Below are 72089 nucleotides of genomic sequence, written 5' to 3'. Positions count from 1 at the left end.
GCAGTTTTTTATTTCCAACGTTCAAGCACATTATCCATTATTAGGGATCTCTTCCAGCAACACAACAGGCTAAGGTGATGCAGACAGGCCTTCCTTCTTTCAACTGCAAACACATAGAAGCGTTGGATGTAAAGCAGTTTTTCTAATTGCAATATTTTATAATCCAGATGGAAAAATAAAGAATGGGAGGTGACCAGGGGCCAAGAAGAAAGAGAGAAATCAAAACTAGAGCAGAAAGAAGGGTGCAATGCTGAGGTTGGGCTATTGCAAATGCGCTGGGACCTGAGAATGAAGGCCCCTCGTGGGAGGAGACATGGCCTCCACACCGCAGGGAGCAGAGAAACTGGGGCCAAGCCCAGGCGTGAATCAATGAGCCATGTTTAAAAAGTCCTATGCACTGGCCCAAGAAAGAGACAAGAGATTTGGTTATCTATGAGTCTTAGGTAGGGGGAAAAAATTACCCTTGTGAAATCAAAACTTTAGGCATCTACCATATGGAGAATGAAAGAATATCACATAAAAAATAAAGTCAGCCGAAACTGGTTTGGCTCAGTGGATAGAGCATCGGCCTGCGGACTAAAAGGTCCCAGGTTCGATTCCAGTCAAGGGCATGTACCTTGGTTGCAGGCACATCCCCAGTAAGGGGTGTGCAAGAGGCAGCTGATCGATGTTTCTCTCTCATCAATGTTTCTAGCTTTCTATCCCTCTCTCTTCCTCTCTGCAAAAACTCAATAAAATATATTTTTAAAAAATAAAATAAAGTCAAATGGATTAAAGAATTAAATATTAAAATAACATCAAAATTCTGCAAGAAAATCTAGGAGATGATGCATTTAGAGTAAGGAGGGAGGGGAAACCTTCTTAATCAAGACTGAAAACCTAGAAGCTATATAAGAAAGATTGATATATTTGCTTCTATAAAGAGTCTTTTTTAAAGCTTTATGTCAAAAGATACCATAAACAAAAATTACTCGAAAAAATAGTGTCAATGCAGAGAATAGAGCAAATGTTTGTATCTGTAGTGTATAAATACTAGTGCCCAGTGCACGAATTCATGCACCAGTGGGGTCCCTCAGCCTGGCCTGCAGGACTTGCTATGAGGGGTTCCAGATTGTGAGAGAATGCAGGCCAGGCTGAGGGACCCCACTGTGTATGACTAGGGCCAGTCTCGCTCAGACTTAATCAGCCAGACCCAGCAGCAAGCTAACCTATCGGTTGGAGCATCTGCTCCATGGTGATCAGTACACATCATAGCGACTGGTGGACCAGTCAACTGTCTGCCCCCTGGTGGTCAGTACACATCATAGCAAGTGGTTGAGCAACCTTAGCATATAATTAGCATATTATGCTTTGATTGGTTGAACGGATGACCAGATGACCTGACACTTCGCTCATTAGGCTTTTATTATATAGGATTCCTTTCATTGACAAGAAGAGAACATAAAATAGGAAATGGACAAATGACATGGAGATAACTCACAGAGATATAAAATTCAAGTGGCTGACACAAGTCATTATGCTCAATTAATATTTGACAAAGGAGGCAAGAACATAGAATAGAATCAAGATAGTCTCTTCAATAAATGGTGTTGGGAAAAATTGGACAAATACATGCAAAATAATGAAACTAGACCACAAACTTACACCATAAATAAGAACAAACTCAAAATGGATAAAAGACTTAAATGTAAGCTGTGAAACCATGAAATTCTAGGAGAAACAAATAGGCAGCAAAATCTCAGACATCTCAAGTAGCAATATGTTTGTGGATACATCTCCTAGAGCAAAGGAAACTAAGGAGAAAATAAATAAATGGGACTACATCAAAATAAAGAGCTTTTGCACAGCAAAAGAAACCATCAACAAAATAAAAAGGGAGCCCACTGTATAGGAGAATATATTTGGCAGTGATACATCTGATAAAGGGTTAATATCTAAACTATATAAGGAACTTATACAACTTAACAAAAGGAAGACAAACAACCCAATTAAAAAAATGGGCAAAGGACCTAAATAGACACTTCTCCAAAGTGGACATACAGATGGCCAAAAGAAATATGAAAAAATGCTCAAAGTCACTGATAATCAGAGAGATGCAAATTAAAAAGACAATGAGATATCACCTCACACATGTCAGAATGGCTATCATCAACAAATCAACAAATGACAAATGCTGGTGAGAATGTGGAGAAAAGGGAATCTAGTATACTTGGTGTGAATGCAGACTGGTGTGGCCATTATGAAAAACAGTATGGAGTTTCCTCAAAAATTAAATATGAAACTGCCATTTGACCCAGTAATATCACTTCTAGGAATATATCCTAAGAAACTCAAAACATCAATCAGAAAAAAATGTATGCATCCCTATGTTCATAGCAGCACAATTTACAGTAGCTAAAATCCGGAAACAGTCCATGTACCCATCAATAGATGAGTGGATAAAAAAAGCTGTGGTACATTTACAACATGGAAAACTAAGCAGCAATAAAAAAAAAAAGAAGGATCTCTTACTCTTTGAGACAGATGGAGGGACCTGGAGAGTATCATGCTAAGTGAAATAAGCCAGTCATAGACAAGTATCACATGATCGCACTCATATGTGGAATCTAATGGACACAATAAACTGATGAACAAAATAGATCCAGAGACATAGAAGCATGGAACAGACTGTGGAATCTCAGAGGGAAGATGGAGGTGGATGGGTAGGTAGGACGAGATCAACCAAAGAACATGTATCACAGACAACAGGGTGGTGAAGGCCTGGGGTGGGGGAGGAGGGGGGATAAAGGCAGGCTATATGGGTCAATGGGAGAAAAAAGGGGATATATGTAATACTTGCAACAATTACAATTTAATTTTTTTAAATGCTAAGGAAAAATTCTAAACATTCTAAAACATTCTAAAATTCTATAACCAGCTCGTCCCAAGAGAGCAGAGCAGGCAAGGAAAAGATATGTTCAGACCAAGGATGAAAGTACACCCAGTGAAAATCTACACCAAGAGAACTACTAGCCTTTCGTCAGCCTGCACAATGAAGGGTTTTGGGTTTGATTCCTGGTCAAGAGCACATACCTGGGTTGTAGGTTTAATCCTACAACTGGCATGTGTGGATCTCTCTCTCTCTCTCTCCCTCACCCTCCCTCCCTTCCACTCTCTGTAAAAAAAAAAAAAAAAAAAAAAAAAAAAAAAAAAAAAAAAAATCAATAAAAAATACCCTCAGGTTAAAAAAAACAACAAAAAAAAAACTACTATCTTGGTGAAAAAGAAATTGAAGCCAGAAGGAAGAACTGAATCTCAATAAACAAAGAGAGCAAAAAAAGTCAGTAAATATGTTGGTATAACTAAAGAAGCATAAATTTCAAATACTATCATCATGATAATGCAGAATAATTAATGACTTCATTAAAATTAAGGTGTGTGGAGTGGAATCCTCAACTGTAATAAAATAAAAGATGGACAGCATGGAATACTTACTATCTCATGAGGTCCTGGCTTTGAGGATGGAACATTAGATTTTGTTTTACAACCATCTTTGCTTTAAAAAGAAAAAAAAAGCAGCCCACCCATGACAAGGCAGCTTTTTAGTAGCTGGCGACAGAAACTAACATGCTGGTTTAAGCAGGAAAGGGCTGGCTTGGTGAGGGCACCGCTGCCTGCGCAGTTTGCACCAGCCTCAGGAGCCATGGCATCAGACGGGCCACCCAGAACCCTTGCCAGAGCTGCCCCGGAATCAGACCCTGCAGCTAGCGCTGCGGAGCTGGAGCGGGGCTCACTGGCATCCTCCGAAAGCCTCTGAAAGTCACAGGAAGCAGTGAGTTTTTTCACTTTTACAGAGAAGCAGGCTCAGCTTCCCAAACATGCAAGAGGTAGTTGGTAACACCCCAATGAGATCATCCACTGGACCACTACAAAAGTCACATATGTGCACGAGAACTCTAAAAGAATTCGAATAGGAAGTTATACTTCCTTTAGAAGGGAGGGGGAAATAAAGATAACCTAAGACAATAGACGCAGGAAAGGGGTGGGGGGTCACTAGCTTCCTAGGGCTGCAGTATAAAGTATCACAAACTGAATGGCTTCAAACAACAGAAGTGCATTCTCACAGCTCTGGGGGCTACAAGTATGAGATCAAGATGTCGGCAGCTCGATTGCTTTTTGGAGGCTCTGAGGGAGAATTTGTCTCAGGCCCTTCTCCCAGCGACTGCTGGCTGCCGGCAATCCTTGGCATCCTCCATCTGGTAGATGCATCGCTCCAGATTCTGCCTCCACCTTCACATGGTGCTGCCTCTGTGTCTCTGTGTGTCTTCTTATCGATACAAGGGCAGCAATTACTGACTTAGGGCCCAACTTCATCTAGTCACTCTGTGGGACCTCATTCTAATATGATTACATCTGCAATGACTCTCTTTCCAAATAAGGTCTCATTTGCAGGTTCCAGGTGAACATGAATTTTGAATTTTGGAGGGATACTATGCAACCCAGTACAAGAGGCAAAAAAGGATAGTAATCACATGGGAGAAAACATTAAAAAATGCAGAGAGACTGTCTTCACTCCATTGTATGTTCTTGCCTCCTCTGTCAAATATTACTTGAACATAATGGCTTCTCTGTTCTGTACCATTGGTCTATATGCCTGTTCTTGTGCCAATACCAGGCTGTTTTGAGAACAGTGGCTTTGTAGTATAGCTTGATACCTGGTATTGTGATCCCTCCAACTTTGTTCTTCTTTTTCAAGTTTGCTGTGGCTATCCAGTGTATTTTTTTGTGAGCACACCTTATTCTGACTTTAAATCCACATCAACAGGAATTAGAAGGACTACAAATAGTATCATCTGGCTCACCGCGGCTTCAGATGAAGGGGAACAACTTTCCCGTGTGGCAAGAACAGCCCTGCTGTGCTGGCCCAATGATGAATAATCTACCCTACCCTTCACTCTCAAAATAGTCCAGTTTGATCCATGATTGATATGCTGACCCTAGCTGCTCACCTGCTAACTCTTGAAATCTGTCGCCATCTAGTGGTTACACGCTGCTATTCTGACAGGATCTTTTCATCTTTTCAGACAGAATGGAGTAAGGTACACAGAATACACAGAAAGACTGAGGGGCTTGCAAAATTAAGTATCTCATTAACATACACCTTTGTGTTCATTGATCAAATAAAATGATAACCATTTTCTGGAGATGCTGATAAGGACTCTGATTTGAGACTCAGATTCTGACTAAAAGGTCAAAGATATGTACTACTAGTTTGTGGATTAGAATGTTATTTGACATAAATTTTATCTTACATTGAAATATTAATTCAATGTAGTGGGGATGATGGTGCTTGATAAAATAAACCCACCAACAAATGTTTGATTCTTGTCTGGGGATCACACCACTGAAGGAAAGAGGCTGTGAGCAATGTAACAAAGGAACTGCTGGGGGGGGGGGGGGGGGGGAAGGGGCGGGGTGGGTTCAGAAAAGCTCCCCTGACTTGTGACTCTGTGAGCTGAAATCTGATAAGGGGAGGAGGATGGCAAGTGTTCAAGTCAGGGGGAAGAACCAGTGATGAGGAGTGCAGGGTGAGCACCACAGGTCTGGGTAACTGGGGGTACTCTAGTTGCTGGTGTGTGTGTGGGGGGGGGGGGGGGGTGTGAATGAGCTGGAGAGACTGGGAAACAAAATCCTGTGGCACGTCACTGGGCCTGTTAAGGATTTGTTACCTTTGTGTAGTAGCCATGGGAGCCCATTCATATGTTATAAGTAAAGAGATGACAGGGTCATATTTGAGTTTCAAAAAGATCATTCTGCAACAATGAGGAGAAAAGACTGGAAGGGGCTCTGGCAGACCTGAGATAGTCCATGCTGTAGTCATCCAGGTGAATGGAAGAGTGGAATGCTCAACATGCTGGGCACTATTTAAGTGCTGTGCGTGTGTGTCCCTCCTCTTAATCCTTACACAAACCCTACGAAAGAGGTACTACTTTACACTATTTTACAGATAGAAATCGAAGCACCCAGAAGTCTAATTCCAGAGGCCACCCTTATGACCACTATACCACATTGCCTGCAGGTGGTAATTCAAAAATGGAGAAAGTGGATTCAAAAGCTTTTTGGAAGTAAAATTGGCAAGATGATGTGTTGAATATGGGACTTTAGCAACCATACTGGGACACTGGAAGAAAATCAGGTTCAGAATGAATTACAAATTTGTCTTTGCAGATGTTTGAGTTCAACCAAAAGGAGAAACTGAGGAGACTATTGTCTTAAGAGATAGGAATGAGGCCCCACTGGTGAAGAGAGAGGGTGGTTAAATCACAAATAGGATTGCCTCCCTGGAAATTCTGGCATTTAATTGCAGGATAAGCCTGCACATGAGGTGTAGCCAGACAGACAGGATTAAAACCAGTAAAGCCAGAAGTTAGTATCATTAAATCCAAAGGAAAATAATGTTTCAAGGAAGGGTTGAGCAACCATGACAAATGCTGTCAGGGGAGAGGCAGAGGTGAGGACAGGAAAATGTCCTTCAAGGTTTGTGTCAGGGGTCACAGAAATAATTACTTTGAGGAGTCTGCTGTGAAGAGTTGAGGGCAGCTGAGGTGGCAGAATAGAAGCAAGTCTTTCTTTCCAGATAGAGTACATTTAATGAGATTTTTTTTTAATATTGAAGAGAATTATCCAATTGACAGAGTGATTGGATATATGGAAGGAATAAATGACTATTAATTTGCTAAAAAGGTAGGAAAATGGGATGCAAAGCAGGGGAAGGGGGATTCATCTCAGACAGGCAGATGGGCCTGCCTCTAACGCATCAGCAGGGCAAGTTGTGCAGAAGGGGGAGGGACTCTGGGCTGGGGCTTCCATTTGCTCAGTACCTGCCTGGGTGGGAGCATAACCAAGAGCAGAGATTGCTCCCTCCTATGCTCACACATTTCTGTCCTCACCAAATCACTTGTTTGATTGAAATGGTTCCCAGAATTGCTTATTTTAGTGGTCCCTGATATTATAAATACAAAATTAAACATTGCAATGAAATATGAGTATTAAAGAAGGACTGATGTTTCTATGAAAATATAGGTTGAAGGGTTTGGGAAAATTTTATAAAAGGCAAGAAGCTAAAAATTCCTTGCATCTAGGGATGAATGAGGAACTGTAAAAGATGGAAAAATACAGTAAAAATCTTTGCTCTGCAGGGTTCTATTCTTGACCCAATTTTAAGAGAACAAAACAGGAAATCACAGAAATATAAGTCTGACTCTTACCAAAAAAAAAAAAGTAAGATTGAACTCTAATGGATCTACATTCAGTGAATGAATGAATGAATGAATGAAAATAAATAAAAGCCTTCCTTACCTCAGTTCAGGATGAATATGAAGCTGAGCAACTCTAGAGTAAGTGGTCACTAAGAAGGCTTCTATGGTTACAAAGGTGAGTAAGAAGTAAGGAAAGGCCCTGCGCATAGCTCAGTGGTTGAGCATCAACCCATGAACCATGAGGTCACGGTTCGATTCCTGGTCCAGGCACATTCCCGGGTTGGGGGCTCAGTTCCCAATAGGGAGCGAATAGGAGGCAGCTGGTCATTGATTCTCATCATTGATGTTTCTCTCTCTCTCTCCCTCTCCCTTCCTCTTGAAATCAATAAAAAACATTTTTAAAAAGAAGGGAAGAAGAGAGGGAGATTAAATTATGGGTTGCCTACTTATAGTAAGAAATTTGCTATTTGACAGGTATTTTTAAAATTTTACTCCTTATAACAGCCCTAGGCATTATCATTCTCCTTTACCAGACCAAGAAACAGAGAGGTTAAATGATTTCCAACTACCAAGTTCTAGAACTTGGGTAGAAATTCAGTTTTCCTGACATTATCCTATCTAAATTGGCCAATTCCAATAGTCTTACGTACACTTGGACTTATTCTCAAATATGTTTCACCTCCATGTCCTCTGGCAGCCACCCATCCATGATTCATCCTTGTCCTTCACCTCCCATATCTAATCAATCACCAAATCTGTCAAACTGACTTTCACCAATATCTATTCAGTTTGCCCTCACTGCCAGCCTTGCACAGATTCACATCATCTTTTGCATGGACTACAGCAAATTTCCTGTTGCCACATTTCTTAAACAGTCAGATCGGAGCAGCAGCATTCTTCACTGTGTATCAGTTGGACACTTGGCTCCTCCTTCACGTTCTTTTTTCATTTTGCTTCCACGAAAGCCCCTGGTTCTCTTTCTAGTCCTTCTCAGTGTCCTTACTAGCCTGTTTTTCTTTTACCGGCCCCTTAATTTCCATCCTCCTTAGGAGCCACTCCCTAGGTCTCTTATTCTAGCCTCTCTCAGCAGATCCTATTTTTTGCCAACAGCTTCAACTACATTCACATACTGATGCTCACCAAATCTGCTTTCAACCATGCCCCTCATTAACATTGCAAATGCTTAATATTTCTACCTAGTGGCCTATAAGCACCTCAAATTCAGGTAGATATGCCCCAAACTGAACTCTCCACCTTCAATCCCCAAGACCAACCTCAAACGTACTTCTTGTCTATGCATTCCTCAATGTCATCAATCTCAAAGTGATGTTAAAATCATCCTTCACCTATCCTTCTCCTTCACAATCCAATCTCAAGTCTTACTGATTCTTCATGTCTCCAAATTTCCCATGGTTGTCACTCATTTCCAGTCTGCCACTACCCTTGTTTTCCCGAAAATAAGACATCCTCCGAAAATAAGACCTAGTGCATGGAAAGATAAGACATCCCTTGAAAATAAGACCTAGCACAACTTTGGGAGAAAAAAATTAATATAAGACACTGTCTTATTTTCAGGGAACCAGGGTAGCTATTTTCTTGCTTGGACTACAGTGGGTGCCTACAAATCAATCCTCTTTGCTGCGGTTATTGTGAGCTTTCTAAGCCATCTGCTCCTAGTCCAGATGCCCGCATGAGTAGCCACTCAATACATGTTAAACAAATGGTTTGCTGCTCTCCCTCAATTGAAAATATTGCAATGCTCTACATCCCACATGGCAAGCACTTCACAGCTTTTGCCATTGCACTTTAGATCTTTCCAGCCTCAAACCATTATCTCCCATAACATCACTATTCCAGGAATAATCAACTATCTACAGTTCTCCAGACAAGTCACCTTCCTATGACACTGACTTTGCACATGCTCTTTCTTTCCTCTGGAATCCTCATCTCTACCAGAAAAACTCCTGCTTCTCCCTTTTAAGATTTTTAGAGCAACTTTTGCTGTTCATCCCTCTTTTTCTTCTCCCCCCAACAAAATTCTCCATAAATAGCATAATTTTTATTATTGAAGTACTTATTTGTACCTAACAATCATACACTGGCCTATAGAGTTGGGGTTGGAGAGCAAGCTGAAAATATTCTCACAGCTCCCCAACATTCCTCTTCCATTTTCAGAAAACTATTTTTTCCCCCTTTAATCCTTACCTGATGATATTTTCCCATTGATTTTTAGAGAGGGGAAGACAGAAACATTGATGTGAGAAAAACACATCAATTAGTTGCCTCCTGTACACACCCTGACCAGGGCCTGGGCCAGAGAGAAGCCTGCAACTGAGGTACGTGCCCTTGACCACAATCAAACACAGGACCCTTCAGTCCACAGGCCAACGTTCTATCCACTGAGCCAAAATGACTGTGGCTCTTTCCTCCTTGTCATCCCAAGACCTTGAGATAAGTCTCCAAGTCCCTGACATGGTTTCCAGGTCATGGTCATCTTCTCCATACTAACTTCAGCTATCATGTGTTAGTGGCCATGCTCACAGTCCACACCATGGCTGTTGAGTGGTTCTGAGATTCCCCTTTTCTCTGACTGTAGTGTCAACTATTCAGAACTGCTTCACCAATAAAATCCTAGTCTGTGCCTCAAACTTCCTTCTATCCATTATATACAAATGTTACACTCATTTTTTCCTTAATCTCTACCCCTTCCCATTCATCCAATATATCCGTGCCTTAATGATCTGACTTCTCTTACATACAACCCAGCCCAAATCCCAAAGCCACTCTCCAGCAGTCTCAAATGACCTGCCCTTTAGACACTCCTACCTTACAAAGACGGATCCTGGCACAATCTGTTTTTTTCCCATCCTTCATTCTTGGCAGCTCAGCACTGCTGGAGAAAAAGCAAAAGTTGGCCTCCAGCCACTGCAACTAATGGTTTCTTATCACAAACTAGTTTTCAAAGGTATTCCTCAATCTTTTTTCTTGGTTTTGGTCAGTTTTCTCACTCAGTCTTCCTGGTGGTTAATACTAATAAAAATATAAGGCATGATCTATGATATTATGAGAAGAAATAAAAAGGCTAACATGGGAAATGTAATCTAGCTCTAATGTTATATGTCCTTCAGGTTCTAAGTCAACTACTTTCATGACACTCAGAATACTACTCCTGTCTTAATTCCTAGAGCTTTTTAGAGTTTGAAAAATGGACCACTGGGCATAATGCCTGCTTTCAAATCTCTTTATGTCCAAGGCACCCTTCATACTTATACTTTGTCAATGAAACATACACATCTTTTGTTTGTGTTCATTTTAATTTATTCTGTGAGGTTTAAAGTAACAGTTAAAACATCATACAAACAAACCACAGAGGCTTTAGGTATAGTATTGACCAGTTTTAAAACAAAAACAGTGAATGATCACTCATCTTTAATTTTACATATTATTATACAAAGAACTATTAACACACAATTTTAATTCCTTATAAGCCTATTTGTCAAGCAACGAGATGACAATGCGTCATAGCACAGCACAGAATGTCTCCTTTAAGAAACCACAGGAGCAGTATTTGGTGAGTGGTTATGCATACAACTAACTTGGAGAGTAATATTCAACATTGGCCATAAAACAGGAAGCAGATGTACATTAACACATGGAAAATGTAACTTTTATTAAGATAAAATTTTACTCTTTATGCTGTAAAAGCTGTAAGATACTTTAGAAGCAGACAATACAAGGTGCTTTCATTCTAGACTCCATAACAATATACTATTCCATTAGCTGTTTGAGTCTATATTAGTATTGTTCATTGGCTTTTAAAAAATAAGTTTTACTGATTTCAGAAAGAAAGGAAGAGGGAGAGATAGAAACATCAATGATGAGGATCATTGATCGGCTGTATTCTGCACTCCCCACACTGAGGATCGAGCCCATAACCCAGGCATGTGCCCTGAACAGGAATGGAACCATGGCCTTCTGGGTATATAGGTCAATGCTCAACCACTGAGCCTTACCAACTGGGCTTCATTGGCTTTTTAAGTGAACTTCAAATATAAAAGTTTACAGTGAAAATCTAAAGTTACATTGGTTACATGTTACATTAAAACATAACTTCAGAAAAACTGACTTCAAAAAATACTGCATCACTGACAAAATAATTTTTTAAATGTTGCTTTTAAAAGTAAAAATGTACTACTTTCAAATCATTTAACATGTTTTGGTTTAAAATGCCATATTTGTGAAACCATTATGTAATATATTCTCAACTTTCAACAAAGTAACAATTTGAAGCTGTTTTAAAACCTAATAATATCTAAAGAAATGGGTCGGCACACCTGTGAATTGGCTATCCTCCAAATAACATATTTATGTTTCCACCAGGAAAAGACTAAAAAATCCACTGAATGCATTCTATTTTTGACTGGACATAAATATTAAAAACCTCGCTCAACAGTGCTACACAAATATTTAGTGTTTTTTGGCATTTAAGTCAGAGTAATGCTACCAATATATTTGATACCTGAAATTTTCACAAGAGTTTCAGAGGCAAAGAGAAAGACTTGAGAATGGTTAGTTGGGAAGGTAATGAAAACAACTGGCCAGTCCTCAATTTTAAAATTACTCTTTAAAAGATGGTGTACCTGATCACCATCATTGTTAATGAGTATTTAGACATAAATGATACTGACCGCATTTTTAATGCTCAGAACTTCTGAACTTTAAAATTAACCACAGGCTAGTCCATCTCCTACTGAGAAACTGAAAATGCCCTTATGAAGTTCCACTAAGTTCAACTACAAAAGCTCTAAAATGGGTAAAAAACATAAACATTATACCACACAAATAATTCTGCCAACAGGTATTTCTCTTGTCTCTTTCAGTGGCCTTAGAAATATGTGCTATCGTGAGAATATTGGGGGCAGAGGAGAAAAAAGGTTTTAAACAAAGGAATTAGTTTGGAGGATTTTCATATTGGCATCAGGGATTTAACTCTCTTGAGAGTTAAAACATGGTGGGGTGTGAGCTGTTAAAATGCTTTTAACTGTATTTTCCCCAAAAATAAAGCAGAACATTTCTTATAATTATTTTAAAAAAGATATTTTTGAAGTATAAATATTAATAAATACTACCAACATATATACCTTTACATGGATTAAATTGTTTACTTTGTGGATGACAATTGTAGGTTTTAGGGGATTACATCGGCCATCAGTTTTTAATACTGATGACAATATGGAAGCTCAGCCAGATACTTAAAAGCTGTCAGCAATTATTCTCTAAACCTAAGATATTTATATATATAAAAGCTTAAGCGACTAGACAACCAGACAACCAGATGACCGGCTGGTAGCTATGATGTGCACTGACTACCAGGGGGAAGACACTCAATGCAGGAGCTGCCCCCTGGTGGTCAGTGCACTCTCACAGCGGGAGCACCGCTCAGCTGACAAACGGGCGCCAGACGCTGGGCTCACAGCTGGCGAGCACAGCTGTGGCGGCGTGAGCCTCTCCTGTGGACACTCCCCTCTGCATGCCTGAGTGTGGCCACGGTGGTGGGCACAGCAAGGCCAGGATGAGCTGGAGCGATGCAGCGCCCAGCCTGGGCTCAGGCTCCTCCCCTGCTGCCTGCCGCTTCTCGCACTACTTCATGCTGCGTGGGATTGATGCAGACAGCGGGCTGGAGTCTGACAAACTGGCAGGTAAGGTCAGGCTATGGTGGTGTGGAGGTCCACTGATCCCCGCAGGCCAGGCCAAGGGACCCACAAGTGCACGAATCCATGCACCAGGCCTCTAGTCTATTATAAAGCATATCCACAGTTCAAAATACTAGACTATGAAAGATCTAATTGAATCCTCCCAGTACCAAGATTTTTAGGCTTTTTTTTCCTAACTGATGATCATTTTGATGCAATACTTAGCTAGTAGGAAGCACTAAAATTAATGCATGAAATTTGTGTCATTGTTTTTAATTCCTACAGTCACATAAAAATAGAAAACGGCATCCAATAAGGAAACGAAAATAGAAAGATTATGCCCCACTCTCAGCTGCTGGGGATCTGCCTGTAGCACATACTTAAAATTGAAGTTATGCTCTGTGAATTCCCTTTCTGTATATACAAAGGGCTACAATGACAACAGAAGTGTGCACCAGGAATACCACTTGGGTCAGAGCAAGTGAACTATTAACAAAACTGTCAGCATGAAGTATGAGGTACCAAACATAAATTACACACCATCATAAAATAGTGGTGACCAGTTCTTTAGAAACCAAGATTAAACATACAAAAAGAACTTGAATTAGTAAAATAAGTTGGCTTTACAATTCACTCTTGTACAAAGCAGGTAACAGTAAACAGAAAGGTTCTTTAACCCATATCTCTTCCCCAGTAAACAGTCCAAAGTTCAATGAGGACAAATATGCAGACCTGGCAAGTCAGTGTACAGTGAAGCAGGCATTTTCACCCACTCTCCAATCCCCCCAGTCCTGTCTCTGGGATCTTGCCATTAAACTGCTATTTGTGAAGAAGTGTTTTCTCCACGAAACATGCCTTGAGCATGAAGTCCTTCCATACAAAGGGAGTGACTAATCCTACCTCCCTAAAGTAGAAGACAGTTCTCAGATTCCAAAGCTACTAAAGTCTTGAATAGGTTGCCAAAAAAATGTCTCATAGAGTATAACTATTTTAATTATAAGAGTTAGAATTAAGTAATAATTGTTATCCTAGAAAAAATAAATGTACAAGCTATTTCTTACTTGTCAGATGCACCATATGCATTATAAGGAAAAAGACACAGGCCATCAAATTATGACACAATGCTTTCCTATCACGTAGAATGTTTATTTTATATTTACTAAAACAGAACTTTCTGAATTAAACAGACTTTTATCACAGTCTTGTGCATATGTAAGTGTTAAGAAATAAACTGGTTAAGTTATACTATAACTTCATACTCTGAGTGCAACTTTTATGAATCACTTCTTACATCAGTCACCGATGCCTGCCTTCTCACAATGGCCCCCTGGGCGGCATCAAAAGCATTTCTGGAAAGGGTGCTCTACCACTGTCTCTGCTTAATGACAGCAGGAAGCTTTGGACAAACATGTTTGACACCTTAACGACGACGGTCCTGCCTGACAGGAATCGATCAAACCAGCCTCTTGCTGCTTTTGAGTGTGTTTCATCTATTCCAAGGTTTTGGCAATTTCTCTCACCTTCACTGCATCACTTAGCATGTGACAGGCAATCCTACTGCATGTGTCTCAGTGACAAAATGTAGTACAACTTTACTTGTGGTTATCTTCCCTTCTTAGGACTGTAAAGCATTTTGTTGCTTTATAAGATAATATGGAATTGCAGTCATTTCTCCAGCGACGGATATTTGCTTCTCTACGATCAAATGTATGCCCCGCTGCTCTGCTTCCATGCTTGTCTGCATACACGACTTCATTTCAGTGCTGAATCATAGTGAAATCTTTTAGGAGACATTTTTAAACGCCAATTAAATCTTACACATTTGATAGCAATGACACAGTGATGACATTATGACAAGCTGTGAACTCACACACACACAGGCTATTTATTAGCTATTGCCTGGTTGACAGGAATAGTGAATGAAAAGTTCAAAAAAGTTAAAATGTGTGTGTGGGGGGAGAGGAAAGAGTACATTATAGAACTAATAAAATACAGTGTTCAAGCCTGTAATGTTTAACAAATTCACATAAGTGCAAAAACAATAAGCCCAAGAGCCAAGGAATAAGTATATAAGTAAAAGCTAGTAAAGCAAAAGACTATCTTTAACATAAAATTTGTAATGGTCCAATTTGGTTTAAATTCCCTTTATGTTCATATGGCTTACATGTAAATCTTTTTTTGAATGGGACTTGAAGTCCAAGTACAAATGCTCTTCAATATTTTAGCAACTGCAAAGACCAAGGATCACTGCCTTCCATCAGCCACTCCCACAGGGTGACGGTGGGGTCAGTGACCCTCCTCAGCGGGCACCCTCCTGTGGCGAGCAGCTCTGATCCTGTGTGGAGATGAGGAAGTGTCCTCTTCAGTTTCAGACCCTGAAGGTTCATGATCTCCCTCCTGGGATCCTGTGTCTCCCACCAGTTCCCGCAGAAACTTGAATTTTGATAGAAAAAGATGCCACACAAAATACCAACCTAAAGAGAGACAAAAACATTAAGAATAATTATTATACGTTATTAATCAACAACATTCCAGTTAATTGTGGGGCATATATGATAAAACATTATTATCCACAAGTGATTACAAGAATACATTTATAAAACAAGTATTTTCTAAGCATTTACTATGGACAAGGTATACAGATAAACTCTGAATTTATAAAGGGATGGCAGAAACAGTTTATACCTTAATAGAATTTAGAATCCAAGCTTAGTCCATCTATATTAAAATTATAATGAGCTTTGATACCTAAGTAAAAGTGTTTATTATATTAAAATAAAATATTTGAGAGCATTTTTCTTGCTATCCACTTGGAAATTCATATCTCAATGCTAATATTGACTAAAAGTAAGTTTTCTTCGATGAGAATACAAAAGAAACAGCCCTGGCCAGTGTGGCTCAAACACCAAAACACCAAACACCAAACACCAAAAGATTATCGTCCCAAACACCAAAAGATTCAGGTTCCATTCCCAGGCAGGGCACATACGGAGGAAACCGATCGGCGTTTCTTTCTCATGACAACAAAAGACTTAGAACATCACAGGAACTTAAAAGACAAAGCAGCAGCATGTTTGAGCACTGACTCCAATTTTGAAGTAAATTCTATTGTGGGTAAAATGCTATCAAACAGCATCACAGAGAAACTGCACATGAGAGGAAGAGTTAATTGATGTGGCCAACTCCATTGTTATCTCAGGAAACTGCCATAGCCACCCAACCTTCAGCAACCTCTGCAGTGATCAGTTAGCAGCTATCAACATAAGACTCCCAGCAGTAAAAGATTATGCCTTGCTGAAGGCTCAAATGATGATTAGCATTTCTTAGCAATAAAGTATTTTAAAATTAAGGTATGTGCATTGTTTTATTAGATATAATGCTATTGTGCCCATAAGAGACTACAGTATACTGTAAACTAACTTTCATATGCACTGGAAAACCAAAAATGTGTGTCACTCGCTTTAATACAATATTCACTTTATTGCGGTGGTCTGCAACCAAACCCGCAATATCTCTGATGTATGCCTGTACATGGAACTACAGTGTTTTCTTTTGTGTCTGGTTTCTTTCACTCAGAATAAACTGTCAAGGTTCTTCAATCTTATTATTGCTTGCATTACTTTATTTTTATCGTTGAATATTATTCTGTTGCATGGATAAATCACTTTTTTTATTTTTTATCCATTCACCAATTAATGAACATAAGGCTAGTTTCTAGTTTGGGCTATTATAAAAAAACAAAGTTTCCACCTTTTGGCTGCAATGACAATTTGTGTACAAGTTTTCACAGGGACATGTTTTCATTTCTTTTAGGTACAATATATATCTATGAGAACCGCTGGGTCATATGGTAACTTTAAGCTTAACCATTTGTGAAACTGTTTTTCAAAACAGCTGCATCATTTCACATTCCCACCAGCAAAATGTGAAGTTCCAATTTCTCTACATCCTCACCAAGACTTTTATTGTCCACCATTTTTTATCATAGCCATCCTGCTGGATGTGAATTGTTTATCCTGTGGCTTTTATTTGCATTTCCTTAATGACTAGGGATTTGAACATTTTTCATGTGTTTATTGATTATTTTCTTAGAGAAATGTCTATTTAATTCCTTTGCCCATTTTTTTAAAAAGTGGGTTGTTTTTCTTTTATAATTAAGTTGTAAGTGTTCTTTATATATTCTTGACACTAGACCCTTAACAAATTTATGATTTTGCAAATATTTTCTGTCATTCTGTGGGCTGTTTTTTCATTGTCTTGATAATGCCCTTAGAACTACAAAAGATTTTAATTATAATAAAGCATAATTTATCATTTCTTTTTTTATGAAATCCAATTTATCTATTTTTTCTTTGGTTGCTTATGCCATATGTAGGGAACCATTGACTAAACCTAGGTCATGAATACCTATGTATTCTAAGAGTTTCAGCTCTTACATTTAGGTCTCTGATCTATTTTAGTTAACATTGTGTGAGAGAGAGTTCCAAATTCATTATTTTGCATGTGGATATTGCCAGAGCTGAGCAGCAGACCCTGAACAACGGATGAATGATTATTCTAATATACGTTTCTGTGAAAGAGAAGGCTAAGGCACTACTTGCTCTCGCTTCCAAATAGCCCTGTTCGCCTGTCTTCTTTGGCTTTTATTGTCATAACAGCTTGAACTAAAATTAATCTTTAGATATAATTAGCAGGATAAACATCCTTGAGAAAGTATATGCTTTTACAATGTCAGGTCTTTAAAGACTAAACATTGAAATTCTAGAGAAACAGCCCGGGGGATCAGACTTGTTTGGAAAAGTCAAGGTAGGGGCTGCTGCCTTCGGCAAGGTCTCCTCAGACACCCCCAACCTTTCAGAGAATCCTCCCCACAGACATTCCAACCAAGTCCCCAAGATATCAAGTCCTTCCCAAATGATTTGCTGAAAACACTGTTCTTCCTCCCAACCCCATTAAATTCTCTTAGAAACTTTGTCAGAAATCAAATTACATAAATGTTATAGTTTATTTCTGGACTCTCAATTCTACTCCATTGATCTGAATGTCTATCCTTATTAACTACCACACCATCTTGATTACAGTAGCTTTGTGTTAAGTTTTGAAATCTAGTATAAGCCCACCAATTTTGTTATTTTCTACACTATTTTTGACTTATCTGAGTCCTTTGCATTTCTTTGTGAATTTTAGACTTATGTTGTCAACTTCTACAAAAAAAAAAAAAAAAAAAGCAGCAAGAATTCTGAAGGGAATTGCACTGAATCTGTAGATCAATGTAGGCATCTACACTTTTTTAACCTGTTAACCGAGCGGGACCTATAAATACGTTAAACATAAACACTATCGGGAACGGGTAGGACATATGAATACGTCCTTGAAATATATGTTGCGCCCTGAGAGGGACGGTATATATTTTTTGTAATCTTTATAATTGTTTGTAAAATTTATAATTTTTTAATTTGATGTTTCCATTTTTTTGTTGGTATTCTTTTCTATTTGTTTGTAATTTTGTATTTTCCTTTGTGCTTTATATATAAATAAACAAAAAAATATATATTTCATTTATTTTAATTAAGTATAAATAAATAAAATAATAATATAAAATTACGTCCGCTGGGTGTGATATACTGACACGTCCTAGTGAAAGAGTACGCACCCGTTGTACGTTGCATAATTAAAAAGGGAACTCCCCGGTTAACCGGACACTTGTGGTTTTGATAATCAGGAAAATCAGGAGAAATTGATACTAAATAATAAATACTCTGTAGGCTTATAATGTTTTAAATAGCCCAAAGCCATTAAATGGCTTAAATTAATAAAGCCAATTAATATCAACATATACTAAGGAAAATCCTTAACTCTTAGGTTAGTTTTGAGAACCCAATCTAAAAGTTAAAAGAACTCATTTGCCCAAGGTCCTGTGCTATACATAGAGATCATGAAAGTGAATTTACCATGAAGGAAATTATAGTCAAGCTCAAAGATGAGAGTCTTAATCTCATAAAAATGAAAGATTGCAAAAGTGGTTACAAGGCATAAAATGACCACAAAGAAAAGTAAGGGAGGTCACTAAAGGTCTTTTAACTAAAAAGAAACTATGGTGAAGGCTGTCACCACTGGAGTTCCCACCATAAAATACCGTCGTGCCCTTGGGATGATTATGAGAAAGCAAAGTCTCCCAGCATGGAAATCTATTAAAACAAGGCACTGAGGATAGCTGTAGGAGTCAGTTTAGAGAGACAGAAGAGCATTCAACTAGATCACAAACTCTATCCCAATTTAATAAAACAACCCCCCCCCCCATTTTTTAAATCACTGTAACAACCAAACAATATAAGGAATTCAATTGTAAAGTCAAAATTGAGAACATGATGGCCAGTGAGAGAAAGTCCAGTGTGGAGCAGCATGTTAAGACCACTTCCTCCACACTTAGCACTGATCTCCACACCAGTTACACTGCTCGACTCCACGTCTTTCATTTTTACTCCCAAATATGGGGCTAAGAAACCCTGAAAAGTATGCTTATTTTCCCCTATTCTCTCTGGGCATAAGGTGGGCAAGGGTAGGGTGGAGGGGGAGCATGTGGATAATGACACTGTTTCCCACAAAAAATAAATCATCATAGAGAATTCCCCTAATATACATATGAAGTTCATCTGCTGGGCAGCCACAAAGAACAAATAGCCACTGTGCTTGGTTTTTACAATGGCTACTGTAATGACAGGCTGGGAGGGCAACGTGAAGGGATAAATTGTAGTGCTGATAAGAACTGCTGTAATGTTCACTACATTAAGGGAAGTTCACCAAGTTGTCCTCTAAGTAAAATTATTAAGTTCTTACATAGCTATAGTTTGGGGGAGAGAGGTGGGAGGAAGATGTGGGAGAGGGGGATTTTCATATCACAGTATCTAGAATTAGTAAAATCTAATGCTTCTACAACAGATTCTTTATCAGTGTTCAGAGTCTGAACTAGGAACAATACTAAAAATGCCAGGCAGTTTGAATGGAAGAATCACACACTACATATGTACAGCGTGGATCAAAAGTAGGTTTACAGTTGTAAGTATGTGAAACTACTTATTCTTATATTTTTATTTATTAATTCTTGTATTATTTTCCATATGAACAACTGTAAACCTACTTTTGCCCCACCCTGTATTTTGGGAAAAAGTACCATTTCTACAACGCCAGTGGGTATAAACCAGGTAAAGCATATCTTAGAAAAAAACACACAAAGGATATAGTACAGCACCAGATAAAACTGCTAATAAAAGCAAAGATGGCGGCGCCCACAGCCAATAAGGAGATAATATGCTAATTGACTGTCACACCCTCAAAGATGGCAGTGCCCAGTCTCCTCAGCCCCCCAGTCGCCCAGGGCCAGCCCTAGGTGCAAGCAAGCCTCAGGTGCCAACTGCCCAGCCACTCAGGGCTGGCCCGAGGGATGACCAAACAACTGAACAAGCTGGCTGCATGGGACGACCAAACTAGCTGGGGGATGAGGGACAAACGACTGAATAAGCAGGCTATATGGGGCGACCAGGCTGGTAGGGGGGTTAGTGAGGGATGACTAAACGACTGAATAGCAGGCTACATGGGGCGACCAGGCCAGTGGGGGAGCCGTGAGGGACAAACAGGCTGGGGGGGGGGGGGGGGCAGTAAGAGGCGACCAAGCCGGGGGGGGGGGGGGGCAGTTGAGGGCGACCAGGCCGTTGGGTGGGGCAGTTAGGGTTGACGAGGCCAGTGGGGGGGGGGAGGGGGGCAGTTAGCAGCAATCAGGCAGTCAGGGAGGGGGCAGCTGGGAGCGGCCTGGTGGGCAGTGGGGGGAAGTTAGGGGAGACCAGGCTGGCAGGGGTAGGAGGGTGGGGGGCAGTTACGGCAATCAGGCTGGCACACAGAGGCAGTGAGGGGCGATCAGGCTGGCAGGCAAGTGAGCGATTAGGAGCCAGCAGTCCAGGATTGTGAGAGGGATGTCCCAAATTGGAGAGGGTGCATGCTGGGCTGAGGGGGAACCCCCTCCCCCTGTGCACAAATTTCATGCACTGGGCCTCTAGTCTTATGATAAACACAAAGCAGAACATTGCAGACATAGTCCATCTCCTGTTACTTTAATAAAACAGCTTTTAGTTCAAGTAACAGAAACCCTGTCTTAGCTTAACCAAAAAGGGGGAAACTATTATAGCTTACAGAAGTGTCTCATAGAGCACATGGAAGCAAGCACTCCATACTAGGCCATTGTGAACTGACACCATTCTCTCAGCATTGAGTGTTTCTCTACAAGCTTGCTTCATTTTCTACTAGGCTTCTCTTGTATATAGCTGCTTTTTTCCAGCTCTATATGACTTTTTAGTTCATGTCCTCAAAAAAGCAACCTGGAATCTCTGTCCCAACTTGGGTCAAGTGTAAGCCCCAAGACCAATGTGCATTACCTGGGTTAGGTACTGTGAACATGGCTGTAGGGCCTACCCCTGAAAGTTCAATTGATTTTAGAGATTGGAGAGGAGTGGATAGAAAAAACTCAAGTAAAATGTCTCCTCTACTTTTATTAGGTAAACAGGTTCCTGAAGGATGGTCTCCACTAAGGACTCACACCCCAAAATCCCTAAGCGGGCAGGCAATTCTTTTATTGGATAAAGTGTAACCCAAACCTTCAATTTTCTTGGGATCTGCCTCAATTCCTTTAAAATCACAACACAAATGTGACCTTTGATGAATATTCACATGGCAAGAGGTCCTCAACCTCTGTAACAGAAGAACTACTTAGGGTAGAGGTGGAGATGGCATCAGATGAGAGTCACATGTCACTTTTAGAGAAAAGGGCACATGTAAATGCAAAGAATGTTCAAAAACATTCAATATCCAGCAAAATGACTCCAGTTTGAGATAATGTGGTTACCACATTACAGTCATTCACAAGAAGAATCACTCAGACTGGGTACTCATCTTATTCTATGAAAAACTACAGATTCCCAACAACTTCTTCCTGAATTCCCAAATTAATCTCCAGAGATTGTGCTTACTCATTTTTTTTTTAGTTCCCTAGATGATTCTGATAAACACGCAGGTTTGGAAAAGACAAATGGAGTGAAGAAGATACTTGATTACTTTTGCAGATCAATTACGAATATTGGCCAAGGAAAAGGACGAAAGGATTAGCAATGGAGCACCAGTGGGAGAGAGATGAAACAACAATTGACCAGATCAACTATTTGAGAAGATTCTACTTCAGAAAGGCAGGAAAAGCCACCTTACTATTAGTGATTAAACAGAGTTTATAGAGGGGACCTATAAAGACACTGCCCAGATATTGCTGATGGTGGGGCAATGCTGCAAGAAGATAATGGATGTGCGATGAATGATGTAATGGATGGTAAGAAGTTGGACAAAAAGAATATCTTTGTTCCACCCTAACTAGTTTTGCTTAATGGATAGAGCATTGGCCTGAGGACTAAAGGGTTCGATTCTGGTCAAGGGCACATGCCCAGTAGAAGGTGTGAAGGAGGCAGCCGATCAATGATTCTCTCTCATTATTGATGTTTCTATCTCTCTCTTCCTTTCCCTTCCTCTCTGAAATCAATGAAAATATTTTTTTTTAAAAAGAATATCTTTGTTCCAAGTAAAATTGTATTGTCTGGTTAAACAGAATGGTTTATTATAACATTTATGTAGTCAGAGTTCATTCTTTTGTATACTATGAACATAAAAGAAAACAAGTGGAAAATTACATAATATAAAATGAAGCATCAGCCGAAGCCGGTTTGGCACAGTGGTAGAGCGTCGGTCTGCGGACTAAAAGGTCCCAGGTTCGATTCCGGTCAAGGGCATGTACATTGGCTGCGGGCACATGCCCGGTAGGGGGTGTGCAAGAGGCAGCTGGTCAATGTTTCTTTCTCATCGACGTTTCTAGCTCTCTATCTCTCTCCCTTCCTCTCTGTAAAAAATCAATAAAATATATATATATATATATATATATATTTTTTTTTAAATGAAGCATCACATTCTATTTACATGTTATTGGTTATAAGAGATCATCAAATTAAGGACAGAGGAATATGCAGTGGAGTCTGGGAGGGGGAGAGGCACCACAGACCCAAGGAATAGAATCACCAGTTCACTGTGACTTTACCATAAGAAAAGACCTACCTAACTTGGACTTTGGGATTTAATGACTAACTTTTTCCAGGTGTGTATATGCATCTTTAGGGGACAGCAGCATAGGAAAAATAATACCACTAAATTAAACTCAGGCTACTAAAGGGACCTGCCTGGTGTACCCTACATTACTATAGCAGAGAGAACCTCTTATCGAAGTATGGCTCATAAAATTCATCCCACCCAAACCTAATATGCAGACCAGAAACTCCTTACTTATCCTTATTCTATGGGGCATGTGTCTTGTCTTGGGATTTAGTACGAAAACATGGCAAGAGAGAGAAAAAAAGAAGTGTGGAGGTGTGAGGCAGGACTGTCCACAATTAATCAGAAATTTATGCTGACTGTTAAAACAAGTATTGCAGGTTTTTTTATATTTTAAATTAAGGCAAGTCTGTGCCTTGCTCCAGTCTTATACTGAATAAGCACTGTATATCAGAAAAACTGGCTTGTAATAGAGGGTATGTATTCTAGGATAAGCAAAGGAGCATTCACTTGTGTATGCCAATAACTAAGTTGGCTCAAAAAATGAATTACACTATATGTTGTTTTTCTAGGCAAGATAAATGGGCTGGCAGCAGAAAGGTAGTAATGAACTTGAGTGATGAATCCTCACCATCAACATACCACAAACAGGAATAGTTCTAACAGAGTTCACAGTTCACAAAGTATTCTTACTGGTACATTCATCATTCCACTTAAACCTCTGAATAAATAGGACTCAGAATCATCCCCAATTTCTAAATAAAATAAAGGCTCAAAAGTGACTCATAACCACTGAAGAAGGCCAGCCAGGCAAAACACAGCAATTAATTTTAAAATTGTATCCAATTTCTTAGATTTTCATGATGAAAGTAAGGTAATTAGGGAATGAGAATTTGATTTCATTACCCAAGATTTTTTTAGGTCAAAAGCCTAGATGCAGAATAATCACAAATTCTTATCTTTGTGAAATCATCCCAAAGGAGTTTTACATAATCCCACCTTCATGTTGGTATCTAATGGTTATCTAACTGGCACACTATCAATCTCAATTTGTATAAAGTTCTTTCCCATTTTCAATCCTATTACCTTATTTTCATTTTACTCTAAAGTCAGCAAAGGTTCACTTCTAAAACAAAATAAGCTAAGTAAAAATAGAGCCATGCTCTTCCAATCCCTACCACAATGCTCCCTCGATTGCTCCCTCTACCGTCCGTTCTTAATGACACTCTGGGCAACACCAGAAGATAAGCCCCTGGAGATACCATTACTGAATCAACACAATGTGGAACCATAATACCTCCACATCCAAAACTCTTTTATCCAAAACCTGTAAGACATTTTTTTTAAACCCTCTCCTCTTCTCAATTTTCTCCTCCCTTTGGTGGTCACAATACTCCCATGGAAACAAATATTGCCTCTATTACAAATAACAACCAAATTTTTCATCCATACCGTCTAGCTCCTTCTTTTGATTTTGTGTTTATGTACTAGGGACTGTACTCCCTCCCCATCTCTCTAGTGTAGGGGTGTCAAACTCAATCAGAGAAGGGGCCAAAATCTAAAATCCAGCCTAAATCGCAGGCCGAATGGTTTACTGAACAGTCATAAACTGACAATGTCATAAACTGACAGCGGAATGCAGTGATGACAGCGCGGTGCGGGCCACATTGCAAGGCCTGGCGGGCTGGATTTGGCCCGCGGGCCTTGTGTTTGACACATGTGCTCTAGTGGATACACAGTCCCTCCCCCTCAGTGCTACAGATTCCACCTTAATAAACCACCTCCCATTTGTTTCCTTCACTATGTTCCTAGTGTCTTTCTCTATCCTAGATCAAATTCTTATTATCTGTCAACTAGATTATCACCACAATCTCTTACAGCTCAGAAGCATGTTGGAACTACACTGCTTGGCCATGAATACTAACTCAACAACTTACTTGCAATTTGGGAAGGTTAACATCTATGTGTCTCAGTTTCTCCTTCTATCAGAGATAACAGTACCCACGTTCAAAGAGTCAATATGGTAACAAAAAAAAATAATACATGTAACACGCTAAAAAGAATGCCTGGCACATAGTAAACAATCATCAAATGTTAGCATCAGCTCCAGACATGAGGCTATTAATGCTGTTTCTGAAAACTAGAGGCCCCTCTGGCTCCAAGAGGACACTCATTTTCCCTTCCTATCAAAGGCTGAAGATTACTTTCCTAATATCTGCGGAGCAGACTGGGCAGGGCAAAGTGGGGCAGACCAGACCTGAGCAAGTGGAGCAGAACAGAGCTGTCTAGCCAGAGAGGGACCTAACTCCAGGGCCACCTCACAGCCATCCTGTCCTCACAACCATGCTGAATCACAATTGAGTTATTTACAATGAATAATAAAGTTTTCTTCTTACACCATACCCAAAATTGGGGATTCCTATTGGCACTGAATTGGTGCTAAGAGCCATCAATTGATAACCCTTTCTTTCAAAACTACTGGAGGTGCAATGAGGCAAAAATTAAAAGACAAACAAATTAAAAACAATAGGTAAAACAATCTTCGTTTACAGTTCACATGACTCTGGGTTAAAAATCCTGTGGAATTTTAAAAAGAGTAAAGGAATTCTCTCTGCTTGCTCTCCCCTCCCCAAATCTTACAGAACAGTGAAATGTGGCAAGATTGTAGGATATAAAGGCAATATGCAAATATATGAATGCATGACAATGATTTGAATGAATTTAGCAGTTTTGCAGAATATAGTGTCAATATACAAAAATCATTTGTTTCTACATATTAGCAGAAAACATTAAAAGAATACCATTTACAATAGCATCAAGAATATGAAACCTTTACAGTTAAATTAGACAAAATTAGTGCAAGACCTAGACTACTTATCAAAATGCAAAATCTTGCTAAAATAAATTATTAAATTCCTTTAAGAAATGGAGATATAATATGGTCATGGACCTCAACCTTAAATGTCAATTCTCTCCAACTTGACCTATAGAGTCAATATATCAATTTTGACAAGCTGATTCTGAAGTTTATAAGGAAATGCAAAGAACCTAAAATAGCCCAAACATTTTGAAATTAATAACACTATATAATCTACACAGTTGACATAAAAATAGACATAAACAGTTCAATGGAACAGAACAGTCCAGAAATAAACCTATACATATAGAGTGAATTTATTTGCAACAATTGCCTTTTCAATAAAAACAGTTGGATATAATTATGTAAGAAAATAAGAACCCCAATCCTTAACTCAAACCATACACAAAAAATTATCTCAAAGTAGATCGCAGACCTATAGGTAAACCTAAAATATAAAATTCCTGGGAAAAAAATTGTAGGAGAAATATCTTTGTGACCTTGAGGTAAGCAATTATTTCTTGGGATTCAAAAAAACATTAAATACAAAACAAAACAAAATTGACAAATAAGACTTACAAAACTGGGGAAACGTATAAACGAAACTGCTTATTTCAGATAGTGCCAAGAGCTCTGAAAACTAAGGTTAAATGAGATAGAGTGACTGGCTAAACTACCTATGTGGTCAGTTGATGTGAAAACCTGAATGATGAGAGGAACTAGCCATGTGAAGAGCCAATGGAAAACCCAGGAAAGTACAAGGTTGGCCTGTTGGTGGACTATTGAGAGTAGTGGGAAGAAGAAAAGATGCATGGAGCAGAGGGCTGCATCACACAGATCCATGAAGGCCACAGTAAGAAATTTAAGCTGTACTGTATTTAGAGTACAGGGTCACCTAAGACCATCAGAAAACACAGATATTTACATTATGATTCATAACCGTAGCAAAATTACAGTTATGAAGTAGCAACGAAAATAAGTTTATGGTTGGGGGGGTCACCACAACATGAGGAACTGTATTAAAGGGCTGCAACATTAGAAAGATTGAGAACCACTGATTTAGAGAGAAATGAGAAACTATTGGAGAATAGATTTTAAGCAAGGAGTTGAGGCAAGACAGTAAGAAGCTAAGAATATTCCTTGGCAAATAGAATGCGAAAACTGAGACAGATAGTTAAATGGCCAAGCAGTTTACAGCTATCTAGTAAATTGAAAATCCTATCTTTCATAACCAAGGACACTTAAGAGTAAATGAGCCAAAACCAGTTTGGCTCAATGGATAGAGCGTCGGCTTGGGGACTGAAAGGTGCCGGGTTCAATTCCGGTCAAGGGCATGTACCTTGGTTGTGGGCATATCCCCAGTAGGAGGTGTGCAAGAGGCAGCTGATCGATGACTCTCATCTATGTTTCTAACTCTCTATCTCTCTCCCTTCCTCTCTGTACAAAATCAATAAAATATATTAAAAAAAAAAAAGAGTAAATGATTTACACTTCTCCTCCACAACCAGAGAGAGGAGGAGCTGCTGCCCATTAGAGGGTAAAATAGCTTAAATCACCCTACTCAGAGATACACAGTAGAAATCTAATAATGCCATTAGCCAAGGACAGATAAAGTTAAAGGAATAAATCTCATTTTGGTACATCAGCATAAAGCTGATGAATATTCTATTGAGATCCTCCCCTAAGATCTTCCCTAAGCCCCCAGCCTTTAAAGCCCTTAAGACCAAGGACACAGAATGCTTCCCCAGAGAACAAAGGAACTTTCCCTTCCCCCCTCTTCTTCACCTAGCACCAATCTCCTAAACTCTAAGGGACCCCATGAGACTTGCAACCAAGGAGCAATGGGCAGCAGCTCCTCAAGGCCCCCTTTTCTCTGACTTTCCACTGTGTTGACAGCAGTCTCACCTTTGCTCACTTCTTTCCCATAACATTTCCAGAGAGCCAAAGCAGTCCCAACTAGTCTCTCCCCTGTTGCTTCTTGTGTCCTTAGCCCTCCCTTGTTTCACTGTCCCCAGCCTTAATAAATGTACTCTCAAAATTACCTGGGTTCCTGTTGTGAAATCTTTCCTTCACAAAGTCAAGAACTCACACACTTCAGGCCGGCCCAAGGTAGACAGGCTCCTGGCCCAGACCCTGTCCATTAACAGAGTGATGTTTTTAAGAGTGGCAACTGATGCATCAAAACAAAAGAAAGGAAACTCTAGATGGCAGGAAAGAGGGAGACTAATTGGAGCCAAAATTCTATAAGGACCCATAGAAAAGACCTGAGATAGGAAGAGGGGGGGGTGAGGGAAGAAAAAAGGATGAGTTCAAAGTCCACTTACAGAATTATCTTGCAGGCAGCCAAGTTTACAACACCCAAGAGGGAAATAAGAGGATGCCTCTCTGGAGAGATGGAATACCCAGAGAATAAACCTCCACACACTTACAATTGGAGATTCCTCTAAAGAAGAAACCCTATCATCCTGCAGTGAACCTGAAGCAGACACTGAGAATTTATCACCATCTTTTACTACCTTATCCTTAAACGTGAACAGAAAACAGATTACTAGACATTTGCAGAAAACCTCCAATCACAAAAAGAATCCAAAGTGAACAAGAAAAAAGAAATATGTGATAAAAATAAGAGCAATACAAGGAAAAGAAAAATACTCCATTAAAAACAACAAAACAATTGCAACGGCTATGTTTATGGAGATAAAATATTACATACATGAAGAAAGAACAGCTGCCATAAAAAGAGTAATCAGAAAACAAGAAAGCTCTAAAATTGAAAATGAGATAGCTAAAACAACAAATTAAGAGGTAGAAAATAAAACCCCAAATATCTTCCAAAAGAAAAAGAGAGGAATAAGGTAAGGTAGAAAATAAAAGATAAAAAGATAAAATTAAACAATCAGCCCAAGAAACCCAACATCCAACCAATGGAAGTTTCAGAAAGGATAAAGAAAATGAAGGAAGAAAATTATCAAAAATATAACTATAAGGTTCTCCCTCCTCCCAACTGGTGGGCGGAGTTATGACATTACTGGCACCTGTCACAGAGACATCTCCAAAACATTGAGCCATCAATCAGTGCCTGCCAAAGTGTCCTGGAGCCCACCCCTTCCTGTTCTGCCCTGGGTCCAACCCTCTTCTGTTCCTCCCCTTAAAAGGACCCCCAGACCAGCCATGTGCTGCTGATCATCTATGTCCAGGTGGCAGCCCGGCTGGGTCCATCTCCCCTCCCAACTCATTCAATTCTGATTTCTCTACCTCCGTAATGAGTCCCACTCATTACTGGGGAATAAACTTTACTTTAAAACTCCTTGGTGGTCAGTTTCCTGCGTCTCAAACCTTACAATAACAAATTTTTCCCAGAAATGCAGAATAAACCTGAAACGAAGGAACCAGAAAAATGAAAAAAACATACTTAAGCATATCGTTAAGATGTTTGAGTATAGCAAGAAGAATAAAGAAACAGAAAGTATTACATTTCTCAAAATCAAACCTAGGAAACTAGAAATCAATGGAGTAATATTTTAAAATTCTGGATGAAATTATTTGCAACACGAGATCTACTCAAATTATCAATCAAATGTAAAGGTAGAAAATAAAATAGACATTTTCAAGCAGACATTAGCTCAAAAAATTTTTTTCCATAAATTCTTTTTTTTTTTAGAAAGATACTAAAAAATGTGCTCCAGCAAAACAAGAATGTAAACTGAAAAAGGTGGTGACATGAGATCTGAAAGAAGTTTCCAGCAGAGAGGGTAAAGGCTGGGCAGAGAATAAAAGCTGTTAAGAAGGAAGAAGGGCTTTGGGACTGGGGGGGAGAATTGGAGGTAGGGACAGGGTAGGGAAGGAACAATTTCTTTGAACATATATAGGCAAATATTACTAATGGATGAATGTAAGATTATGGAACATAGGAGAGGGGGACAAATAATGTGTATATACAAAAAGTAATACAAGGTAAATTAAAAATGCAATTATTAACCTCAAGAAAAATGGAGAATCACCGTGTGTTCTCCCTCTCTTTGCTGGAGCACACCTGGGCCTCTCCTCCCTCTTTCATCCCTCAAGGGGCGTATCTCTCTCCCTCTTCCTCATAAGCTCCAAGCGCCCGTCTACTACCTCTGCAATCTTCTAAATAAACTTTCCCTTATAATTGGAGTTAGTGAAGGAGGGAGGGAGGAAGGGAGAGAGAGAGAGGGAGAGGGAGAGAGAGAGAGAGAAGAGAAGAGAGTATATAAGAAAGGAAGTGTAGTCAAACTATACTATTGGACCAGCAGGGACAATTTACACAGCCAAAATATAAATTTTGACTAGCAAGTTAGCCAAAAATTATCATTATTAATGGGATGCAGGAAAAGAAATTGGGTCTCGCCGAAACCGGTTTGGCTCAGTGGTAGAGGGTCGGTCTGCGGACTGAAGGGTCCCAGGTTCGATTCCGGTCAAGGGCATGTACATTGGTTGCGGGCACATCCCCGGTAGGGGGTGTGCAAGAGGCAGCTGGTCGATGTTTCTCTCTCAACGTTTCTAGCTCTCTATCTCTCTCCCTTCCTCTCTGTAAATATCAATAAAATATATTAAAAAAAAAAAAAAAAAAAGAAAGAAAGAAATTGGTCTTAGTAATGTCTAGAACTGCAAAAATCAAGAAATAACTATGAATAAATTATTTAGGAATATGAAAGTAATTAACTAGGGAAAACTGAAACTGAAGGGAACTGCATTTTCCCTTGTACCATTGAGACGGGCCGGTAAGCCAGGACAAGCCAAATAGAAAAACTGAAATAGTTAAACAGCAGTTTACAGCAATCTAGAAAATCTACATCCCAAGCAGTTTGTAGACATCTACCCTATTTCCCTGAAAATAAGACAGTGTCTTATATTAATTTTTGCTCCCAAAGATGCACTAGATCTTATTTTCAGGGGATGTCTTATTTTTCCATGCGCTAGGTCTTATTTTCGGAGGATGTCTTATTTTCGGGGAAACACGGTAGCAGATTATACTTCCCTAAACCAAGGACATTTAAGAGTAAATGATTTGCACTTCTACCCAAACAGAGGTAAATAGCTTAAATCACCCTACTCAGGGAGACAGAGAGCAGAAGTCCAATTAGTACCATTTGTCAACCACACCCAAGGACAGATAAAGTTAAGAGAATAAACCTCATTTTGGTACATCAGCATAAATCTGATGAATATTCTATTGAGATCCTTCCCTAAGCACCCAGCCTTTAAAATCCTCCAAAACAAAGGTCCTAGCACATGCTATCCCTTCCAGGTGCATGCCAGCATCTTTCCCCAGAGGCATGCCTTTCCTAAAGGGACCCCAGGAGGCTTGCAACCAGGGCAACAATGGGCAGTGGCTGTACATCCCAGGCAAACCCCTGACTGTCCCCAAGGCCCCCTTTTCTCTAACTTCTTAGTGAGTCAAAGCACCCCAGCCTAGGCTCATTTCCCCAGTCCTCCTTGTTTCATTGTTCCTAGCTTTAATAAACATCCTCTAAAACAGCAGTTGCCAACCTTTTGAACCTCATGGACTACCAGTGGTCCAGGGACCACCAGTTGGTGACCGCTGCTCTAAAATTCACCTGAACTCATGTGAAACTTTTTCTGCATGAACTCAAGAACCCCACACTACTTGCTGGCCCTAGGCAGACCCACTCGGGGCCAGTTCCCCTCTCCAGTAATACTACTGACTTTTTAACTTGACTTCTTTTGTTCATTTTAACTTGACTTCTTTTATTCAAACCTTAAAAATATATATATATATATATATATATATATATATATATATATATATATATATATATATTTTTTTTTTTTTTTTTTTTTTTTTTTTTTTTTTGAGTCCCGGTGCATGCACTCGGGGAGAAGGGTGTCCCTCAGCCTGACCTGCGCCCTCTAGCGGTCTGGGACCCCTCAGGGGATGTCTGCCTGCCAGCTTAGGCCCAGATATCCCTTGAGGGGTTCTTAGAGGCTCTTGCCACAGCCACTATTGCTCTGCTTGCCAGCCATGAGCCGTTTCTGGCTGAGCAGCACTCCCCCTACAGGAGTGCACTGACCACCAGGGGGCAGCTCCGGCATTGAGCATCTGACCCCTGGTGGTTGTCAGTGTGCATCATATCATGTTTCCCCGAAAATAAGACATCCTCCGAAAATAAGACCTACTTCCAGGTTTCCTTCTGAATGAAATATAAGGCATTCCCCTGAAAATAAGGCCCCCCTAGGCTCTGTCTCAGAATGAAAATTAATTTAATTTTATTAAATTAATTTAATTTAAACTTTGTGAAACCTAAACTGCAAGTCGTGACTTGGGTGAAGAATTCATGGGAGAAAATCACTGACAGTTGCATTGCAAATGCACTGCGAGCAGGCTACCTTGACAAGAAGTACTCATTTAAAGACAGTGCTATTGCTAAATATGAGAGATTTGGTCCACTGATTCTGAAAGAAATGGAGTCACAAGAAATTCACCAGGAAATTCAGGAATTGGATGGTTATGATGTTCCAGAAGGTGATGACATGATTGTCGTTGAATAAATGAGTAAATTCTTAATACTGCAGGATTCACAGTTTGTCTGGTTTGTGTTGACAACTACCGTACTACCGTACCATATACAGGTAATAAATTTCCTTTATTTTCATTTAACAATAAATGTGTACCGTATTCTTCTTCATGGAAAAATAAGACATCCCCTGAAAATAAGATCTAGCGCATCTTTGGGAGGAAAAATTAATATAAGACACTGTCTTATTTTCGGGGAAATAGGGTAGCAATGGGTCATTCCACTGTTTGGTTGGTTTGCATATTAGGGTTTTATTATATAGGATTTAATATTCCCCCTCTCCCCCAGAGAAGGGAAAGGGAGAGATAGAAACATCAATGATGACAATCATCTGTTGGCTGCCTCCTGCATGCCCACCACTGGGGATAGAGCCCACAACCTGAGCAGGGCATGTGTCCTATCTGGGAATTGAACTATGGCCTCCTGGTTCATAGGTCAATACTCGACCACTGAGCCACGACAGCGGGCTTGTTCAAAACTTTTGAGAAAATGTTTTCTGAATAAAAATGTCTAACCAGCATGTGAAAAGTAGGTTATATAGAAAAGAGGGAGTGGAAAAACACTACTTAGGAAACCAAGACAAGCCAAAAATTAAGGTGGTGGTGATGGTAGACATGGGAAAAAAAACATCAGATTTTTAAAAAATCTATTATACTTTTAACTGACAATGATACTAGCTTAACTTTTACCTGTAACTCCCCTCCAAACAGAGAGACTTCTTTTAAGAGGAAGGAGTTTCTTATACAAAATGCTTTGTATTCGCATAAATCTGTACTATTCAGAACAAAACCTGTTCTGCTGGCAGAGATTGTGGGTTTGCAGGGACATTTAAGCTTCATTAAACTAGAAAGCAGAGTCTTTATGTCTGCAAATTAATAGTTCCACAAATTTGGCAAAGTTCCTGATGACATCTAGGATATTTTCACCAAATCGTAGACATAAATATGGAAATCAACATCAAACTTGATTAAATAGACAGATGGTTTGGCTTCTACTTGATGAAATGACCACGCCAGTCCTTTTAGAGCCATCTTTTTGGCATATTCCACTTGATTGCCTACAAAGCTTTCCACAAGTTCTCCTGGTTCCCTTTCTGCTGGAGGTGAATCGTTAGAATCACACATAATGGGAAGATCAGCTTCTTTAGAATCTGGTACATGTACAAGACGAGGTCTTTCTCAGATGATGTAAAACCATGTGTTCATTATAGGGGCACGTGCTAAGATCATTCCCCTCCATTCACCTTTATAGCCATCCTCAGTCTGAAACATGTGCTCTACAGCTTTGCCAATCATTGTGTCAGCTAAGTGTGCATCACTGACACGAGATGTTGCAGCTCTATCAGGGAGGACATCCAGTGCAGAAACTCATCTTTATTAAGTTCTAGTGCATAAACACCATCAAATCCATCGTATTTTATAAGATACAGAGGGTTTACAGGTCCAAAACAATTCCTTTCCACATGGGTTCCAGGGCCACTGCCCTACTTCCACCCATGCTGAATCCTGCAGCCTACGACATTCTGCCGAGGCTGGGACATGGGCTTGCTTGGCCCCACACTGTTCAAGTGTTTTCTTGTGGGATGTCCTTTTCTTCATCAGTCTTGCAGATACACCAGCATGGCCTGCATCAGCTCTGGACCACTGGCCAGGTGTCTTCCCGAATGGGGTCTTCATTCATCTGCATTTAAGTGAGCAGCAAAGCTGCTAAACTAGGGTGAAAATTCAATATGCTCCAATTTGAAATTGTGCAGAGAATTTCAATGTTCTTGTTAATCCATCATCAACATGCCTCTTTTACAAATTCAGCAAAAATACATGAAATCAGAAGCACTCTGTTGGCCACTGAGGCTGCTGTTCTCAGCCCACGGGCCCCGTGGTCCTGCACTGTGCTCCCGCCCCAGCCCAACCTGTATCAGATTATTAAAAGAGATAAAATTGGACAACCAAATGGAGTGGCTGTTTGTAAGGGAAGGTAAAACCTAGATTTACACCCAAATCCTTGGCTGCCAGTAACATCTGAGATGGACAGGAGGGACAGGTGGTATAAAGCAAGAGTTCTGTTTTAGATATACAGATGCTGCCGGCAGTGGGTGCAAGCAGTGGCTCTGGCACCGGCAGTGGATGCAAGTGGGGCCAGTGCCGGCAGCAGGTGCAAGTGCTGGGCGGGACTGTGGCGCATAGGAGCAAATAATTTTCAATAACCACCAGAGGCTTCCCCCGCTGATAGCAACCAGAGCCCTGTTCCTGCTCACCTGCTCTGCCATCCTTCTGTGCTGATGCCCACCATGTTCTGTGCACGCCCCTGTGGTCAGCACACGCCATAGCAATAGGATGTTCTGTGTTTGGTCTATTTACATATTAGGGTTTTATATATATGGAGACTAGAGGCCTGTTGCAGGAAGATTCCTGCAATAGGGCTTCCTGGGGCCTTCCCGCCTGCTTCCCTCCCTTCTCCCCACCCTTCTCCCACCCCACCTTCTTCCCTCCCTTCTCCACATCCAGCCTGCTTTCCTCCCTTCTCTGCAGCCTCACCTGCTTCCCTCCCTTCTCCCCAGCCCAGCTTGCTTCCCTCCAGTGTCCGCCACCCTGCTTGCTTCTCTGCAGCTTTGCTCCCTTCTATAGCACTTGGCTTCCTTCTATGCTGTCTTCAGTCTTCATTTTGCACCTGGATATGCAAATTAACCGCCATCTTGGTTGAGTTAACTTGCACATTTGCTCCTGATTAGCTGGTGGGCATGGCTGGTGGGCGTGGTTCGTTGGAATAGCGAAGGTACAGTCAATTTGCATGTTTGTTCTGTAACAGTTTGAGTCTTGGCTCTGAATTCTTTCCTAGCCAGAACTCAAGTACTGAGATTGCGAACCCAGGTACAGTCTGACCCCATGGGTCTAACATCCAGTGCCATTTCTGCCACCTACACACCATCATTAGTTCTTTCAACAGAAAAATCTTGGATTACTTCTCCAAAGTCAAATAGCTACTGAGAGCTGAGAGTGTTACCTGAAAGAATGCCTGGCCCTGAGTGGGACTGCCTAGAGCCAGCTGCTGGTGTGTGGGTTCTGGACTTTGTGCAGGAAAAATTTCACAACACAAGTCCAGGTGAATTTTAGAGAATGTTTACTAAAACTGGGAACAATGAAACAAGGAAGGGCTGATTGAAATGAGACTGCTTTGGCTCACTTAAGAAGTCAGAGAAAAGGGGATCTTGAGATAGATTTCAGGAGGTTTGCCCAGGATGAACTGCCACTGCCCATTGGTGCCCTGGTTGCAAGCCTTAAGAATTTCGGAAGTGCATGCCTGTGTAGCAAGAGGAGGGGGAAGGGAGGCAAAATGCTAGAGATTCTCGTGGAGGGAGAGAATGCGCTGGACCTTCGTTTTGAGGGGTTTTAAAAAGGCTGGGTGTTTTGGGCCACAGGACACCTGCGGACTGTGACCCAGAGCAACCTGTGCCCACTCCACACTGGGGAGGGGCAACCTGGAACAACCCAGCTCACACTTCACTCCGCCCACAAGAAGGCAAGGACTGTGTGACCCAGAACAACCCATGCACGATCCACGTGGGCCCAGGGACTTGCTCCTTGGGCTACCCAGAGCAACCTAGCACACACCCCACTCCGGGACACAGGAGAGTGCTGCCAGGGCAGTCCAGAGCAATACAGTGTGCCCAGCCAGGGGCAACAGGAACTGTGCATGAAAGGAACTGTGCATGCGCTCCCATCACCCCGAGCATCTGAAGCAGACAACTGAGGGACCAGATCCATGAGAGAAAGAGATACAACTCAGACCAGAGACAATAAAGCCTCTGGGCTAACAATTTCCAGACCATTGGCCAGACAGGATCTTCAACCTCTCAAACCTCAAGCAGGGTGCCCAGAGCTAGAAAGATACAGCAAAAATGGGGAGACAAGAAAAAAAAAAAAAAAAACAATTCCCCAAGGAAAGGAAAGGAGGAATCACCAGAAAGGGAACTAAATGAAAATGGAGGCAAGCAATATGTCAGAGAAAGTATTCACAGTAAGGGTCATAAAGTTCCTCAACTGGCTGGATGAGAAAAGAAGCAGAGGACCGAATCAGCGAGTTAGAAGACAGGGCAGAAAAACACACTCAATCTGAACAGCAATTAGGAAAAAAATGTAAAAGCAGGAGGAAAGTTTAAGAGAGATTTGGGACAACAGGTGTGCCAGAGGTAAAAAAGAGGAGCAAGGAACAGAAAACCTATTAGAAGAAATAATGACAGAAAATTTACCTGACTTGGGGAAGAAAAATCACATAAGCACAGAGAGCCCCAAACAAGATGAACCCAAAGGATCCCACCAAGACACGATATTACAATGGCTAATGTTAATGACAAAGAAAGAATCTTAAGGAATGTAAGAGACAGAAAGTTACCTACAAGAGATCTCCCATTACACTATCAAATGATTTCTCAACAGCAACACATGAGGCCAGAGGGAATGGAATGAAGTATACAAAGTAATACAAAGCAAGGGACTGAATCCAAGAATACTCTATATCCAGCAAAGCTATGAATTAAAGATGAAATTAAAGATGAAAGGAGCTTCGCAGACAAAAAAAAAAAAAAAAAAAGGATTAAGGGAGTTTATTACCACCAACCCAGCAATGCAAGAAATGCTAAAGAGACTGTTGTAAAAAGAAGAAATAGAAATGGAAGAAGGAACACATGTGTGAAGAATAAAAATGGCAACAAACAAGTAACTATCAATAATTACCTTAAATGTAAATTGATTAAATACTCCAATTGAAAGACAAAAGATGATTGAATGAAAAAGGGATCATTCCTCAACACAATAAAAGCCTTATATGACAAACCTATAGCCAACATCATACTCAACAGGCAAATACTAAAACCATTTCCCTAAGAACAGGAACAAACAGAGATGCCCACTTTCACCACTCCTGTGAGAAACAGAACTGGAAGTGCTAGCCATAGCAATCAGATAAGAAGATTAAACAAAAGGTATCCAAATTGGAAAAGAAGAAGTAAAATTATCATTATTCTCAGGTGACATGATATTGTACATAAAAAAAAAAAAAAAAAAAAAAAACCTAAAGACTCCATCAAAAAACTACTAGATTAAATAAATGAATTTGGCAACATAGGATACAAAATTAACACCCAGAAATCTACAGCATTTTTATATACCAATAATAAACTTACAGAAAGAGAAACTAAAAAAATAATTCCACTTACCATTGCACACAAAAAATTAAGATACCTAGGAATAAACTTAACTAAGGAGGTAAAACACCTGTACTCTGAAAACTACAGGACACTGAAAAAAAGAGATATAGGAAAATATAAACTAGTTGAAGAATATGCCATGTTTATGGATTGGTAGAATCAACATCATAAAAATGTCCACACTACACAAAGCAATCTATAGATTCAATGCAATTCCCAATAAAATACCAATGGCATATTTCACAGATCTAGAACAAACTTTCCAAAAATTCATCTGGGATAAAAAAAAAATACAGCTGCACTAATCCTAAGAAAGAAAAACAAAGTTGGAGGGATAACAATACTAGATAACGCCGAAATGGGTTTGGCTCAGCGGATAGAGTGTCGGCCTGCAGACTGACGGGCCCCTGGTTCAATTCCAGTCAAGGGCATGTACCTTGGTTGCGGGCACATCCCCAGTAAGGGGTGAGCAGGAGGCAGCTGATCGATGATTCTCTCTCATCGATGTTTCTAGCTCTCTGTCCTTCTCCCTTCCTCTCGAAAAAAATAATAAAAAATATATATTTTTTTAAAATACCAGATATCAAGCTATATTGCAAAGCCACTGTTCTCAAAACTGCCTGACAAAAGAACAGACATACAGACCAATAGAACAGAACAGAGAACCCATAAATTGACCCAAGCCATTATGCTCAATTAATATTTGACAAAGGAGGCAAGAGCATACAATGGAGTCAAGACAGTCTCTTCAATAAATGGTGTTGGGAAATTTGGACAAATACATGCAAAAAAATAAAACTAGACCATCAACTTACACCATACACAAAAAATAAACTCAAAATGGATAAAAGACTTGAATGTAAGACGGGAAACCATTAAAGTCTTAGAAGAATCCATAGGCAGCAAAATATCAAACATATGTTGTAGCAATATCTTTACCACTTACAGCTCCAAGGACAATGAAAACTAAGGAGAAGATAAACAAATAGGACTACATAAAAATAAAAAACTTCTGCACTGTAAAAGAAACCATCAACAAAACAACAAGAGAGCCCACTGCATGGGAAAACATATTGTCAATGTTATATCTGTTAAGGGTTTAATCTCCAAAATTTATAGGGACCGCCTACATCTTAACAAAAGTAAGATAAACAACCCAATCAAAAAATGGGCAAAGGACATAAACAGATACTTTTCAAAAAAGGCTATACAAAGGCCAAGGAACATATGAAAACATGCATAAAGTCATTAACCATACAAGAGATGCAAATCAAAACAACAACAATGTGATACCATTTCACACCTGTCAGGATGACTATCATCAACAAATCAAAAAATGGCAAGTGCTGGCAAGGATGTGGAGAAAAAGGAACCCTTGTGCACTTCTGGTGGGAATGCAGACTGGTTCAGCCACTGTGGAAAACGGTATGGAATTTCCTCAAAAAATTAAAAATGGAACTCTCATTTAACCCAATAATCCCACTTCTAGAAATACATCCCCAGAAATCAGAAACATCAATAAGAAAGAATATTTAGACATTTATGTTCATAGCAGCACAATTTACAATAGCTAAGATTTGGAAACAGCCTAAGTGCCCATCTGCAGATGAGTGGATTAAAAAACTGTGGGACATCTACACAATGGAATACTACGCGGCTATCAAAAAGGACCTCTTACCATTTGCAACAGAATGGATGGACCTGGAAAACATTATGCTAAGCAAAATTTGCCAGTCGGAGAAAGATAAACATCACGTGATCTCACTCATTTGTGAAATATAACGAACAACATAAACTGATGAATGAAAATAAATAGATCCAGAGACATAGAAGGATCGAATAGACCATTGAACCTCAGAGGGAAGGTGGAGGAGGAGGTGTAAGAGATCAACCAAAGACTTGTATGCATGCATATAAGCATAACCCATGGACACAGAGTAGAGGGGTGAGGGCATGTGTTGTGGGGGTGGGAACAGCTGGGAGAGGTCAATGTGGGGAAAAGGAGACATATGTAATACTTTAAACAATAAACAATTTTTTTAAATAAAATAAAAAGAATTTAAATTAAAAAAAGAAAAGTCTGGGTGTTTAGGGACAATCTTAGGGGAGGGTCTCAACAGTATATTCATCAGATTAATGTTGATGTACCAAAATGAGGTTTATTCTCTTAACTTCATCTGTCCTTGGGTGTGGTTGGCAAATAGCACTAATTGGATTTCCGCTATCTGTCTCCCAGAGTAGGGTGATTTAAGCGATTTACCCTCTGTTTGGGCATTAGAAGTGCAAACTATTTACTCTTAAGTGTCCTTGGTTTAGGGAAAACATGATCTTCTAGATGTCTACAAACTGCTTGGCATCAAGGTTTTTTAACTGTCTCAGTTTCCCTATTTCATTTGTCTTGGGCTTACTAGTCAGTCTCAAGAGAAAGTCTGATATTTGTAGCAATTAGGAATTTTAACATCCCAAAGACAAGTTTGGCAAATATTCTACCAAGGGTGTTGTCACATATCACACATCTATGTTTCACTGCCATCTCCAGGTGGCCTGCATCTTCAAATTAGAAAAGGAAGTGTATGCTTTCTTCCTTCTTCATATCCAAACAAATAACAAAGGTCTGGTTTTCCTTACTTCAAGTATCCTAAACACCTCCAACCAGCCCAAAATCTTGACTTCAAAAGCAGGAAATTAAAAAGTCTTTTCAATTGTTTTATCATCAGAAAAGAAAGGCTGTAAATTAGGAACTTTGGTGCCTTAGTAAAGCAAGAAAATTAAAAATTATGCATACAAGTATGTAAATACAAATATATATATATATATATATATATATATATATATATATGCATATGCACAAACACATCCATATCCTCTCTAAACCCAACTCAGTACATTTTTCATGTAATGAATACACCCTATAGTATTTTTGAATTCTGACCAATTATTGCATTAATCTGAACCCATACTTCAATGCAATTATGAAAAAATAAACTCGATGACATTGAAATACTTCCCAAGTTTTCAGTTGTTGAGTCACTCTGCTAAGATATTTGTAGTTATCAATTACTGTGTGTGTGTGTGTGGGGGGGCGGGGGGGGGGGTCTAAAACTGAGCTAAGAGTACCTTGAGAAGAAAGTTTTATGTCCAGTCCTTCCAAGAAGGAAAAAACAGCAAACAAAACAGCACCATTATTACAGAACTAAGAGTTGGGTTACCCGACCCTAGGAGTTTAATATAGCCAGTGTTTTTAGGTTCTGTCTAGTCTCAACATTTCTGTTTGGAATTTAGTTTAAACCTGAACTCGCAAGTAAACAAACAATTTCTCAAGTGCTTCAAACCCAACTCTGATACTATTCCTGATTGAATGAAGGTAGCGAAACCTCTCTTTATCTTTAGGGTCAGAATCTGTTAAGAAAAAAGGAAAAAGGAGTAACCAATCACTTCACCTTCGAATACAGGCCAAGGTTAAAATCTGGGCAGAGTGTGGTAAGAATGGCAATCAAGAGCAGACGCTGCCGGTGAAGCAATATCTGGTTTAACCCGAGAGAAGATGCCCAGACCCGGGTCCTGTTCTCTCCCTCCCCAGGATGCCAGCGGCTGCCACAGGTCAGGGGTACAGCGCCGCTGGGCTCACTCCTGAGCCGTAACTGGACAACAGATGATTTTAGGACACTTGTTCATTCACGCCTTAATTTTTTTTTTTTTTTTTTTTTTTAACCAGACAGAGCAAGCCAGTCAGCAACACGAGGAGCGCTGGCGTGTGTGCCGCAGCGTGCCGCTGCCCCGCGGCGGTGCCCACTCACTCACCGCACACCATCAGCAGCAGCACGATCAGCAGCGTGGCCACGACCACCAGCAGCGTCAGCCCCACGTTGTGCCACATCCTGGGGGCGGAGGGGCGGCCGGCTCGGGGCGGCGGGGCAGGGGGCGCGCGCGGCCGGCGGGCGGGTCCCGGGCTTCAGCGGCGCCGCGGCCGCATGGGAGGCGGGCGCCCCCAGGGGGCGGGGCGGGGCGGCGCGGGCACACACCGCGGCCGGCGGGCCAACCCGGCCGACCCTCCTTCACGCCGCGGCGGGCGGAGCGCGGGCGGAGGCGTGTCGCGGAATGCCTCTACCCCCTCATCGCTCCCGGGAGCCTGGGACGCGGAGCCGGGAGACCCCGGCGGCGGCGACCGGATGCGCTTCCATGGCGGACACCACGCGCCGGTGGGAGGAGAGGACAGGCACGGGGACGCGCGGCGGTCGCACGGCCCTCGTCGCCGCCCTCCCGAGGGTGTCCTCGGCCCTAACGAACGGCGGATAACGTCTCCCGGCAGCCGCTAACAGCTGCTTCCCAGCCCCCGGCCCCCTCCCCCTTGCGGCAGCTCAGCCCCCGTAGTCCCCACCCCTGGCCTCATCGGTGGCGCAGGGGCGGCTGGGAGATGAAGTCCGGAGCCCGGTGGAGCCTGGAGAAAGCTGCCCCATGTGGACTACAACTCCCAGAACACACCACCGACTCCGCAGCTTTGCTTCTCCCTCCCTCTTTCCCCCCTTCTCTGCCTTTGGTTTTTCTCAAGCCACAACCTCTGTCTTCAGACTGCGGGTTTTGTATTCCCTATACCCGCGCAGTGGTCTGTGCCAAAGCGCCAGAGTTAGTTCAACCATTACTCCACAAACAAAGCCGTTTTGTTGAAAACCATGATTGACAAAGCACGAAGAGGAAAGGAAGGGGTGGCAGCTCCCTGAAAAATTGGTTGCCCGTGAACCTAGCTTTATAGCTGGGGGCGCTGGTTGTGCACTTGGGACTTTTGAGCAAGTACTCACATCCCAGCCGGAGACGCCGGCCTGGGGCACGGAATCTCCCTTTTCTCCCTGGAACAGATGTTGTATGTTTCCAAAGATAGTGTATTTTAGAAATGGTCCGCGGTGGATTTAAGGACATCTGCTTTGCCCTTAATTCACCTCAGTTGTCAGTTTAATCCATGCTGCTCCCTTGAGACTAAGTGACAGATGACCCACAACTGAAGATTTAGCCGCACCGGCTTGAACAAACCACTATGAAACAGGACATTTTCATAATCGCAAATTTTCTGTCTTCCCCTGAAATTAAAAAGTCTTCAATTCCGCCAGATTACACTCATTCATTAAGGAGATGCTCCCAAAAGGGAGAATAAATGTGTATAGCACTTTTAAAAAGAACCAGATACAGCCTTCATGCTTGCCTGTGACTCTCTTGCTCCCTGCAATACCTTTCCATTCTTCAAATTCCTTTACCCTCTTCTCTCTCTCTCTCTCTCTCTCTCTCTCTCTCTCTCTCAAAAATAAATAAATAACTTAATTAATTAATTAATAAGGCAGACAGAATCTATGCAGCAATCCCTGGATTTATTAAATATATCCTCACCGTGTCAGGATATATTTGAAAATGTTTGTGAATTTCCTATACAACAGTATTATGAACAAATCCATACTATATATATGAAAGTATTAAGGGATAATGACTTTGCAGAAGATTTAACACTATTTTCTATGAGGAGAGAATGAGCCCTGTGCAACTAAGATGTATTTTTTAATCAACTGATGCCTTTTTAATAGATGGTTCGATTCTATTGCATAAATAAAACACATTTTATTAAAACCTAGTTGAAGAGTTGAAAAAAAAGAACTGGAAGAAATTATTTTAAAGGCTTTTCTCTCTATTCTTCACATATGTTGAATACCTCACAGATGCCAACCACTGTTGTAAGTGCCAGGGGTACAGCAGTCAGTAAGACAAGCAAAAGTGTTTATGCTCAAGATTATTATTATAGATGGAAAATACAGACAATAAGTGTAAATAAGGAAATCTCAGGAACTGCTGATTCCTATGTTGAAAACAAGCAAGACAATGTGATACAGGGGTGTTGTTTTAGCAGGGGTCTTCAAACTACAGCCCGCGGGCCACATGCAGCCCCCAGGGGAGTCTGATCCTGCCTGCCAGGTTTTTTGGGCAGTGAGCGCAGCCAAGGTGTTACAGTAGGAATTAGTAGTTCATATAGTCCGGCCCTCCAGCTCTCTGAGGGACCGTGATCTGGCCCCCACTTTAAAAAGTTTGAAGACCCCTGGGTTAGAGGATCAAGGAAAGCCTGCCTGACAAAGTGTCTCAGACATTTAATCTGAGACCTAAATGACAGGAAGGATTCAGCCATGGAAAGACCTAAGAGGAAGAACACACCAGGTAATGGGAGCAGCTAGTGCAAAGTCACGAGGAGCAAACAAGCTTAGCCTTGGTAGTGTATCTCAGCCCTGGATGTACATTTGGAGTCACCCACAGAGATTTAAAAATTACAAATGGCCAGCCCTCATCCCATCCCAAATAAATCAGAATCAGTGGAGGTCAGGCGCAAGCTCAGTTGTCTTTAAAAGATCAGGTGATTCTGTTGTGAATCCATGGTTGAGAAACCATTGCTCTAAAGCAGTGCTTTTCAAAGAATGGTCTCTGGACCAACAGAATCAGCAGCATCTGAGAACTTGTTAGAAACGCAAGTTCTACTCCGGAGCAATCCACTTAAAAGGTGTCTTGGATTGGGGTCATAGTCAATGAGGTGAACAGTGGACAAATTAAGGATATGTTTTTTGAAAGGAAAATTATCAGGATTAGTTGATGGATTAGTGGGGACTGGTTCTCACCAGAAATAAAACATGACTGTCAGGTTTTCAGCCAAAGCTTCTAAGTAAATGGCAGTGCCATTTCCTGAAATGGGGAAGACTGCAACCATCCCCCCAGACTGCTTTAGGAATTCCTATCTTTACAAATGAGTCTTAACTACCTTAACTATGAAGACGTGTTTGGGACAAATTCACACAACTATTAAACTGTGTTGCTATATGTCTTGTCAGTTGTTATATTAGCAGAGATTATTGTTCTAACGATAAATTTTGCAAGGGTTTTCAAGAATAAGATTTTATGTAACTCGAGCCACAGTTATTTCTGGAATCCTCCTACTAAACTGTTCTCACCCCTGAATAAAATGCTCTGCCCCTTCCTTTCCCACCACCTCAATCCTTATCCTGCAATATCTGTCTAACTTCCTAACTAAGAAAACCTCTCAATTTCTGTTCATCGTCTATCAGCGTTTCCCAAACATTTGACATATGTGTACCCCTTCTATAATTTTCGTGACGCTGAGTACCCCTCATACTCATGAGAACGTAGAATTAGGTGCAGCTAAGCACGGTGCAGTGCATATCCCCACCAAACTCCGGTGCAACGCGTACCCCCACCAAACTCTTCCCTTACCCCTGGGGGTACGCGTACCACACTTTGGGAAACACTGGTCTAGCTCATCTAATGCAATGGCTTTCAGCCTTACCTGTACACTTGGTAGATTATACCCAGGTAGATTAAAAAACAGATCACAGGTTTCATGCTGGGCATACTAAAGGTGGGGAAGAGGAAATAAATGGTCTGTTTTATTTAATGTCCTCCGGGTGTTTTGTTCTGTTTTTGTTTTTTTAATATATATTCATTTAATTTAATACATAATAAATTAATTTTTTAAATATAACAATAATTTAATATATATTAGAGGCCCAGTGCACAAAATTCGTGCACTGGAGGGGGCTTCCCTCAGCCTGGCCTGTGCCCTCTCACTGTCCAGGAGCCCTTGGGGGTTGAGCCCATGGGGGGCGGCCTAACCTAGCAGTCACAGAGGTAGAAGAGATTTCAGCCACCACCACTGCTCTCACCAGCCTTGAGCCCAGCTTCTAGCTCAACAGCGCAACCTCTGTGGGAGCAAACTGACCATCAGGGGGCAATTCCTGTGTTGAGCATCTGCCCCCTGGTGGTCAGTGCATGTCAAAACTACCGGTTGTTCCACTGTTTGGTCTACTTGCATATTAGCCTTTTATTATATAGGATCCTATCTAATAAAGACAGAATATGCAAATTGATCATAACTGCGCAACAAAGATGGCAACACCCACAGCCAATAAGGAGGGAATATGCAAATTGACGCTACAAGGCGAGAGGCAAAAGGCAGCTCTGGCTCTAATATATATATATATATATATATTTAAACTGGTCCCTGTCCCCCTGCACTTGTCTCATACTGTCCACAACATCCAGGACCTACAGGACCGCTGATACACAAATACACACTCAAAATGTGCACACTCACACACCCCGACACACTTTATATATATATATTTTTTATTGTTAATAGTGTCCTCCAGGTTTTGATAAACAGTCAGACTTGAGAAACACTAGTGCCAAATATATTTAAAAATTAATTAGGTATTCACCTTTGATATTCCTTGTTTTTTTATATTAAATAGTAAATTATTATATATATATATACACGTATATATTATTTAGCATTTCACCTATATATGTCGTTTCCAAAATGTGATTTTTTAAAAAGGAACATCTACTCCTCTGCTATTTCCTTCCATCAAGGAGGAAGCTCAATTGGTAATAATATGTCTAGTCTCTCTATGCTTTTACTCCCTCTGTCACTGATCAGGGGAGGAGTGACTTATCTAATTAGTACATTTAGAAAAACAAACTGGGTTTGCTGAGCTCGTTTCCTCCCACATTCTTCTTGGGCATGAGGGAGGGCCACCCCACTTCAGCAATGCCTCAAATTAGGGGTTAATTAACAGGCCTGACTGGCTCTCACATTATTATGTATTCTTTGACTTAGTCTTCATTATTAATAAAGGTGATATTGTGGCCTCCATATGTCTTACTCATTTCTAAAATTTCTCAATTGGGCAACATGTATTCATTGTTCCCTCTCAATGATCCCATACTGCTTTTAAAATAATTAAGGGAAGGAGCCAGGAATTGGGCATTTAAGTATTGCCACATAGAAGGTGCTTGTCACATATTTATTGATCCAAATGTTTGATCTCTAAAGCCTGGAAATAGGCCTGAATTTTAGTCATTTGTTCTCTAAGTATTGTGGGGAGAATTATACTAAATATGGGATACATACAAGGTAACTAAGACAAGACTCCTGTCCTCAGGGAAACCCAGTTCTAATTATTCACCAAATGCCTAATCTGTGCCAAAACTAATAAAAAACAAATAAACAAAATATGCGCCCTTACATAAAAGAATCCAAACTGGCTCAGCATTTTTTTCAATGTTGACCCATCTGTGCTTCACGAAATAAATTTAGTGAATTATGACAAACCACTAATGGAATAGACTCTATAATAATAAAAGGGTAATATGATAATTAAACTGGATGTCTTCCAGATGTCCTTCCCTACGAAGCTGGGGCAGAGGAAAGCCATCTCAGGACCCAGGTGCCTGCCAGTGGCCAGAGGAGAGAAGCCTGGGTCCCAGGAGCCAAAGGAAGCCGGTGTCAGCAGCTGGGGGAAAAAAGTCCTACTCTTGCACAAATTTTTGTACATTGGGCCTCTAGTGGAATAGAATAGAATAGAATAGAATAGAATAGAATAGAATAGAATAGAATAGGATAGAATAGATCACTGTGTAGTACAAGTAGTAAAGGCAAATGGTACTCATGAAACTTGTTTCCGTTATCTGTGTGTGTATGTGTGTGTGTAAATTCAGTTTCATTGCAAAATATATTCTCACTCTGGGTTATAGTTTTTAAAAGTTAAAAATCCATTCTCCAGCAAGTATGTACATAAGTGACAATATTAAATCTTATTTTACTCATATATCATAGAAATTTTATAGATGAGATCAAGGCTTAGGGAATCCAAAAAAATTGGTAGTAGGTAATGGATAGATATGATATTCAAACCCTGGTCAGTCTGGCTTGAAATTTTGTCTCTGTTTTACCACAAAATTGGATATGACATTAGGAAAGTTCTTGAGAAAAGGGGAAGATTAAGGGAAAAGAAAGTCATGAAAATGCATTTTGTGTGGAGAAAGTGTGAGAGTCCTTAAGAGTCCATGGAAAAGATACAATTCTTTAAGTTCTAATGAATTTGGAGTACAGGTGGTTGAGAATTAGACTGTGGCTGTGACTTCTTACTTACTGAATTACTAAGCTTCTGTGATATTTATAAACATTTATAAAATAGGTATAATACTAGTATTTTCTTCAGAGGATTGTTTTGAGAATTTAATGAGATGCTATAAAAAGCTTACTTAACAAGCACCCTGCACCTAGGAGGTCTTCAATAAATGTTAGCTACAAATCTCAATAACTTAATATATTCTGATATACAATGGAGGAACTGGATAGCAGGATTGGTTTTATTCAATTCATTTTTACTTCATTTGGAATACAGGCTATTAGGGTTTGATCAGAGAAGCAGAACCACCATGCACACATGCAATAAGGTAATAGGGGAATTGTTGTAAAAATCAAAGGCAATTTTGTAAATTAAAATCAATTGTTAAAAGAATTAACAGCAATTATTATAAGAATAAAGGCAGGGCAGTCCACATAGGCAATTGCCTCCAAGACTAGTGCCCAGCCTATGGTGGCTATACTGGAACTGGGGGAGGAAAGTTGGATGTGGACAAGGGCAAAGGTGAACTAGAACTAAGGAGACAACTATTACCTACTAACTGGAACCCACATCTGCCTCGCCTCACCTCCAACCTTGATGCTTTGGGTGACAATGCTGGAACCCTTCACCATGGACCTACTCACAAGAGATGGGCTAGCTGCAGATCATAGACAATGAGCCTGCACCTTCCACCAGCCATTAAAACACTGAAAAAATAATTAGCAGTTGCTTCATTTCTATCTCCCAAATAGCATCCACAATGTCTCTAATGGCCGACTGATCCAGAACCCCACAGGATAAGCTGACATAGTAAAAGCCACCACACAGTGAGAGTCACTAAGACATTTTTCTTTCTTTCCTTTTCTTTTCGTTCCTTTCCTTTTCCTTTCTTTTCTTTTCTTTTCTTTTCTTTTCTTTTCTTTTCTTTTCTTTTCTTTTCTTTTCTTTTCTTTCTTTCTTTCTTTCTTTCTTTCTTTCTTTCTTTCTTTCTTTCTTTTTAAACAAGAAAATGACTTGATGGAAATGTTTGTAAAACATAGATCTGTCAGTAGGGTAGAGGTGAGATTGGAGGTGAGGAAAGATTGGAGACATAAAGAGACATTGGCATAGTCCGGAAGAGTGGTCTCTGGACCTCTTTTTTTTTTTTTCTTAATATATATTTTATTGATTTTGTACAGAGAGGAAGAGAGAGAGATACAGAGTTAGAAACATCGATGAGAGAGAGTCATCGATTAGCTGCCTCTTGCACACCCCCAACTGGGAACATGCCTGCAACCAAGGTACATGCCCTTGACCAGAATCGAACCCAGGACCTTTCAGTCCCCAAGCCAACACTCTATCCATTGAGCCAAACCAGTTTCGGCCTGGACCTCTTTTTATTGTGCTTTTGGTAAAGGTAGACTAGATAAGTGGGGCCAAGCCTCTGGCTTAATACAACTTAAAAAATATGAATTTAAAAAATATTTCTAGCCCGGCCGGTGTAGTTCAGTGGTTGAGCGTCAACCTATAAACCAGGAGGTCAAGGTTTGATTCCCGATCACGGCACATGCCCTGGTTTCGGGCTCAATCCCGAGTTTGCGGCATCTGGAGGCAGCCAATCAGTGATTCGCTCTCATTATTGATATTTCTGTCTTTCACTCCTTCTCCCTTCCTCTCTGAAATCAATATATATATATACTAGTGGCCGTGTGCACAAAATTCGTGCACATTAAAAAGGTATTAATTAGAGGAAATATTTTAATATTGCTATTTGCCCTTTCTCTATAATAGAAGTATCAGAGATGAAAGAAAATTAGTAAAATGTATATGAAAATCTTCCTCCTGTCAGAGTCTGAGGTGCACCACAGGACCCAGAGTCAAGTCCCCACCCACCCGCATGTGCCTCAAAATTGCGCAAGACCCAACCTGGTCAGCCCCCTGATTGGGTTAAATCCAGACCCAGCCAATTCCACCCTTGTCAAGCCCCACCAGGTGGTGGGGAGGGGTATGCAGCCTCAGGTCTCCTGTCCCGGTGTGGGGCGGGAGGTCCTCTGTCAAGCCCCACAGGATGGGGATGGGTGCAGCCTCAGGTCCCTGCTGATTGCTCATTAAGGCTCATTATGGGAACTCAGCCTCCACTGTGGGTGCAGTCATGTTTGTGGCAGAATGATGGTCAATTTGCATATTCCCTCTTTAGTAGATAGGATAATAAAATTAATCTTTCCAAATGTCAAAGAATTAATAAAATAATGAGTGACAACTGGGCCAAGGTTGGGGAATAGGCAGAAATGGAAATCTAGCGATGTTAGTGAGCTGGCATTTGAGGGCTTGTTTGCCCAGGGAGCACTGGAAGGTCCTGGAGAGAAGGCTGAGCAGTGCTCCCAGCATGCTGGGGATTTTGGTGAAGCTTGCCCGGGCTCGGGTGCCTGGAGACACCAGAGGGCTGCACAGCAGGAAGAAGGAGGAACCAAAAATAACCCTGCAGCCTGAACAGCTTTGCCTGATCTAGTTGACCCCTAAAAGTTCAAATCCTGAAACTGGATTAGGGAAATCCTGGATTACTACAGCTCCAAGGGTTGGCTGAAACAAATGAGAAAGCTCAGCATCCTAGGCCTCAAATTGTTACTACAAATAACCTTTCAAAAGTAATTTTCAGCACAAATGCAGTTTTTTATTGCTTGCCATTCTTGTTAAAACGTTTTTATGAGCACACACATTAATACATGCTTTTATGCTTACAAAAAAAAAAAAAAGAGCCAGAAATGAAATTAAGTATTTAAGTTTTTATTTTTAATGACAAGCAACAATATTAATACTCATGTTTAGTTTGCCAGGGTAAGAAGTACCACACACTGGGTAACTTAAAATGACAGAAATGTATTTTCTCACAGTTTTGGGGGCTGGAAGCACAAGATCAAAGTGATGGCAGGGCCATGCTGTTTCTAAAGCCTCTAGAGGAGGATCTGCCCTTGGCCCTTTTAGTTCCTGGACACTGTCTCCCCCACCCCCAACATGCCTTGACCTTTGGCAGCATACACCCAATCTTTGCTTCCACTCCACCTGCCTATTTTCCCTCTTTGCCACTGCCTTCTCTTTTTATAAGATCAGCAGTCGTTAATTTAACTAATTCCAGGTTTCCCCCACTATCTGAAATTAGAATGTTATGACACCTTTCTTAAACAAACAAACAAACAAAAAAAACGAAGAAGCAATACTATTACTTTATATGGAAAATTTTGTATTGTTCCCAGACCCCAAAGATAACAGACCAAATTTTACCAAATGCCCTTAATTATGCCCGTTTTACACTAAGCATAACACCTTGTGAGCTCTGATACCTTAGGACACATCTTGCTAACAGATAGATGCACAGTGTAAATTGAGATAAAGCGCAGGTGGTCACAGATACAGTCCACAGCCCTGGCGAGTTTGCTGAAAAGCTGAGTTTGGTTCGTGGGGAAGGAGCTTGAAGATACCACCTTCGCTGCTTGGGGTGTGGGCTGCCCGAGCTATCTCTGAGAGGGCTTGCTGAAAAACACACATTGAATACTATTTTCATTTTCCCCTTTATTTGTAAAAGCAAAAAACTCTTTGGATTTCTTCCAAATAGTGAAAATAGGCACTAATGCAGGTCTTTTGTGGGGTAAGGCAAAATTTTGAAAAGGAGGCAATACCTGTATGCCTGCAACATCCCTATTTCCAAGTCACTCATCTTGGAGAATTGAAGGTGAGGATTTCCACTGATCAACCCATAACAATCGCAAAATAGTGTCCATTACTTAAAACATCTTTTGCAAATGATTAATTCTTTGAAATTCAGCAGCTCGATGATCTTAGCTTGGTTTATCTTAATGTTTAATTTTAATGTTTGTCAGAATTGTAAAAAACTACTCAAAATATCCAGGGATGTAAATTAAAGCCGGGCATTCCTGACCACCCTTCTCCATTGTGACACAAGTTGTTTCAACCCCAATCCATTTACTATACAAAGGTTTTTGTTGATATTTAGCTGGTAAATTTCCATCTCTCCTGTGTTAATTATTCTCAAAGACTAATTGGAAGATGATGCATTTTTATTGTTTTTATCAATAGATTAAAAATCCATGGGATCCCTGGCTGGGTATGTAGTTCACTTGGTTAGAGCATCATCGTGGTACACAAAGGGTTTGGGTTGCATTCCAGGTCAGGGCACATACAAGAAGTAACCAATGAAGGCATAAATGGAACAACAAATGTTCTCTCTCTCACATTTCTCTCTTTCTCCTTTTCCCTTTCCTTCCCCTCTCTCCAAAATAACAAAATAAATCCATGGGAACTATTTCTTTGGAAAATTTTTAAACAAGTGAAAAAATCTGGTTCCAAGTGTGTGTGCAGATAGGCACACAAGTCTATACTTTTGGACAATTAAGTCATAAAATAATGGAAGTGTTTTCAAAATGCTATTCTCTCAATAGGCTGCATTTCTTTCAAAAGCAACTACTTTCTCATGCATTGTTAAGCTATCCTCTTTATCTTGAGGAAACAGATCAAATATGTTTTTTCCACCAGAACTGCCTGCTATGTAGTATGCTTTAAAGAGCCACTCTATCATTTTGTTGGAGAAAAGGCCAGCAAACCTTGTATAGCTCTCTTCTTGGGTGGACAGTCCTTATGTGCCTCCCTCCATGTCAGAGTGTGGCTCTACCTTAGGGGGTGCTGGTGGCACTTCAGGGATTGCCTCATCCACACCCCGTCCTGTGGTGGCTTACACCAGGATTGATCCATGCATGGAAAGAAAGGTCTGGCAGGCTCAGCCTAAGCACAACTTGGAAGGTCAATCTAGCCCCAGAGCTCCTGGGGGGGTGGGGGGGTGGGGGGGGGTGTCAGCCAAGGGACCTTTGGCCTGCAATGCAGCTTGTCTTTTCCCTCTTCTCAGCCCTGCTTCCTTCTTCTCCTTCCTTTTACTCATGTTGAAACAAGAGCATGCCTTCATAATCATCTTACAGGCTGTGTCTCAGAATTTCCTTCTCAGAAACCCAGCCTGCAATACCATCTTTAAAAGAAAAAAGAAATGTAACTTGTCTATACTAGTACATGCTTTGCCAAGAAAAATACAGAAAACTCCTGTGTGGGACAAAAGGACTACCTGGCCAGTCTAGTAATGACTTACTATGTTAAGGTCTCGCTTTTACAAAATTAAGCCCATTGGAATCCACTCATGACAAGGAAACCGCAATGCATTGTGATACATTGAAAGTGGAACTCTTACTATGCCCTCAGGATACTTCCTATTATTCTATTGTATTTCACATATGACCATATATCACATGGGCCAAGTGAGGGCCACAGGGTCAATCCCTATAGCAAATGTTAGGCAAGTTTGTTCTCTTACCTTTTACAATAAAAATATACATTTTTTCTCATATTTCCTTTTTATGTTCATATGAAAATTAATAAACAGAAACCACATTTTAAATGGGGAAGAGGACTCTCATGCACATGACACTCAATACATACCACTCACCCCAACAGGAAAAAGCAATTATTTTCTCATGTATTGTTAAGACATCCTCTAAAAGAAGTGATACTTGCCCCTCCTAAAAGAAGTGATACTCAGCAGGAAGAAGATCCCTCCTCATACAATAACAGCTTAGCCAATGGGAGATTGCCATAACTCAGCCAATGAAAAGTCACTGTACATGCTTCAAACTTTGCTTCCTACAATTAACTCTTTGTTTACAAAAGCGCCATCTACCCCAAGTCCATAAAAAAAACATTCATCTTCTTTGTTTCTTTGGACTTTTGAGAGGTTCACCATTAGGCCATGCATCCTGAATTGCAACTTTCTGTTGTTCTTAAATAAACCTATTTTTGCTGGCTAGATATATTATTATCTCTTTGTGAAAGGTCAACATTCTCAATGCATAATACTGCACATTCTATTCATCTGGGCAAAAAGACACAAGACCTAAACATTGAGTGTGGCAAAGGAAGGGCAGAGGGTACAATAGTATGAAGACAAGACCAATGAGTTGTCTATTCTACTGAGGCCACAGAGAGAGCCAATGATAACTTCCAGATCGTTAGCTCCAGTGATTGATTGAAAGTCATTGTATGGAACAGAAGGCTTTGAGTTAGGGAATAGGTAATATTGCCATGTTAGATTGGGATCATGATGGTGGGATGTCTGGATAAAGATATTCAACAGAAAGATTTTAGTGGGTGTCTGGAGGTTGTTCAAAAGAGCAGTCAGGACTCAAGTGGCCATCTGCATATTGGGGAGTGTTAAAGTTTAAGGAGTTATGAAGCATAAGAATAGAACAAGACTGACATAGTGTTTTAAAAAGATTAGGCCTCGCTTGGTTCTATTCCCCATCAGGGCACATACCTAGGTTGCAAGTTAGATCTCTTGTTGGGGTGTGTGTGGAAGGCAACTGATCGATGTTTCTCTCTCTCTCTCTCTCTCCCTAAAATAATAATAATAATAATAATAATAATAATCAATTTAACATATCCTTGGTGAGGATTTAAAAAAGATTAGGCCTAAAAAAGACATCTTGGAATAACAAAACAAACAAACAAACAAAAAAACATAACAAAAAGCAAAAAGAACACAACAAAACACACACAAAATATTAGGCCTAGCAGTAGAGTTGAGGATATGTTGGAAAAATCTTAGGTCTTATAGGGGTTTCTGAGCATGTTACCTCAAAATATGCCACTTAGGCATATTGATGAAAAATAGTATATGCAAGAAGGGTACTCTGACCTCCCTTTTCTTCTTGAAAGCGGGAGATGCAAGCTGCCATGTGAAGGGTGGCCTTCCTGGGCCAGGAGGAAGGGAGACATTCTTATCACCACAGATGGGGAATTGAGGCCAAGAGAAAACGGTAAAACCAGCCTTCTTACAATAACCCTTATCTTCCCAGCCACGTCTCCACGATTAACTGCCTTAGTCCAAAACCCTTTGTCTTGTCACATTTTTACAATTTACTATTTCTTATTCAACTTATAAGCTTGGACCCTAACTGCTTCTTTAGGTCTTCCTTTTTCTTGTGACGCCTCCCATGTGCATGTAAAAATTACTAAGTAAAGTGGGTATGCTTTTCTCCTGTTAAACTGTCTTATGTCAGTTTAACTCTTAGGCCCAGCTGGAGAGTAGAGGAGAAGTTGTACTTAACCTACAGTCTCTAGGGGATTGTAAGGAGGCCACAGGGGTGCAGATGCAGGCTAACAAAGTCCTAGGCAAGGGCACAGCGAGGGCAGAGGGATGGAAGGGAGAGAGAAATCCCTAAGAAAGGTGAGCTTTCTGCCTAACAGGAGTGAGAAACGAGGGAGAAGAGTTCAATTTTCCTTTTAGGCCTTATTTGGAAAAATATTTTTATTTCAAATACATGACTATCCTCTACTCTCATTTTAAACTTATGGAAATCCAGAAAAAATATGGCTTACGTCTTGGAAGTGGTTTGGTTAAATTACAGTTAAGCACTGAACACACACCATTTTCCCAATAGCAACTTAAACAAATAACTGTATCAATAGATTTTTATCTACAGATAGCAACAACTGACGTGAGCAAGAAAGTACATACAGCTGCTACTCATTTCCCTTCTTGGGCTAACCATTCCCATAGCAGGTAGAATATTTAATTGCAGACCATATGTATAAAAGTTTTTATTGTAGCTGTTTAGGTTAATTTGTTAGTTTTATAAGGAAAAGCTAAACTAATTAAGAATTTTAAGAGATAACTATATTGTTATTTTCACAACTTAATAGGTTGAATATTCTGCCAGTTGCAGCTGCTACAACAAAAATGCTGTAAACTGTGTGGTTTAAATAACAAACATTTCTGTCTCACAGTTCTGAAGCTGGAAATCCAAGATGAAGGCACCAGCAGATTCAGTGTCTGGTGAGAAACACTTCCTGGTTTATAGAAGATCATGTTCTCATTGTGTCCTCACATGGCAGAAGAGAGAGAGAGAGAGAGAGAGAGAGAGAGAGAGAGAGAGAGAGAGAATTTTCGGGGTTCCTTTTACAAGGGCACTAATCCCATTTATAACAGCTCTACCCTGATATCCTAAATATTTCCAAAGGCCTCACCTCCTAATACCATCATATTGAGGGTTAGAATTTCAACATATGAACTTCCAGGAGGAAAACATTTGGTCTATAACATAGTAATCATATTTATTTCCTTTAGCAGCTCAACCTATCTTATTTCTAAAGTACCATAGCAACCTCTGACTCACACAAACACACACACACACACACACACACACACACACACACACACAAAAAAAAAGGTAACAATGGGGGAAGGGAGGCACTAATCAAAAAGAAAAAATTACTAAATTATGTCATGTTTTCCTTGGTGATACACAGAATGGAATCTGAATCCCTCCTTTTGAACAATAAAGCCCTCTTACATTTCCAAGGAAATGTGATGCTTCACTGGATCTTTATTTTCTAGTAGAAACATTTTCATTTCTTTTTCCCCCAGTTTAGTTTTAGGAAGTTAATCAGTTCAGGAACTAAGTTATTTCATATCCATTTAAATCAGGACTGGGGAAAACTTGCATTTGGGGATTACCAGAAACACTTTAATTGTATTTAATATTGCAGTTCAAGACACTATTTTCATTTTTTTTTTAAATAAATTTTTATTGTTCATATTATTACAAGTGTTCCTTTCCCCCCCCCTTCCCACCCCACCCTCTGCCCTTTCCCCACTCCCCATTGTCCTCATCCATAGGTGCACAGTTTATGTTCAGTCTCTTCCCACATTCCCCTCTCCCCTTTTCCCCAAGAATCATCAGTTCACTCCCCTTCCATACCTCTGATTCTATTATATTCAACAGTTACTATTGTTCATCAGATTTTTTTTTAATTTCCTTGGTTTTTAGATTCACTTGTTGATAGTTACGTATTTGTTGTTCATAATTTTTATCTTTATTTACTTTCTCTTCTGAAAGAACCCCCTTCAGCAGTTCATATAATTCTGGTTTGGTGGTGATGAACTCCTTTAGCTTTTTTTTATTAGTGAAGCTCTTTATCTGACCTTCGATTTTGAATGATAGCTTTGCTGGGTAGAGTATTTTTGGCTGTAGGTTCTTGCTATTCATCACCCTGAATATTTCTTGCCATTCCCGTCTGGCCTGCATGGTTTCTGTTGAGAAATCAGCTGACAATCGTATAGGTGCTCCTTTATAGGTAACCACCTGCTTAGCTCTTGCTGCTTTTAATATTCTCTCTTTGTCCTTTGCTCTTGGAATCTTAATTATGATTTGTCTTGGTGTGGTCCTCTTTGGATTCCTCTTATTTGGAGTTCTGTGTGCTTCCTGGACTTGTAAGTCCAATTCTTTCCCCAGGTGGGGGAAGTTTTCTGTCACTATTTCTTTCAGTATGTTTTTGATATCTTGCTCTCTCTCATCTTCTGGGACCCCCATGATTCTGATGTTGGATCGTTTGAAGTTGTCCCAGAGGTTTCTTACATTATCTTCAATTTTCTGGATTCTCTTGCCTTCTAGCTTCTGCAGAGGAGTGTCTTCTGGCTCTTTATGTTCCAAATCTTTGACTTGATTCTTGCGATCTTCTATTCTGTTTTTAGGACTCTGTAGAATATTTTTTATTTCAGACAATGTATTCTTTATTTCTTGTTGATCCCTTAGCATTTCTTGTTGATCCCTTTTCATATCCTCATAGGTCTCATTTATTTTATCGGCCTTTTCTAGGAGTCTCTTGAGAAACCCTATAAGTGTGGTTTTGAACTCTATATCCAGTCTCTTTTTGTCCTCCATTTCTTTCGTTTGTGATCTATTTGGTTTAGGCATTTTCGCAGGCAGCTTTCCTGATGGGGCGGGGTTTCAGGGTGGAGCCTACAGCCTTGGCTTCCGTCAGCCCCGCCCTATGCGACTCCTGAGACTCAGGGTCCTTCAGTACTTGTTGCAAGCGCCTCTGAGAGAAAGGTGCCCTCGATTTTCGCCTGCTACCAAACAGTGTAAGCTCTCCCGCAATGGGCCCGAAACTGGGGTTCAGTTCAGTTGGAAGTGGAGTTGGAGGTGGCGTTCAGAGCAGTCTGGAGCCTGTCTCCTTCCCGCCAGGGCAGTCCTACGGCACAGCCGGCCGGCCCTTCTCTGCGCGCTGTCTGCGCGCCTCTGGGACCTCCTTTCGCTGCTTCCCCGAGTACTGCCTTACAGCCCAGCTCCCTCTGGATGAGCCTGGGTCCCCAGGGTCTGGCCTAGAATGGGGGTTCAGAGCAGTTGGGGGCCCAGCACAGTCGGAGTGTTTATCTCCTTCCCGCTAGGGAACGCCAGCCAGGCACTCGGCCTCCCTCCTCTCCGGCTCCGTCCTCTCCGTGCGCGCCGCGTGTCTCCGTACCTTGGGCTTTTACAGCTCCTCCGCGCCTCCTTCTGGTTTTCTCCTTGCTTCTCGTTGTAGAATTTCCAGTCAGTTGACTTTCCTGTAGTTCTGGGTAATGTCCATTTTATATTTTAGTTGTATTTTATTGAAATTGTTGCATGCGGCTGCGGCTAGGTGTCTACCCGAGCAGCCATCTTGGATTCTCTCCCAAGACACTATTTTCAGGCCACTGTTTTGAAAGTACTTAACAATAGAGTATCTTTCCTCCTTATCACGGAAATGTAAAGTTTACATTGTAACTTAATTAAAGTCTGGCTAACAGTGGCTAATAACATTCCTGTAGTACAACTTGACTACTGTGTTAGCTCATTTAATTGTCATCTCGATTCTATTAGATAGGAATTATTACTATTCCCATTTTAGCAGTTTTTAAAAATATGTTTTTATTGATTTAGAGAGAGAGAAAAGGAGAGGAAGGGAGGGAAAGAGGGAGGAGGAGGGGAGAGAGAGAGAGAGAGAGAGAGAGAGAGAGAGAGAGAGAGATATCGATTGGTTTCCTCCCCCACGTACCCCAACTGATGATTAAACCTACAACCCAGGCATGTGCCTTTACCAGGAATTGAACTGGCAACCTTTAGGTGCACTGGAGATTGCACAACTAACTTATCCACTCCAGTCAGGGCTATTATTTCCATTTTATAGATGAGGAAGCTGAAGCACAGAGGTTAAATGACTAATCCAAATTTACATAGCTAAAAAAAGGGAGTGGAGATTCAGACCCAGAAAGTCAGCCTGGAGACCATGCTCTTAACCCTTCTCCTATTCTGCCTGCTCAAGTAAAAGGTAAGTGATTATTGTTGGGAAAGGGGTGGAGGATACTCCAGATTGCCTCCATAAAATTCCAAAAATCACACATGGTTATGTTGTACATTGGGGGGAAATCAAACAACTGGCACTATAATATAAATGGCTCCAGGAAGGCATAGCAGGTCTTTTCTGCCATCCAACCTACCCTGGAAGCCCTCCTTCCAACATTCCGTCTCCACCATAAGACCATGCAACATAGTCTCATGACTTTCTTTTGATGAATAGTGACCAATAAATAAAAAAGAAAGCTGAACGTGTCCTCAAGATATTCCAGATATTCCAAACTTCAAGCCACCATGCATTCATGAATTGTGAGAAGCACTTTTAATGAATGTAATAGAATAAAAAATATCTCAGTATATTTCATAGAGTAAGATATTGTCTTATTTATGAAACTTTTGTTTTGTTCATGACCACAACCTAAAATACATTTCTTACTGTAGGTTGCAAACTAAAAACTTTGATATCTACTAATCTAGTCTACATCCCTGTGAGACTGGGACCAAACCTTCAGTCAATAACGGTTGTACATCTCGTCTTAAGTACACCCTTAAAATTTCAAGTCTAGCACTTACAACTTACTTTGACAGCTTTTGTTGCCTTAAGAATAACTCTAGATTATATTTAAGGTTGCTACTTAACTTTTGAATCCTTGGCCTTATAATGTCTTATTTTATTTTCATCTAAAACTATATAGCTTAAGCATAAGTGATTTATAGGTGGTTTATAAGTGAATACCTCCAAAAGTGGAGAATTTTTCCAACAACAACAACAAAAATTTGCCAAAGAGCTACCAGAAATCATCAGTCTATTGCTACTCAAAGTGTGGTACATATACCAGCAGACTCAGCAGCAACCAAAGAGAAGTTTAGGCTCCCCCCAGGTCGATTCAATCAGGATCTGCAAGATCCATCGCTGATACTTATGCACTGATCTCACCCTTCGCCTCCCTACACTCAGGACTTTTAGAGATTAGTAAGGGGAACAACATCATCAACTTAGATTTAATAGAGATTTTCCCAAAACTATAACATGACAAGGGAGAATAGTAAGTAAAAGTTGTGTGTGTGTGTACATATGCATCGGTGTACATATTTGTAGATACCTCGGTATATGTATGTATTTATGTATAATAGTATCTTTGAGACTATTACAAATGCGTTCTTCCAATTCAGTGTAAATGTATGAGAAAGATGTAAGTTTTGTGAAGCAAGACTTCAGCTTTATAGATAAGCATGAAGCATGGTTATTTATGTCTTCATTCTCTGGTCACCTACTATTCGATCTCTCACTTGCTTGCCCATCTGCTGTAATTCATCTCCTTATTCCTTCTCACCCCCTGGCCCTTTCTCTTTCTCTATATATTTTCTGCTATTCTCTCTCTCAACCCAAGCAAAACATTAACCTTTTGCCCATTCTGCTCTTAGGAGTGCCCACCTAAATGAATTTATGTGTGTGGATATATCCTTCATAGTTTGTGTCTACGATAGATTTAATGGCATTTATTAGGAAATTCAATAAAATGCATAGTGAAATTTAATTTAGAATGCATTTATTTAGTTTTAACCAATGATCTAGGAATTATGGGGATGGGGTACAAAGATGAAGAGAATATTGTCCTTTTGATTTTTTTACAATGTTATGAGGTAGAGATAAAACATGTAGAAATGCAGATTCTATGTTAAGAGGGTGTCGAGGAAGCAGAATTCATTTTGAGAGACTCAGAGAAATGTTCCCAGAGGAGGTGGCTTTTCATTGGTCTTTTAAAATAAATGGCATTTCTGTAGGTGGAGAAAGGAGAGAGGAGAAAAAAAGAAAGGGCATTTCAAATGAGCATGCTGATATTCTCAGGGAATAATAAACACCAATAGATAGAACCTATGGGAGAGTGAGATTGAAAGGATAGATAGTGCCTAGTTATAGAGAGCTCCATGCCATGCTCAGGCACTAGGTTCAATTCTAGGGTCTAAAGGAAACCACTCTTGTTATATCCAATTAGTTATTTCTGCTCCAAAACCTAGAGGAGTCATTTTGTTTAGAAAAACAGAGCTGACGGTGTCCTGCCTATAGCATCTACCCTACTCTCCAGTTCGCCTTTTCACCAGCTCCCATAATTCTTAAGTTTAAGAGCAAAACTACCTCCTATGACTCACAAAGCCCTTTGGTCTGACTCTGCCTTCTTCTCCCCTTGACCTCTTCACTGGAACTTTGCTGTCTTTTACTCCTGGGACCATCCAGGCTTCCTCTCAACTTGTTGCTTTCGTGCCTAGCATACTCTTCCTCTTCCCACCCATCCTGCTCTTTATCTGGTTAGCACTGGTCCATGGACACAGTTTATCCAGTTCAGTTACTGCTTTCTGACTTAATCTAAGTTAGCTCTCTTTGTTATTCACAGAAAACCATATCCTTTCAAAGCACATCTCATAGTGAGAAGGCTAACCACTATTTTATAAAACTACTGTTTGGAATTCTCTGCTATTTTTTAGACAGCCTCTTATTCTATTTAAAAAAAAATAACTTTGCTTTCCAGCCTGCTTTAGTCTGTTTGAATAATGAGGAAGATAAACTTAGCTGTCTGACCTTGTAGGCCAGAGACTAGATATGCCTATACTCTCAATACCATGCCAGGAGTATTTTTATAATTGGATAGAACTGTGTTGTTTTCAAGGCCAGCAGCAAGATAACCTCGAAGCACACTTAGGGCTGGCCTTACTTCAAGCCACCATGCATTCATGAATTATGGGGATGGGGTACAAAGATGAAGAGAATATTGTCCTTTTGATTTTTTTACAATGTTATGAGGTAGAGATAAAACATGTAGAGAAGTTCTACTCATAGCTTTCTTAGAATTTGAATTCATTTTCCTAAACCCACTGCAGTGAATAAAGTGTGACTCCAAACTCTCTGAGCATTGCTTGATTTATTCTGGTTCTCTGTAACAATAGTTCATAATTAAACAATTATTGATCTTTTCTTTTGGTGAAATTCTGATGCCCAATAAGACTATAAATTCCCTTTTAGCTCAGAATGGAACTCCTGCCCTTAGCACTGTGCTTGTTACATAGTTTATGGAATAAATGACCTATTTGGACTGAGATTTGGCACATAACTCAGAAGACATTGTAGAGAGTTGGACACTGGCAAGCACAGGCATGTGTAGGCATGAGGCAGGGGATTATGGTCTTACAAATTTCTAATTTTTTCTTAGTACTTTTTAACACTGTGAATGTATAAATTATACATACATAAATGCATTTGCATCTGTATTCTTCTATAGGATCTACAGTAGAAAATACCATTTGTAGATGAGTAGTTTGTCAAAAGGATATTTGCTTAAAAGAGAAAATTCTTTTAGTACAGATTGTAAATAAGACATTCTTCAGACTATACTTGAAAAGCACACATCAAAAATCACCTGTATTTATCAGAGGTGCACATATTTCCAGCAGAGGGCGCTAAAATACAAATTTGGCATAATAGATTTGCCTATTCAGTCTTGAACATCAAGTTCTTATAGTAAATATGTCTTAAACGGACTAGTCTTGTAAAATAAGGGCATAAGAGGTCTTAGAACCAAGATTTTTAATATGTAAAATTTTTAATATTAAATCTTAAATACAAGGGTACTTCATATTGCCTTGTCACTTTATAAAACTTTTAGTTAATATTCCCCAGAGGGAAAAGCAAACTTGTTGTAGGGTGACGTAGTACATATATTATAAGTAATATATTAGATATTATGTTAGTTACAGGAGATTGGAAAATGAGTTTTTAAGAAAGTTTGGCAAAATTATCATTAGTCCCTCAAATTTCCAGCAGATATTTTATCACTCTCATCAAGCCAAAAAGGTATAAAAGGTTATTTTAGATATAAAAGGTTATCTGGAGGCTTATTTTTTTAATCCTTGGAAGCTTTTAAGAAACCCTGTGTATCAGTCAAGCAAGTCAAGGCAATACCATGGTAGCAATCTCAGTTTCAGTAACTTAAACAGCAGAAGTTTATTTTCTAGCTCATGCTTCATGTCCATCATATATTGGGTCGGCAGCTAAGTAATTGCGGATTTTTTAAAGAAAATCAAAGACAATTTTTTCATGGAACTAAATAACTTTATTCTGTAATGTATTGCCCATTTTGATCAATGACCTTTTGCCATCTTTCAGGCAGCATCATAATCCCACGTCCAAAAAACTTCTGGTTTTTATTAGCAAAAAACTGAATCAGGTACGATTTGACATCATCATCATTATTGAAATTTTTACCATTCAAGGAGTTTTGTAAAGATCGAAACAAAAAGTAATCAGATGGTGCAAGGTCAGGACTATATGGTGGATGTGGCAAAACATCCCAACCAAGCTCCATTAATTTTTGCCGAGTGACCAAAGATGTGTGTGGCCTTGCATTGTCATGATGGAATACAACACCTTTTCGATTTGTCAATTCTGGCCGCTTTTCTTCAACTGCATTGTTTAATTTTGTTAGTTGTTCAATGTAGACATCAGAATTGATCGTTCGGTTGGGTGGTAAGAGTTCAAAGTAGACAATTCCTTTGTAATCCCACCAAACTGATAACAAAACCTTCTTTTGATGAATATCAGCTTTTGATGTTGTTTGAGTTGGTTCACCTGGCCTGCTCCACGATCTTTTCCACTTGATATTGTTGTAAACAACCCATTTTTCATCGCCAGTTATCAGTCGTTTTAAAAATTGATCATTTTCATTACGTTTCTTTAGCAAATTGCAGCTGCTAATGCGTTGCGTTAACTGTGATTCTTTAATTTCGTGAGGAACCCATGTATCGAGTTTTAAAACACAGCCAAGTTGTTTTAAGTGATTTTCAATGCATGTATGTGATACATGAAGCTTCTCTGCAATCTCACGTGTTGTACTGTGACAGTCCAAATTAATTATTGCTTTGATTAGGGCGTCATCAACTTCAACTGGACGACCAGAGCGTTTTTCATCTTTGAGTGAAAAATCACCAGAATGAAATTTGGCAAACCAATTTTGACACTGCCGTTCTTTTAAGGCTTCGTCACCATAAACAGCATATAACTTTTTATGAGCTTGCGATGCGTTTTTCCCTTTGCGGAAATAAAAAAGCAAAATATGACGAAAATGTTCCTTTTGATTTTCCATTTTTTAACGAACGCCAAACGAAAACTACAAAACAGATCAAAAAACTTTTTTTTACTGATTAACAGCTGAATAGCCAACTATCAAATAACAAAATGTGTTTTACATTTGTACTACGTCTGCAAACCTAAAAATTCAACTGAAGCCATATATGTGTGAAACCCGCAATTACTTACTTGCCGATAGATTGGCCGGGGCCTCTGCCCAGGGTTGTTATCATTAGAGGAACGAGGTTGCCCACCTTGAAGGTCACCAGTCGCAGTCACCAGTCTCCATAGCAGAGGGAAAGAGAAACATGGGGCATCACGCATTGGCTCCCAAAGCTTGTCTGGAGGTGGCATCTGCTACCAGCACACACATTTTCTTAACTAAAGCAAATTACTTTGGCCATACTTAACTTGTAGAGTTCTGAAATACATACTACTATGGTGCATCTGGGAGGAAAACCAGAAATATTTGAAGGATAGACCTAGTAACTACCACAGACAACCAATGTAATAATAAGTCATTATAATATAGAAATGCCGATTTTGAAGTTATCATTATATCTTCCAGTAAGGGTCTGTAGGCTACATTATTAGCCCAGCTTTCTTCCCTAGTTGTAATAACTGTTGCATGGATAATTAACATGTTTTGCCTTTGGCTTTTACATTTATTGTCATATATGGTTTGGAAGGGAGCAGGGAATATTAGATTTACTTCTTTACTTGGGCTTTTCTTCGATTAATGTTGAAGCCTATTTGTCTTTTCTGAGAACATAATAACTGCTGGGAAGGGAACAATTGGTCTTAGGGAAAAGGTTCAGGCAGCCAGAAGTTAAGCTTCTGCTGCTGATGGGTGACAAAATAAAAATGAAAACCTTGCCACTCAGCAGTTCCTTTTTGCTTAACCTCAGAAAACCATAGAAACGGGTGTCTCTAAAAAAGATGTAAAATGGAATAGTCTTGTAAAGTACTGGGTAAAAGAGCTTCTTTTCTTAATGTAACAGACCTGAGAAATCTCAGATGGATCTCCGCTAAGCACCTCGGGTTTGACCGCCTCCTGCACTGATAGCCCTCACTGCTCACCAAGAACAATCCCGGGTTGTAATCAGGTTGTAATCAGAGAGGCACAAAGCTGGTTATCTCGGGAACCGAGGCTGCTGCCAAGGTGAAGCTGGCAAGCTGCCTGACCTCAGCCACGCCGAAGGAAGCCTGAGGTCAGAAGCAGGCTGGTGAGATGAATGGCAGCAGGGACCACAGGGACCATGGCCTCTAGTGATCCAAAAGTAACCGCAGGCCTTTCAAATGGGACCAGCAAAGAGACCATTGGCAGTTATGGATGGTCAACATGTCACCCAACCTGGATCCTGCTGGAAAGGTGATGGGGGCGGGTAAACTGTTAGCCCCTCCTGTCTATGGTGCAAGCTGCTGAGTTGTGGAGAAAGCTGCAAAGAATACTTTGTGCATTTCCAGAGAATCAACAGGAGGAAACAGAAATCCCAAATGAACCTCATCAGAATGTCGCATTACATTTTTATATTCATCATCATCACTCCCCATCCACCTAAGCTTTGTTTGCTAACATCCGATTTATCATTCAAGGGCCTTGCAGCTCCCATGTTCTCCAACAACTTTTTCTAATCCCCCCAAATTAGAATTCTTTTTTTTCTCTTTCTCTGTTCTGCATCACTTTTTATCTATAGCTTTATGATAGCACTCACCACAGTCCTCTTACCATTGTATCTGCTTGTGTATTTGTCTGTCTCCTTCACTCTCACCTCTGGGTTGTGAGCATTTGGAAGCATTGATCAAATATAATTTTTCTGCTGATTTTGCTCAGCTCCTACCCAGTTTTTTGTACACAGAAGGTGCTCAATACATATCTGCTTATTTAGATGGGCAACATGGATATTTTATGACTGCATTCAATTTCCTTTGTTAATCTAAGATATATCTCAAACATCCATAAAGGTACCAATAAAAATAAAGCACAGCCTGGCCAGCATGCCTCAGTGGTTGAACATCGACCTATGAACCAGGTCATGGTTCAATTCCAGGTCAGGGCACATGCCTAGGTTGCTGGCTCCATCCCCAGTGGGATACATGCAGGAGGCAGCCAATCAATGATTCTCTCTCGTCATTGAAGTTTCTATCTCTCTCTCCCTTCCTCTCCGAAATCAATAAAAAATATTTTTTTTTCAAAAATAAATAAAGCCCATACTCAGGCTGGCATTAATTTTTCCTAATGCATTTACTCAGACAGTATAGCCTAGATATGAATGAAGAGCGTGTACTTTGGAATAAGAATTACCTGGTTCTGAATCTCAGCTTTGTTCTAAGCGAATTATTTCATCTCCTTAAGCCTCAGCTTTCTATTTATAAAATGGAGCTGATAATACTTAACCCAATGGGCTGTTTTAAGGATTAAATGAGATAAAATATGCAAAGCACTTGCCACAGTGCCTGGCTCATAAAAAGGCCTCAAAAGACCTTTTTGTTAGTATCATGAACATTCCCACAAGCTCCCGTGACTCCAAGCACAATAATCATAAAAGTCCAAAAATATACTGTTCAAAAAGGATGAAAGATAATCTATGCACACAAAGATAATTAAGATGTATCAATCAGTTTCAATGTATGGGGACCTTACATAGATCCTAACTGAAATTATCTGAACACCGATTTTGCTGGTATTAAAAAAATTTTATTAATTTTTAAGATGTGATAATTGCATTGAAGCTGTAGTTATTAAAAAGAAGAGTTCTTAGGATAGGAAGATAGCTGCCAACAGAAGGCAGGCTGCAAGACAGTGTGTGACTGAGAGAATGAAAGCAGAGTGTGTGGACATACGGGGAGTGTCTATTTGTGAATGAGGGACATCTATATTCCAAGGGACTGCCGGACTAGGCTCCCCTGACCGGGCAGCCTCCACTGCTGCTGAAATCTCTACCACAGCAACTGGCTCTGCCACAGAGACCGCACCATCTTGAAGGGGAGAGTGGCTGTGATTGGAAGCCTAACCTTACCTTCAATCAGGAAGCATCAGATACCTCACAGGACCCTACAATCACCACACCCAGGGACCAGCAGCGAACCCACAAACACCGGGTCTCAAGCAGTCTGAATACATAAACCCGGACTTAGTCTGCACCTTCTCACGGAAAGGTCAGATTTCACCCAGAGAAAGGTGAGGTCTGTGATCCAGGCTGAAGAGAGAAACATACACAGCAGGATCTAGAGATTCAGAGGAAGTCTGCACCCCACAATATCAATCCTAAATAACACACTAGATCAGATAGAATTAATTGACATCTTTAGAACATTCCACCCCAAAGTCACAGAATATACATTCTTCTCAAGTGCACATGGGTCATTTTCAAAGACAGACCATATGAAGGGTCACAGGCAAGTCTCTTCAAATTCAAGAAGATAGAAATCATATCAAGCATCTTCTCAGATCACAATGACATAAAATTAGAAATCAACTACAATAAAAACAATTTAAAAAATCAAACACGTGGAGGCTAAATAGCATGCTATTAAATAATGACTGAGCTACAAGAGAGATCAAAGAAGAAATAAAAAGCATCATGGCAACAAAGGACAATGAAAACACAATTCCAGCTAGGGCATGTGCCCAGGTTACAGGTTTGATCCCCAGTGCAGGGCATGTAAGTGACAGCTAATCAATTATTCTCTCTCATCATTGATGTTTCTGTCTCTCTTTCTCTCTCTCTTCCTCTCTGAAATCAATAAAAATATTTTAAATAAATAAATAAATAAATAAATAAATAAATAAATAAAAGAGTTCTTGCCTTGGTTGGTTTGGCAAGGTGAGCAGAGCTTCAGCCAAGGGTTCTGAAGGGTTCTGAGTTTGATTCAGGTCAAGGGCACATGCCCGGGTTTCGGGCTCTCAAAAGACATTTCAATTGTTCTACTATTGAGATTTGGCTCTGTTGACTAATGAGTTTGCTGACCACTGGCCTAGACCTATGGAATTTTAAGTTTTTCACTCTTACTCAGTGGCACCTATGGGAGGGGGAGCAATTCTATCTGGACTCTTGTGTTCTGTGTGAAATCAGCGGGCATTCATTCTCTCACCTGAATTTAGCAGATACCTGGGCTGGGATGGAAGGTCCCAAAGGGTTTCACTTATCTGCCTGGTGATTGGTGTTCCTCCATATGTTTTTTTCCCCCTCTTAACATGGTGTCTCATCTTTCAGCAGCATACTTTAGCTTCTTTACATCCAGGTGTCTGGTTTCCTCGAGCAAATGCAGAACCTGCAAATATAGGCTAGACTCAGAACTGGAATGTGATTACTACAGCTATATTTATTGGTCATATCAAGTCACAAGATCAGCCCAGGCTTAAGGGGAGAGAAAATTGATCTCAGCTCTTGATGTACTTATGGGGGGAAAACGGATGATCAACAACATCTACCTCAGATACAATATTTAAATTTTCACATAGATATGAGAAAAACTAAGAGAATTCATTACCAGAAGACCTATGCCACACACAAAAAAAAGGTCAAGTAAATTCTACAGGCATAGAAATATGATCCTTGACAGAAAATTGGATCTTACACAAAGGAATGATCTTCCAGAAATGGATCAACCAAAAGTAAAACATAAAAGGATATTTTGTTCTTAATTGCTCTAATAGGGGTGTCGAACTCAATCAGAGAAGGGGCCAAAATCTAAAATCCAGCCTAAATCGCGGGCCGAATGGTTTACTGAACAGTCATAAACTGACAATGTCATAAACTGACAGCGGAGTGCAGTGATGACAGCGCGGTGCGGGCCACATTGCAAGGCCTGGCGGGCTGGATTTGGCCCGCGGGCCTTGTGTTTGACACATGTGCAGATAATTGATTGCCTAAAGTAAAAACTAGTAACAATAAATTGTAAAATTATAGCATTATGGTATATATAAAAGAAAAATGTATGCAAACAACAGCACAACAGAAATACTAGTTCATGGGTTGAAAAACAATATTATTAAGATGTCAATTCTCCCAAAATTGCTCTATAGATTCAACACAGTCCCAATCAAACTTTCTGCAAAAACTTTGGAGGAATGTTGATAAGCTGATTCTAAAATTTATATGGAAAGATGATTCTAAAATATAGCTGGAAGAGCCAAAGCAATTTTGAAAGAGAACGTGGAAAACTTATGAAACTTGATTACAAAACAACAGTAATCAAGACAACCTGGTACTGGTGAAAAGATAAACACATAGATCAATGGAGCGGATTGGAAAGTCCAGAAACACATAGACAGTCAATTGATTTTTGACAAAGGTACAAAGTCAACTCAAAGATAAGAAAATCTTTGCAACAAATGGTGCTGGAATCATTGCATGCACAAAAACAAATAAGCAAACAAATCACACAAACTTTTATTCTTCCCTTGCACCAAATACAAAAACTAACAGAAAATGAAGCACATAGGCATAATATAAAACATAACGCTACAAAATTTCTAGAAGAAAATATAGGGAGAAATCTTTGTGACTTGAGGAAGACAAATATTTATTTTATTTTTCCCGATCACCATTTATCCTCCCTATTCTGCCCACATCCCCCCCCTCCCCTCCTCCCAAGGCAAATATTTCTTTTTTTTTTAATTTAATAAACCTTTATTGTTCAGATTATTACAGTTGTTCCTCTTTTTTTCCCCCCATAGCTCCCCTCCACCTGGTTCCCATCCACCCTCTTCCCTTACCCACTGTCCTCATTCATAGTTGTACAATTTTTGTCCAGTCTCTTTCCACACCCCCCGCACCCCTACCCCCTGAGAGTTATCAGTCCACTCCTTTTCTATGTCCCTGATTCTATTATATTCACCAGTTTATTCTGTACATCAGATAAATATTTCTTAAATACAACAAACACCAAAAGCACAATTCATATTTTTTAATTAAAAGTTGAACTTCATTCAAATTAAAAACTCTAGAAAGGCCCTTTTAAGAAAAAATAAGTTGTAGGCAAGAAGAAAACATTTGCACTATGCATAACTGATAACATATCCAGAACATCTGAAGGACTCTCAAAACTCACTAATAAATAAATAAATAAGCAATTAAAAATGGGCAAAAGATTTTAAGAAACTCTACTAAGAGAAACATGCTGGTGGCAAATACACACATGAGAAGTGCTCAGAAAAACCTGTTGAATGGATGGATGGATGAATGAATGGTGTTTGGTCTTCCTGCAGGTTTTTCCTACTTGATTAACTCTTTAAGACTCATTTTGATGATTATCCTAGTAACTAGGATACAAAGTGAAAATTACTCTAGTTCAAAAACACACATTAAAGCCATTTAAAAATACTTTAGGAGTATCAGGTCCCTCCTAGTAGGCAAGTAATTTTTTTAAACTTGGCTACATTCAGATAAAAAGTGTCTCACAAAGCAGCCTTTAAGATATTTCTTCTTAAAATCTTTCTAGCTTTTGTTTATTTGTCATTATTATTTTAAAATATGCTTCAGTTGATTTTAGAGAGGGAGGAAAGGAAAAGAAGAGAGATTGAAAAAACATCGATCAGCTGCTACCTGCACACCTGCCCTGGAGGTCAAGCCCAGAAGCTGGGCATGTGCCCTAACCTGGAATCAATTAGTGACCTCTCCCTGCACAGGATGACACCCAACTAACTGAGCCATACTAGCCAGGGCTGTCATGGTATATCAACATCACATGATGATATTGTGCAAAATTCTTTTGAGTCAACCAACTTGGGGGGTAGGGAGAGGGTGTCAATTTTATTTTGTCCGGGTCCTCAGCTTTCCAAATATCTGGCTTAATGCAGGGGTAAATCTAAACAGATAAGATTACAAAAATGACAAATTTGCACAAAAATTCCTATCTTCTGGGAGAATAAAGGATCTTCACTCAATTTGGCTTTTGATACTCAGTATTAGTGAGTTCCAGATAGTACTACTAGACAAACTGCAGATGAACATCCATTAATGACTCCAACAGTCTGTGTATGCGAACCACAACTTGTCTGTCATGGGAGTTTCTGCTTTTTTCAACGATAAGAGCTTATTTCCTCAGCAATCCCTCATTTGCAAGAAGTGACTAAGAAGTAAAAGCTGTTATTACCTTTTTCATAAAAACTTTGTCAGAGGATCTTTAGGAAGATCTGAAATTAGGTACTTCTCTCTTGGTCTCCGTTATTACAAAATTTAAATTTGGTTTGCAATCTATTTTCTGGGAGAATAATGGATCTTCACTAGTCTCATTAAAACATAGTTTGCCGCCCCCCCCCCCCCCCCGCTTGTTTTTTCTTTTTTCCTGAAGTGGAGTAAAGGTTATTGACCTGTCCCTCAGCCAGTTCCAAAGGACATCAGTTTGTTTTAAACTGTTTGTTTAAGGCAGTGGTCTGCAAACTCATTAGTCAACAGAGACAAATATCAACAGTACAGTATTTCCAAATCCTACATGTTCTTATCTCCATATCGAAATATTCACCTTTCCCCCCCAATTTCTGAATTGCTACTGTACCAATGCTTCATTTTTAAACTGTTATTTATTCTGACTTTCTTATCCAAACTTTGCAGTGGCTAACCAAAGAGTATATAAAGGAAAGTTTCTGGAAGTAGATAAGCTAATAAACGAAGAAGGAATGATAAAGATTGGATAGCACAATTTTGCAAGCCCTAACGAATCACTGGATATAGACCCTGAGCACCAACTGATGCCTAAACACCATAAAGAGTAACAATAAGATATTATGTGCCCCCTGATCGAAACACACAATACCACCTATGAAAGTTTTCTTGCCAAAAAATTTCCAATCTGAATCACAAGACTTTAGAACTAGTTACAAATTTACAAAGCATGGGACAGTTGGGGGTAGCCTGTCATTATTCAGTCATAACAGTCACTTAGGCTTTTATATAGAGACTAGAGGCTCAGTGCACGAAATTCGTGTAGGGGGTGTGTGGCAGGGAGGGTGTCCCTCAGCCTGGCCTGCACCCTCTCCAATCTGGGACCCCTCGTGGGATAACTGGCAGTCAGACATCCCTCTCACAATACAGAACTGCTGGCTCCTAACCGCTCCCCTGCCTGCTTGGTTGCCCCTAACTGCTTCTGCCTGCCAGCCTGATCACCTCTAACAACTTCCCCTGCTGACTTGGTTGCCCCTAACAAC

The 72089-nt window shown here is 40.1% G+C and overlaps 1 protein-coding gene and 1 pseudogene across 2 annotated transcripts; both read right to left on the bottom strand.

Moving 5' to 3' along the window:
* Positions 1-15072: 15072 nt before the first annotated feature.
* SMIM13 (small integral membrane protein 13) lies at positions 15073-41689 on the bottom strand. Its single transcript, XM_084872620.1, has 2 exons — positions 41484-41689; positions 15073-15405 (listed from the first exon to the last, which is right to left on the bottom strand). Exons 1-2 carry the CDS (start codon positions 41557-41559, stop codon positions 15218-15220), a joined length of 264 nt encoding a protein of 87 aa, XP_084728746.1. The 5' UTR covers positions 41560-41689; the 3' UTR covers positions 15073-15217.
* LOC311618293 (spindlin-1-like) lies at positions 33391-34243 on the bottom strand (annotated as a pseudogene). The gene has a single exon. The product of its transcript is annotated as a spindlin-1-like (transcript).
* Positions 41690-72089: the final 30400 nt, after the last annotated feature.

This window comes from Pipistrellus hanaki (genome assembly GCF_964339955.1).
Source record: "Pipistrellus hanaki genome assembly, chromosome: 2".
NCBI lineage: Eukaryota > Metazoa > Chordata > Mammalia > Chiroptera > Vespertilionidae > Pipistrellus > Pipistrellus hanaki.
The sequence above is the reverse complement of the archived record's forward strand: the minus strand, read 5'-3'. Positions and strand labels throughout refer to the sequence as shown.

Coding starts and splice junctions, on each gene's coding strand:
- SMIM13 (XM_084872620.1), bottom strand. CDS start 41,559: ATGTGGCACAACGTGGGGCTGACGCTGCTGGTGGTCGTGGCCACGCTG. Junction 15,406..41,483: donor GCTGCTGCTGATGGTGTGCG/GTGAGTGAGTGG, acceptor GTCTCTCTTTAG/GTTGGTATTTTGTGTGGCAT.